Below are 72,089 nucleotides of genomic sequence, written 5' to 3'. Positions count from 1 at the left end.
ATTCATTTGTCCCTTCATTTATTGTTTATATTGGGGCTATTGTATTCAATAAAATGGACAAAGTACTGTGATATGTGGCAAAATATGTATCTTAGTTCCAAGATTTATGTAAGCAAATTTAATACAAAATGGAAAGTTTTAGGCAGATCATGAGAAGTACATATAAAAGGGGCGGATTCAGGAAAAGTGTCCTAGAGAAGTTGACATTTAAGTGGACCATGCATCTTGTGGAAGTAAGACTTGGACAACTGGAATTAAGAGAAAGAATATCAGATGTAAAAGAGAGAAAGAGAGTCTGAAAAGGAAGGAGAGAAGATACAAAATATCAAAACAAATAATCATGTTTTCCTGTAAACTTGGAAATTACTTTTGGTGTATACAGGTCAGTGGCAGGAGAAAAGTATCAAAATGTGGGTTTGGTCTAAGTTGGGCAGTGTCTTGAAAGCCAAAATTAGACATTTAGAATTTGCATATCATCTGTCACTGTTATTTGTTTGTTTTTCTATGCAAATCATATTGTAATCAACTTTATGGAGTTATAATTTATACATAAAATGAATGCATTTTGAAACTACAATTTGAGAAGTTTTTACAAATGTATAAAACAAATGTATAAACTATGTAAGCACCACTGCAATCAAGACAAGAAATATTCCCAGCACCCTAAAAGTCCCCTCATGTCACTATGGATATAAATTCCACCTCCTTCTGCTGATCAGAGACAACCTCTAATCTGCTTTCTGTCCATATAAATTATTTTGGCTAGTCTAAAAATGAATATTCATGATTAATATCATATGTACACTTTTCTGACTGGCTTCATTCACTCAATACTTTGTGATTAATCCAAATTGTCATGTGTGTCAGTACATAATCCCTTTTTATTCTTAGATAGTATTCCATTGTGTAGATATACCACATTTGAGTATCAACTTACCTGTTGAGGGACATTTGGATTTTTCCAGATATTAGCAACTGCGCAACTGTAAGGAAAGTTGCTATGGATATTTGTATACAAGTCTTCGTATGGACATATATTTTCATTTCTCTTGGGTAAAAACTGAGGAGTGTAATATCTGGGTCATATAATAAATGTATGTTAAATTCATAAGAAACTTCCAAAATAATTTTCAGTGTGTGTACTGTGTTAGATTCTGACAAACAAGATATGAGTTCCAGTTATCAAATCCCTTTCAGCTGTTGATATTATCAGTCCTGCTAACTTCAGCTATTCTAATAGGTATACAGTAGTATCTCAGTATGGCTTTAATTTTTAATTACCTTTGTGACTAATAATGTTAAACATTGATTTGTGTGCTTATTAATAATTTCTACATCTTCATTTGTAAGATTATATTCAAATTTCTGCCAGTTTTATTGGGTTATTTATCTTTTCATTATTGGTCTGTAGTAGTCCTTTATATGGTCTAGATATAAATCCTTGGTTGGATATATGTTCTACCAATATTTTTTCCCAGTATGTATTTTGCTTTTTCATTTTACTATTAGCATCTTCCAAAAAGCAAAAATTTTTATTTAAATGAAGTTCAGTTTATCAATTTTTTCTTATATAATTCTTGCTGTTTGTATCCTATACAAGAAATATCTGGCCACTTCTGGTTTAAAGAAGTATATTTTATGATAGGATATTATCGTTTTCCATAAATAATAGTTTTCTCTTTTATCTTTAGATTTTAATTTTGTGTTAATTTTTATTTATGCCATGAGGTACAAATTGAAGATTATATTTTTACAAAAGGACATCCAGTTTTTCCAGCACTATTTGTTGAAAATACTATTGTTCTCTGTATTTGTTTTTTATCAACAATTCCCACAAACTTAGGAGCTTAAATCAACATAAATGTATTATCTTATTGTCTGTATCTCAGAAATATGACATGGGTCTCACCTGGCCCAAATCAAGGGTTTCTCAGGGGTGGGTTCCTTTCTGGAGGCTTAAAGCCCTTAAAGGGAGAATCAATTTTTTGCTCATATTATTAGCAGAGCTTCGTTTTTTATGCTTATAGGAATCAGACCCCTGTTTCCTTACTGGTTGTCAGCTGAGGGTTGTTACCAACTTCTAAATGCCACCTCCATTCCTGTGTCTTCCTTCTATCTTCAGTGCCAGCAATGGTTGGGTTGGTCAAGTACCACCACAGTTTAAAAGTCTCCTGCCTCTTCTATCACATCTATCTGAGTGACATGTCTGCCTTCTGCTGCTTTTAAGAACCCCTAAGTTTACATTCAGCCCATGTGGATTAGCCAGGATGATCTCCCTCTTTATGGTCTGTAACTTTAATTCCATCTTCTTTTTTTTTTTTTTTTGATTTATTTTATTTTATTTATTTTTGGGACAGAGAGAGACAGAGCATGAACGGGGGAGGGGCAGAGAGAGAGGGAGACACAGAATCAGAAACAGGCTCCAGGCTCTGAGCCATCAGCCCAGAGCCCGACGCGGGGCTCGAACTCACAGACCGCGAGATCATGACCTGGCTGAAGTCGGACGCTTAACCGACTGCGCCACCCAGGCGCCCCTTTAATTCCATCTTCAAAGTCCCTTTGACACACAGGCATAACATAAAGGGACAAAAATCAGAAGAGCCAAAATTCTGCCTACCACACATTCCTTTCAAATTGCCTTGGCACTTTTACATAAAACCAATTTCCCAAATATGTGTGGTTTTATTTCTGGACTATTTATGTTGTTCCATGGATCTATATGTATATTCTATGCCAATAACACACTGTCTTGATTACTGTGGATTTATAGTAAGTCTTGATATTTGGTAGTTCAATCCTCCAATTTCTTCCTTTCCAAAATTGTTTTGGCTATTCAAGGTCATTTGCATTTCCATATGAATTCTATTATCAGCTTGTTGATACAATCAAAATTAAATTAGATCCAGTTAAACTTGGGGATAATTAGCACCATAGCTATACTGAGTCTTCCAAAATTTAAACATGAGTATTTTAAAACATTCACTTATTTAGGCCTTCCTTAATTTTTCTCAACAATTTTTTAAATTATTATTTTAATGTACAGGTGTCTGTCAATATTGTTAAATTTACTGTTAAGTATTTCATGGTTTTGGAAAACTATTTAAAATTTTATTTTTAAAGCTTAGTTTTCTATTTGCTTCTTGTTTTCATCTAGAAATAAAATTGACTTTTATATACAGACCTTGTTAAATTCATGTATAAATACTAGTCACTCTCATGTAGATTCTTTATGATATTCTACATGCATGATCATGGTGTCATCAAATATAGTTTTGTATAATTCTTTACAATTTACATGGTTTTCTTTTCTTTCTTGCTTTAATGCACTCTGTAGAATTTCCAGTATTATGATGAATAGAAGTGATGTGAGCTGACATTCTTGCTCGTTTCCAATTTTTAGGAAAAGAATGCAGTCCTTCTCCATTAAGTACAATGTTAACTGTAGGATTTTTGAGGATGTCATTTCTTTAAAATTTTTTTTTTTTTAATGTTTATTTATTTTTGAGACAGAGACAGAGCATGAACGGGGAGGGTCAGAGAGAGAGGGAGACACAGAATCGGAAACAGGCTCCAGGCTCCGAGCCATCAGCCCAGAGCCTGACGCGGGGCTCGAACTCACGGACCGCGAGATCGTGACCTGGCTGATGTCGGACGCTTAACCGACTGCGCCACCCAGGCGCCCCGAGGATGTCATTTCTTAAACTCAGGAATTTTCCTACCGTTCCTAATCTTGTTAGTTTTTATCCTGAATGGATGTTGATTTATCAAATGTTCTCTCTGCATTTGTTGAAATGGGCATGTGTTTTTTTCTTCTTTATTCTGCTATCATGATGAATTACATTGATTTTCAAATGTTAAACCGAGCATGCATTCTTAGGATGTACTCCACTTTGTCACAATGTATTATACTTTTATTCATTGCTATATTTGATTTGCTAATATTTTAAGGATTTTCGTATCTTTATTCATGAGTAATTTTATCTATACTTTTCCTTTTTAATATGCTTATATATTTTTAATTTTGGTAAGGTTAATTCTGGCTTCATGAAAATAGCTGAAATGCATCCCCTCCTCTTATATTTCTGAAAGAGTCTTTAAAGGATTGATATTATTTCTTCCTTGATGTTTAATGGATTTTACCACTGAAACCACCATCTGGGTCTAGAGTTTTCTTTTTGAAAAGATACTTTATTACAAATACCATTCCTTTAATGAATGTTGTTGTATTTATATTAGCTGTTTTCTTGGGTCAGTTTTAGTAGTTTGCATGTTTCAAGGAATTTATTCATTTCATCAAAGTTATCAAATTTATTGGCAAAATACATTTATTCATAATGTTCCATTATTCTTTTAAAATATTTTGAACCTCCAGTTATTTTCTCCTTGTCATTACTGATATTGCTAATTTGTGTTTCCTTTCTTTATTTCTTAATCCATTTAACTAGAAACTTATCAATTTTACTGACCTTTCATTTTTTTTTAAAGAATCAGCTTTTGATTTCCTCTATTGTTTATTCATTTTATCTGTCATGGGTTTCTTTTCTTATGTTTATTATTTTCTTCTATTTTAGTTTGTTTTTGCTTGTTTGTTGCCACCATTCATAAGATGGTGTCTTAAATAAGTGATCTTACACTTTTTTTCTTTTATGAGCATTTAATATATAATTTCCTCTGCATTCGCTGTATCTCACATGTTTGTTTTTTCATTATTATTCATTTCAAAATAGTTTCTAATTTCCCTTGTGATTTCTTATTTGAGCAAAAGATGTTGTTTAATTACCAAATATTTGGGTATATTTCAGATATCTTTTAGCTATTGGCTTCTAATTTAATTTTATTCAGGTTTAAAGGAAATACACAGCATGTTTTAATATGTTTACCTTTACTGAGACTTGACACGTGGCCCTGAACATGGTCAGTCTTGGATAATGTCCATATACACCTGAAAAGAACATGTATTCTGCTCCTATAAATATCAATTAGGTAAATTTTCATAGTGTTTTTTATGTCTCATATATCCTTATTTATTTTTATATTTTATTACTTAGAAAGAAGTGCTCAAATATCCAACTATAAATGGGAATTTGCTTATTTTTTCTTTCTTTCTGTCATTTTCTGTGTTATGTATTGTGAAAATCTGTAATTATGTGCATAAACATTTTGGACTGTTAGGTCTTCTTAAAGAATTGAACCTCTATACTCATAAAATGGCCCTCTTAACCTCTGGTGATATTTGCTGTCCTGAAATTTACTGTGTCTGATATTAATATAGCCAATACAGCTGTGTTATGATTCAGGTTTGCACAGAATGTCTTATTCTGTCATTTGACTTCTAAATAATCTTCCATCTTTATGTTTAAAGGAATTTTTTCTCATAATGAGAAATAAGATCATAAGATCTTATAGATTTTACTTTTTAAGCCAGTTTTATAATCTCTGCCTTTTGAGTGTTTATAAATTTTATGTTTATGCAATTTTTTATGTTGTTGACTTTAAATCTACCATTTCCTATGTTTTTCTATTTTCCCCATATCTTATTTGTTCACTAGTTTCCATCACTTCCTGCATTTGAGGCAACTGAGTATTACTTTCTTTTTAATATTCCATTTTAACTCCACTTTTTACTTAATAGCTATTCTACTTTGTTTTTAAATTTATTATTGAAGTATAATTGAGGTACAATGTTATATTGGTTTCAAGTGTACTATATATTGGTTTGGCAATTCTATACATTACTCAGTGCTCACCATAAGTGTAGTCACAATCTGTCATCATACAGTATTATTGACTATATTCCCAATGCTGTATTTTCATCTCTGTAACTTATTTATTTTATAAATGGAAGTTTGTACCTCTTAATCCCCATCAACTATTTTGCTTATCCCCTCACTCACCTCGTCTCTCATAACCACCCAGTTTGTTCTCTAGATTTAAGAGTCAAGTTTTTAATTTCTTTGTTCATTTGTTTTGTTTTGTGATTCCACTTATAAGTGAAATCATATGGTATATGTCTTTCTCTGTCTGACCTATTTTACTTAGCATCATACACTCTAGCTCCATCCATGTTATTGTGAATGGCAAGATTTCATTCATCTCAATGTCTAAGTAATATTCCATTTTGTGTGTGTGCATGTGTGTATTGTATTTTTATATATTGTGTATTTAATTAGTGTTATCAAATTAGTGTTTTTGTTTTTTTGGGTAAATGCCCAGTAGTGGAATTACTGGATTGTAATTTTTATTTTTTGAGGAACCTCCATGGTGTTTTCCAAAGTGCTTGAAATAATTTACATTTCCACCGACAGTGCACAAGGGTTCCCTTTTCTCCACATCCTCATCAACACTTGTTATTTCTTATCTTTTTGGTACTAGCCATTCTGGTTGGTGTGATGTACTATCTCATTGTGGTTTTGATTTGCTTTTCCCTGATGATTAGTGATGTTGAACATCTTTACATGTGTCTGTTGGCTTTCTATATGTCTTCTTTGAAAAATACCTATTCAGGTCCTCTGCCCATTTTGTTTGGATTTTTTTTTCTGGTGCTGAGTGGTGTAACTTCTTTAAATATTTTGGATATATTATTTGCAAATATCTTCTCTCATTCAGTAGGTTGCCTTTTTTTTTTTTTTGGTGATGGTTACCTTTACTGTGGAAAAGATTCTTATTTCAATATAGTCCCAATAGTTTAGTTTTGCTTTGATTTCCTTTGCCTCAGGAGACCTATCTAGAAAAATGTTTCTATGGCTAATGTCAGAGAGATTACTGCCTATGTGTTATTTTAGGAGTTTTATTGTTTCAAGTCTCACAGCTGGGTCTTAAATCCATTTTGAGTTTATTTTCATGTATGGTGTAAGAAAGTGATCCAGTTTCATTCTTTTGCATGTAGCTGTCCAGTTTTCCTAACACCATTTATTGAAAACACTGTTTTTTCCCCATTATATATTCTTGCCTCCTTTATCATAGATTAACTGACTGACCATATAGTTGTGGGTTTATTTTTGGATGCTATCTCCTGTTTCATTGATTTATATGTCCATTTTTGTGCCACTACCATGTTGTTTTGCTTACTATAGCTTTTTAATATATTTTTACAATGTGCAAAATTTTGTTCTTTTTTCTCAAGATTGTTATGGCTATTCAAGGTCTTTTGTAGTTCCATACAAATTTTAGGATTATTTGTTACAGTTCTGTGAAAAATGCTATTGGTACTTTGATAAAGACTGCATTGAATTTACAGATTGCCTTAGGTAGTATGTACATGTAAACAATATTAATTCTTCGAATCCATGAGTATGGTAAATCTTTCCATTTTTTTGTGTCATCTTCAATTTGTTTCATCAATGTATTACATAGGTCTTTCACCTTTTTGGTTAAATTTATTCCTGTGTACTTTTTTAGTGCAATTGTAAATGAGATTGTTTTCTTAATTTCTTTTTCTGCTACTTTGTTATTAGTATATAAAAATTCAACAGATTTCCATATATGCATTTTGTATCCTGAAACTTTACTGAATCCATTTATCAGTTCTAATAGGTTTTGGTGGAGTCTTTAGGGTTTTTTATATACAGTATCATGCCATCTTCAAATAGTGACAGATTTGCTTCTTCCATACCAATTTGGATGACTTTTATTTCTTTTTCAACTCTGATTGCTGTAGCTAGGACTTCCAGTACTATGTTGAGTAAAAGTGGTGAGAGTGGACATACCTGCTTTTTTTTTTGAACTTAGAGGAATAGATTTCAGTTTTTCACCATTAAGTATGATGTTATTTGTGGGATTTTCATATATGGCCTTTATTGTGTTGAGGCATGTTTGCTCTTATAACACTTTGTTGAGAGTTTTTTTTTTATCATGAATGAATGTTGTATTTTATCAAGTGATTTTTCTGCATCTATTAGGATAACCATATAGTTTTTCTTTCCTTTTGTTAATGTGATATATCACATTGATTGATTTGCAAGTATTGAACCATCCTTGCATCACTGGAGTAAATGCCACTTGATTATGGTGAATGATTCTTCTAATGTATTGTTGAATTTGGTTTGCTAATATTTTGTTAAGAATTTTTGCATCTATGTTAATCACAGATAACATTGGCTTGTAATTTTGTTTTTTGGTAGTGTCTTTGTCTGGCTTTGGAATCAGCATAATATTGGCTTTGTAGAATGAATTTGGAAGTTTTCTTTCCTCTTCTATTTTTTTGAAATCATCTGAAAAAAAATAAGTATTGACCCTTATCTAAGTGATTGATAGAATTCACCTGTTAATCCATCTGGTCCTAAACATTTATTTTTTGCCAGTTTTTTTGAGTAACAGTTCAATTTTGTTACTAGTAATTGGTCTGATTCAATTTATATTTGTTGATTCAGTTTTGGAAGACTATGTTTCTAAGAACATCCATTTTTTTAGGTTGTACAGTTTGTTGGCATATAATTTTTCATGATATTTTTACAATTCTTTGTGTTTCTGTGTATTGGTTATTATTTCTCCTCCTTCATTTCTGAGTTTGTTTGAGTCCTCTCTCTCTTTTTTCTTGATGAGTTGTCTAACATCTTATCAATTTTGTTTTTCTTTTTCAAAGAACCAGGTCTTGGTTAAATTAATATTTTTTATTATTTCCTTAGTCTGTATTCAATTTATTTCTGATTTAATCTTTATTATTTTCTTCCTTCTACCAGGTTTGGGCTTTGTTCCTCTTTTTCCTAGGTCCTTTAGGTGTTAAGGTTAGGTTTTTTATTTGAGATTTTTATTGTTTTTGAGGTAGGCCTGTAGTACCATAAACTTGCCTCTTAGAACTGCTTTTGTTGCATCCCAAAGATTTTGGACCCTTGTGTTTTCCTTTTCATTTGTCCTCATGTATGGTTTGATCTCATCTTTGATTTCTTCATTGATCCATTGGGTGTTTAGGAGCATCTTGTTTAGCATCCATATATTTGTATTTTTTCCACATGTTTTTCTTGTTATTTCTAGTTTCTTGCTAATGTGGTCAAAAAATGCTTGATATGATTTCAGTCTTCCTAAACTTAGTGAGACTTATTTGGTGGCCTAACATGTGATCTATCCTGGAGAATGTTCCATGTGCACTTGAAAAGAATGTATTCTGCTGTTTTGGGATGGAATATAAGTTTTGGGATGGAACGTATTCTGCTGTTTGGGATCCATATAAGTCCAGTAGGTCCATCTGGTCTAATGTGCTGCTTAAAACCACTGTTTCCTTCTTTGATTTTGTCTGGATGATCTACTTAACAATGTTAGTAGGGTATTAAAGTCCCCTACCAACATTGTATTACTGTCAATTTCTACCTTATTTGTGTTATTTGCTATATGTATTTGGTGCTCTATGTTGGGTGCATAGATATGTACAATTGTTACATCCTCTTGTTAAATTGATCCCTTTAATATTATATATGCCCTTCTTTTTTTCTTGCTACAGTCTTTTTTTTCAGTCTATTTTGTCTGATATAAGTATTGAACCCTGGTTTTTTAAATTTTTGTTTCTATCTGTATGAGATATCTTTTTCTATCCTTTTACTTTTAGTCACATGCAGCTTTGGGTCTGAAATGAGTCTCCTGTAGGCAGCATATAGATGGGTCTTGTTTTTTTGTTTTTTTTTTTTCTTTTTTATCTATTCAGTCACCCTATGTCTTTTCATTTGAGCATTTAGTCCATTTAAACTTAAAGTAATGATTGATAGGTACTTATTGCCATTTTGTTCATTGTTTTCTGTTTTTTTTTATATTTTTTCTCTTTTTCTATCTCCTTTCCTTGCTCTGTTTCTTTGTGGTGTGATACCTTTCTTTAATGTTCTGCTTGGATTCCTTTCTCTTTATATATTTTTTGTTTGTTTTTGTTTACCATTAGGTTCATTTATAACATCCTATGTATATAGTAGTCTATATTAAGTTGATGGTTGCTTGCTTTTGACACATTTTAAATGAACTAAATTTTGCCCCTCCGTGTTTTATGCATATGCTGTCATATTTTACATGTTTTTATTATGTGTATCCCATGACTAATTTTTTTAGATATAATTAATTTTAGTCTTTTGTGTTTTATCTTCAATATTGGCTTTATAAGTAATTAATCTACCTTCTTTACTATATTTTTGCCCTTACTTGTGAATTTTTTTTCTTTTCATAGTTTTCTTACTTCTAGCTATGGCCTTTTATTTTCACTTGAAGAATTTCTTTTAACATTTCTTATAAGGCTAGATTAGATGAAGTGTAACTTTTGTTTGTCTGGGACACTGTCTCACCTTCAATTCTGAATGATAATTTTGCTAAGTAGAGTGTTCTTGATTGTAGGATTGTTTTCTTTTCAGGAATTTGAATATATGATGCCATGTCACTTCTGGCCTGCAAAGTTTCTGCTAAGAAATCAACTCATAGGCTATGGGGTTTCCCTTGTATGTAACTGCTTTATTTCCTCTTGCTAATTTAAAATTTTTCTATTTATCACTACGTTTTGCCATTTTAATTTTTATGTGTCCTGGTGTGGACCTTCTTGGGTTCTCTATACTTCCTGGACCTGAATGCCTGTTTCCTTCCCCAGACTAGGGGAGTTTTCAGCTATCGTTTCTTCAAATAAGTTTTCTGCCTGCTTCTTTCTTTCTTCTGGGATCCCTATAATACAAATGTTATTATGCTTGATGATGTTGCAGACTTACCTTCATCTATTCTCATTTTTTATTCTTTTTTTTCCTTTTTGCTGTTCATCTTGACTACTTTCCATTACCCTGTCTTCCAGATCACTGATCTGTGTTTCTGCATCCTGTAATCTGCTGTTGATTCCCTCTAGTGTGTTTTTAAATTTATTATTGAATTCTCCATTTCTGACTGGTTCCTTTTTATAGTTTCTATCTATTGAAATTCTCATGGAGTTTTTCCACTCTTTCTCAAGTCCAGTGAGTATTTTTATGACCATTACTTTGATTTCTTTATCCAGCATATTGCTTTTATCTCTTTCATTTAACTCTTTTAGTGATTTTGCCTTGTTCTTTCATTTGGAATATATTCCTGTCTCCATCTTTTGTCTAACTTGCTGTGTTTGTTTCTATGTATTTTGTAGGTCAGCTGCTTCTACTGGTCTTAAAAGTAGTGACCTTGTGTTAGAAGAAGTCTTGTGGTGCCCTATAACACAATTCTCCCTGGTCACCAGAATCACGTGCTCCAGGAATGTCTCATGTGTGGGCTGTGTGTGCCTTCCTATTATGGGTGAGCCATGATTGCCTTCCACCCAGCCAACTGCAATGACCCACCTGCATACTATGGGCACATTTGGTAGGGTTTATTCTCTGAATTGTTGAGACATCTGGCTAAAGCCACTGTATGTTCACTGGTATTGAGGCCAGCAGTCAGCCTAGCTCTGTGTAATTAGCCTTTCTGCCATAGCTGCATGCACACTGAAGGGCAGGGCTTGTTCCCTGCACAACCAGCTAAGAGGCCCAGGAACTGTAGGTGTATCAGTTAAGCCCAATGATTTTTGAAGCTTCTGGAGTTATTCCCTGCTGAATTTTAATGCTTCCAAAATTAAGCTTCTCTGGTTTTCAAAGCCAGATGTTACAGCAATTCATCTTTCAGTGTGGGTCACCAGTACCTGGTGTGGGACCTGATCCTTTTGCTTCTGTTTGCCTGTGATGTCTCCCCTATTTGTGGTGTGATATATGAGGGTTTCGTTCCCACTTGTGTCTCTGCCCCTTCTACCCTTTTTGTTATGCCCTTCTTTCTATGATTAGCTGTGGAAGATCTGTTCTGTCAAATTTGAAGTCATTTTCAGAGTTGTATAGGTGTAGCTGTTGCCTTGGTGTGTCCATGGAATTAGCTGAGTTCAGGATCCTCCTGCTCTTCCACCTTCCCACTTTATTTTACTTAAGTATTTGTTTTGGGATTGTGAGGTGCATCTCTTACTTATCATAGTCTACCTTCAAATAATATAGTATTTCACATATAATTTAGTACTTTCAGGACTTTATAATAGAATATTTTGATTTACTCACCTTTTGTGTTATTATTATTCAAAGTTTTACTACTACATATTATATAAGCCCCACAATACAGTGCTATTTTTGCTTTAAATTGCCAATAACGTGTTTGAAATTTATGAAAAGAAAAAAATCTTTGTATTTGCCTACATATTTAACATTCCCATCATTCTTTATTTCCTTCAATAGTTTACATATTGTTTTATTGTCTTCTGGCTTGCATTATTTCTGACAATAAGTCTGCATTCATTCTTGATTTTATTTCCCTGTAATAATGTATAATTTTTCTCTGATGATTTCTCTGTATTAGGGATTTTTAGCAATTTAATTATGATATGCCTTGGTGTGTTATTCATATGTATCCTAGTTGTGGTTTGTTGAATTTATTGGTATGTGAGTTTATTGTTTTCAACTAATTTAGAAAAATGGCCACTTAGTTTTTTAAATACATTTTGCTCTCAACCCTCTTTCTCTCTTTCTGGATCAATTTTATATATGGTAGATAGCTTGATATTGTGCTACAAGTCACTGACACTCTGTTAATTAATTTTAAATCTTTTTTGTTCCTCTGTGCCTTTCATTTTGATGATTTTCACTATCATCAAAACTTGAACTTCAAGTTCACAGATCATTGTTCTGCATTGTCTAATTTGCTATTCAACTTATATAGTAAAACTTGTTTCAGATATTGTATTTTAGCTCTAGATATTTTATTTGTTCATTTATTATATTTTCACTTATCTCTTAATTATGTACACACTTCTCTTTAAATCTTAACACTTAACAGCTCTTTAAGTCATTTATTATTTAATCGGACAATCTGTCATGTATTCTATTGAATATTATATATTCTATTGAAATTTTTTTCTCTTGTACCTCTTCATATGTCTAGTAATTTCTGATTAGATTCTGAACACTGTCAAGTTATGTTGTTCAATATCTGAATTATGTTGTCACCCTTGAATAAATGTCGAAAATTTCTTTTCAGATGGTTAGGTTAATTACAAACCAAACTGATCCTTTTATGGCTTGTTTTAAAGCTTTGTTAGAGTAGTATCTCTAGTAGCTTTAAATTTAGTGTTATTTAATTTTTAATTTTTTTATTAAAAATTTTTTTTTAACATTTATTTATCTTTGAGAGAGACAGAGTATGAGCAGGGGAGGGGCAGAGAGAGAGGGAGACACAGAATCTGAAACAGGCTTCAGGCTCTGAGCTGTCAGCACAGAGCCCGATGCGGGGGTCGAACTCACGAATTGCAAGATCATGACCTGAGCTGAGGTCAGTTGCCCAACAGATGGAGCCACCCAGGCACCCCTAACTTTTTATCTTTTAATGTTTATTTACTTATTTATCTTGAAGAAAGAGAGAGTGTATGACTGCAAGCAGGGGAGGAGCAGAGAAAGAGGGAGAGAGAGAATCCCAAGCAGCTTCTGCACTATCAACACAGAGGCCCATGCAGCGCTCAATTGCACCAACTGTGAGATCAGACCTGAGCTGAAATCAAGAGTCAGACACTTAACCAACTGAGCCACCAGGTGCTCTGGATATTTAAGGAAATTGTGCAGTCTGATGGGTGAGGATTTGAATGATTCCCAACCCAATGTGAATTCTATGAATTTTTCAGATGATAGCTCACTTGTAGTTTTTTCCAAGACCTTATGGGATTTCAACTTATGCATGTGTCACTTAGTATTCAGCAACACTTAGGGATGCGTATGTGATTTTTTACAATTTTTCTGTATATAGCTCTCTATTCTCTTGTCTTCTGCCTCAATCTCACTGAGCATTACTCCCTGAATTGTCAACATAGCTAGACCACTGCTATCTGCTTGATTTCCCTCTGTTGTCGTGACCCAGGGGCACTTGTGGGACTCACATCACTTGTTTTCCTCTCAAGATTACATTTATATTTCCTTTTTCCCCCACATACCACTAATAAAGAGGGAAAAGGCTAGGGTTTCTAGAAATGTGTTATGGTGCTGAAGGGGCTGTAGCCTTAGAAGCATAGGTCCAGTCTACTCCCTACTAATATATGATGAAGTTGTTTTATCTCCAGCTTTATTGAGATGTAATTTACATGTTTAAAATGTACACTTTGATAAGTTTCGATAAATGCATACACCCATGATACTATCAACACAGTCAAGACAGTGAACTATCCAGTAACTGCAAAAGGGTTATAATCCCTTATAACCCTTCCATCCCTTCTTCTCCCACAAAAGACCCTAGGAAACTACTGATATGCATTATGGAACTATAGAATAATTTGCAATATCTAGACTTTTAAATAAATGAGATACTACTATACATACTTTATTTGCTTGACTTCTTTGACTAAGGCTAATTACTTTGAAATTCACCCATATTGGTACATATGTCAATATAATTAACTTTAATTTCTGAACAATATTCCATTGTCTATATGTATCACATACACATTTTATTTATGCATTTTCATATGGCAAGATATTTGGTTGCTTCCATTTCTTGAATATTGCTAATAAAATCATCACAAACATTCTCACACAAGCCTTTGTGCTTGTGTTCTCAGTTTTCTTGGATATATACCTAAGAGTAGAATGTCTAGATTTATTGGTAGACTTATGCTGAATTTTTAAAGGAACTGTCAAACATTTGTTTTCTAAGAATTTGTGACATTTTATACTCCCAACAGCAGTCTTTAAATATTCCAGTTGCTCCACATCATCACCAAGACTTGGTATTGGTATGATCAGTTTTTTTAACCTTATGCATTCTGGTTGGGGTGCAGTGGTATTTCACTGTGGTTTTAATGATACTTTCACTAATAAATAGTGATGTTGAACATCTTTTATGTGTTTACTTACCACTTACATGTATTATTTGATGAAATGTCTGTTCAAATCTGCATCCCATTTTTATTGGGTTGTTTGCTTTCAAGTTATTGCATTTTGAGAGATTTCTTTCATACTCTATACACAAGTCCTTTATTGGATATGAGATTTACAAAAGATTACTCCCCAGTTTGTGCTCTGTATTTTCATTCTCTCAACACTGTTTTGAAGAGTGAGAATCCTAATCTTATAAAGATTGATATATCATTTTTCTTTTATGGAATATGCTTTTGATGTCATATTTTGATTTTATTGAATTTTAGGATCACTGGGTTTATTATAGTTTTTATCAAATTTGGGTATATTTTTTAAGCTGTGTTATTATTTTTTACTATTGAAGTATTGTTGACATGTTACTGATAACTAATGTTATATTAGTTTCAGGTGTACAACATAGCGGTTCAATAATTCTATACATTAGTCAGTGCTCACCATGATAAATATAGTCACCATACCATGTTATTACAATATTATTGACTATAGTCCCTATGCTATGCTTTTCATCTTTGTGACATACTTATCAAATTTGGATATTTTTCAGCCCTGATTTCTTCAATATTTTTTTTCTCATCCCCTTCTCATACCATTTGAGGACTCCAATTACACATATAATAGGCTACTTGAAATTTGTCCCAGAACTCCCTGATGCTATTTTCATTTTTTATCCACTCTTTTCTCTTTATGTTTTATTTGAGATATTTCCCATTGCTAGTTATATAAATTCACTAATATTCTCTCTTACAATTCCTTATCTGTTTTAATGCTGTCAGTATATTTATCTCAGATATTTTATTTTTCACCCCTGGAATTTTATTTGAAATTTTTGTATTTTCTATTTCTCTACTTAACATGCTTGAACTTTCCTCTACCTTCTTAAATATGTGTGTAGTAACTCTTTTAATGTCTTTGACCCCTAATTCTATTATCTCTATCATTTTTTAGTTTTATTTATTTTGAGAGAGAAAGAAGGAGTGTGAGCAGGTGGGTCAGAGAGAGGGAGAGAGAAAGAATCCCAAGCAGGCTGCACACTGTCAGCATGGAACCCAATGCAGGGTTTGAACTCACAAACCGTAAGCCAAACCTGAGCCAAAACCAAGAGACCAACTCTCAACTGACTGAGACACCTAGGTATCCCATCATCTCTATCATGTTTTAATCTATTTAAATTGATTGAGTCCCTGCCTTATTATTGCTTATATTTTCTTGATTTATTGCTTGCTGGGTAATTTTTTTTATTGAATTCTACATATTATGGATTTTACTTTGCTAGGTGCCAGATTTTTTGTATTCCTATGAATATTCTTGATCTTTATTCTGAGACATAGGTTATTGAGATTCAGCTCGATTCTTTAAAGACTTACCTTTAAGTTTGTAAAGTAGGGCCAGAATAGCCTTTAGTCTAGGGATACTTTTGCTTCACTAATGAGTCAATATCTTTTTGAATACTGTACCCAATTCCTTGTGAATTACAAGGAATTTTGCTGGCTGATGGGAACAGATAATTTTCTTGGCCCTATATGACATGAATTGTTCCCTTTGCTCCTTTTAGGTGGTGCTTTTTCAGGCCATCAGGTACTTGTTTACACATGCAGACACTGATCAATACTTTGCTCAGAGATTCAAGAGGAACCCTCTGAAGATCTCCATAGCACTCTTTCAATGGGACTCTTGCCTCTCCATTACTCAATCCTGTGAATTGTAGCCTTTTTCACCTCTTTGGTCTCTCCACTCATCTCTTCAACTCAGAGATTATCAGGTTCCTTCCAGTTTCTGCCTACTGCATTGCAACATGGAACCTCTCTCTAAGAGGTAAGCTAGAGGCAGTTGTAGGGCTCAACTTATTTATCCCCCCTCAGAAATCATTGTCCTCTGTTTGCTAATCTCTGATATCTAGAACATGTTGTTCATATATTTGGCCAGAATTTTAGCTGTTTCAGGTGGGAGGTAAATTTGTTCCCTGGTTTGTTTGTTTTTCCATTTTGCTTGAAGCAGGACTTCTAATCTTGTGGTTTTTGATGTTACAATATAAAAATACATCTGTTTAATATATTTGTCTAGCTTTCTCATTGTTAACTTAGGAAATAATGGACAGAAATGAAGTCCCAATTAATTATTTTGAACATGCTTTCAGTACCGGTGATATTTTCACAGGAGTCATAATTGAATATATAGAATGGATAGGAAGGTGAAAAAAATACAAATCAAGTTAATGACTAATATAGAGTAAAAATTGTGATGGGATAGATGATGAATTCAGTTTTGGATATGTGCAATTCGAGGTGTCAATGATACATCAAGAAAGATATTAATCGGGGCGCCTGGGTGACTCAGTTGGTTAAGTGTCCGACTTCAGCTCAGGTCACCATCTCGCGGTCTGTGAGTTCGAGCCCCGCATCGGGCTCTGGGCTGATGGCTCAGAGCCTGGAGCATGCTTCCGATTCTGTGTCTCCCTCTCTCTCTGTCCCTCCCCCATTCATGCTCTGTCTCTCTCTGTCTCAAAAATAAATAAACGTTAAAAATTAAAAAAAAAGAAAGATATTAATCAGGAAATTGAAAATATAGGACTGGAGTTTGAGAGAAAGGTCAGAGCTGTATTGCCAAGGAAGAAAGAATGAAGAAAGAAAAAAAAAATGTTAGAAAATAGCCCTAACATATGTCTTGTATATGTTAACTGCTAAGTAGATGGATGAATGAAAAAAATCAAAGCTTCATTTAATATGAAGAAGGCAAGAATTTCCTTGACATTAAATTCTTAAAAATAAAGTCCAGCAAAGTTGGGCTTACTAGCAGTTTTATAAAGACCTATATGAAAAAAATGAAAAATCGAGGGGACAAAAGTAGTATTTTTGTAGTCTTCTCTATTTTCTATATGCCACCTACAAAATAAATGACATGATATATACTTTTGTGTGTAGTCATTACCTGGTCCTATTGCTTATCAGATCAAGCTGCTTCATTATAGCATTCCCCTTTAGGTTTATAAATGGAACTTTTAAAATATCTGTAGAACCAAATGTAATTGACACTGCATTGTGTGCTTTTCACTCTCTCATTTTGTTCATCAGTGAAGTCATCCACGTCTGTAGAAGAGTATTTTCCAACAAAACATTAGTTTCCATTTAGAAAAGTATTTTCACACAAAGCATCAGTTTCCAAATGAGAATATTCCTGTGCTATTATATTGGCTTCTGAATTATACTACTCCTATCTTGCATTGAAATATAAGTGGCTTTTGTTTAAATAAGGAAAGCTATTAATTCAGACAATGTTACAAATTGTGATCGGATTTTTTAAGGAAAAAGTTCATTGTATATCAGGCTACCAATGTAATTTATTTTTATCATATTTTATTTAGCATAACATTACTTATTTGATCCTTTAAATTCTATTCTCTTTAGAAGCCACTTATATATTTTTAAAAAGGTAAATATAGTTCTAAAAACATAAACCTCCAAAGGAAACTATCCACAAAATATTTAAAATCTCTTAAATGAAAATTTTAAATTATACTTAAATTTCGCTTTCTGGACATGATTTGGGCAAGTGTATCAAATATAAAATAATAATATTGTTTTTCACATGCTTAGACTTTTATCTATTTATGATAAAAGTTAGCCATTCAAAATCTTTGTGTTTCATTAAATCATTTTGTGATCAAGATATATTTTGCAATAGGAAATATTTTGATAGATGACATTAAAGCACATCAAAACCTCAGGCCTAATTTTCTGAAAAGTAAGAGTAGCTAGTTTACTTGTTCTTTGCCTTTTCTAAAGCTCTGCTGTTCAGCAAAACAATAATAATTTTACTTTAAAACCATTTTGGCCATGTCATTTCCCTTTTCAAGCCTTACAGTTGTTACCATTACTTTTTGCAAAATTTCTCTTATCAACTATCTGTGGCCTCCATTAGCTCTCACTTTCCCATGTCACTGTACTACAATTCACTAACTTTATTTTTAGATGCTCTCTACCATGATCTGTTCTCTAGACAAGAAAACTTTCTTATCCCTATTGAAATTTTCTTACTTTTTTTAATCTCTGTCTCCACAGATTAACACTTATTTGTTCCCTGACCATTCTCCCTGGCCATATTTATACTTGATTTCTTTTAAAATCTTGTTTAAAAAATATTCTGTTGTGGGGATTCTTCATTAATTAGCACAAATCACATGTATATATCTTGTATTCTTCTACCACTGACTTACACACCTTGCTTTACATAATCAACACTTACATATACATTTATTTTTTACATTATTATTGTCATTTTCACAGCTGTATATCTTGGTAACTCATTATCACATTATTTCACTCTGATTCATATGTGTCCAAATTGGAATTCTAAGGCACATTAATCTAGTAGAGCCATCTCTGAGGAGAGAATATTTTGTCAGGGAGAAAGCACTGGTTCTGGATTCATAGTCTGGGTTCCAGTTCTAGCTCTAACACTTACTAGTAGTTTGACCTTAGATAATTTACCTAACATTTCTGAGCCTCCATTTCTCCATATCTAAAATGGGGTAATAGCAGTAGCTGCTTCATATCTTTAATCTGAAGATTAAATAGACAAGCATATAGTAACCACTCAGTAACTGAGGGTTTAACAGCATTAGCACAGTCCATCCTATGATATTAATACTGCTGCTGTCAAAGAATCTCTTGTTTCTTGTCAGTAGTTGCCATAATCTTTGCAGATTTGCTCTACTGAATGTATACTCTATTAGCTGTATCCTGTTAGCAGACCAATCTAGCAGTTGTTTATATTATCTCATTTCTCTGTCCTTCTGAAATCAGTTCTGCATTCCTAGGGATTTGGTGAAAGATCATTTTTCCCATGTAGCCCCATCCACTTTGATGCCAGTATGCAGGCATATTCAGAAAGTTAGTCTAGATTTCATAAACTGCAAAAAGTTAGAAAGTATTAAGTACCTTAAGAAAGGTACAGAGAAAATGATATAGGAGTTCACAAAGTGGGCAACTTGTAATAAACTGTCAACTATGAAGAAGCTTGCAGTCTTCTGCAATAATTTACTTATTAATAATTAAATTAAAATAATTTACTTATTAATATTCTGCCTCACTTATGAGGGGTATCTTGTAGGCAAAACATATGAATAATTATAAATCTGATATTTAAGCAATGCTTTCATTAATAATTTTAGCTGAAAATCTAACTAAGCCAATTAAAAGTAGAGACAGAACTCTTATTTATATATTGCTGATGGGATTATAAAATGGCTCTGCAATCACTGGAAAAGTATTTGACAATCGCAAAACATAAAAATATATCTATCCCAAGCAATTCACTACTAGGTACATACTGAAGAAAAATGAAAATGAGTACATGTGTCCAAGGAAAGATTTGTACAAGCATGCTCTTAGCAACTTTGTTGATAATAGCCAAAACATTAAGCAAACACTAGAAACAACCAAAATATCCATCAAGCAGAAATAAACAAATTGTGGTTTATTCACAAAATGGAATGTTATCCAATAATAAAAAGTAAAAACTGGTGATATATGGACTACCATAGATGAATCTAAAAAAGTGTGTCAAACAAAAAAAGAAGCCAGGCACAAAAGAGTATATGTTATATGATCCAAAATATGTAAGGTTCTGGAACAAACAAGGTTAATTATGGCATTAGAAATCAGAATAGTGGTTTACATTGGAGGAGTATTGATGGGGAAAGGTGTTGTCTGGGAAACAGCATCTCTAGGGGTCATGAAAATGTAATGTTGCTCTAGATAATGGTTACAAGAGTATATATATATATATATACATATATATATGTATATATGTACAATTACTTCATGAAGTATGTGTTTATTATATATAAATTATACTTCAATAAATATGTAATGATACAAAGTAACAAAGAAGCAGATGTCTAGTGAAAGGTCACATCTTTAATGTGTATTGTTTACTTGTGGGGTTGGGGTAATATAAATATGTATAACTTTTCATTTTTCCTTTCCTTTAATAAATGCTGGTATGGGCTTTACTCTTTGATTATTATTTTTCATTTAAAAAATATAGCAAAGTTATGCTGCTTTATCACTATTGGCATGGGGGTCCTGATGCCTCAGGGCAAATGTTTACAACTATTTTAAAATTAAACTTATTACTGGCTTGGCGAACTACCAAATATTTATCTAAGGATCACTCAGTAGGAGGATAGCTGATTGTTAGTGTAGTTTAGTAACTTGATCTCTTTTACATTTTGAAGCCAATTTTTGTGGATACATACATGAATATATTGTATATCTTTAAAGATTCTAAGTATTCATATCCTAAAGCTAATGTATTTCAGTATTTTTTCTTTTTTTTTAACTTGTTTATTTTTTTTAATTTACATCCAAATTAGTTAGAATATAGTGCAACAATGATTTGAGTAGTAGATTCCTTAGTGCCCCTTACCCATTTAGGCCATCCCCCCTCCCACCACCCCTCCAGTAACCCTCAGTATGTTCTCCATATTAATGAGTCTCTTCTGTTTTGTCCCCCTGTCTGTTTTTATATGATTTTTTATTTCCCTTCCATTATGTTCATATGTTTTGTCTCTTAAAGTCCTCATATGAATGAAATCATATGATTTTTGTCTTTCTCTGACTGACAAATTTCACTTAGCATAATACCAGCCAGGTCCATCCACGTAGATGCAAATGGCAAAATTTCATTCTTTTTGATTGCCGAGTAATACTTCATTGTATATATTTACCACATCTATATCCATTCATCCATCGATGGACATTTGGGCTGTTTCCTTACTTTGACTATTGTTGATAGTGCTCCTATAAACATGGGGGTACATGTGTCCCTTTGAAACAGCACATCTTTATCCCGTGGATAAATGCCTAGTAGTGCAATTGCTGGGTCGTAGGATAGTTCTATTTTTACTTTTTTGAGGAACCTCCATACTGTTTTCCAGAGTGGCTGCACCAGCTTGCATTCCCACCAACAATGCAAAAGAGATCCTCTTTCTCCACATCCTCGCCAACACCTGTTGTTGCCTGAGTTATTAACGTTAGCCATTCTGACAGGTGTAAGGTGGTATATCATTGTGGTTTTGATTTGTATTTCCCTGATGATGAGTGACGTAGAGCATTTTTTCATGTGTCAGATGGCCATCTGGATGTCTTCTTTGGAAAGTGTCTATTCATGTCTTTTGCCCATTTCTTCACTGGATTATTTGTCTTTTTGGTGTTGAGTTTGATAAGTTCTTTATAGATTTTGGATACTAACCCTTTATCTGATATGTCATTTGCAAATATCTTCTCCCATTCCATCAGTTGCCTTTTAGTTTTGCTGATTATTTCCTTCGCTGTGCAAAAGCTTTTTATTTTGATGAGGTCCCAGTCGTTCATTTTTGCTTTTCTTTCCCTTGTGTCTGGAGACGTGTTGAGTAAGAAGTTGCTCAGGCCAATATCAAAGAGGCTGTTACCTGCTTTCTCCTTGAGGATTTTGATGGCTTCCTGTCTTACCTTGAGGTCTTTCATCCATTTTGAGTCTATTTTTGTGTATGTTGTAAGAAAGTAGTCCAGGTTCATTCTTCTGCATGTCGCTGTCCAGTTTTCCCAGCACCACTTGCTGAAGAGACTGTCTTTATTCCATTGGATATTCTTTCCTGCTTTGTCAAAGATTAGTTGGTCATACATTTGTGGGTCCATTTAATGGTTCACTATTCTGTTCCATTGATCTGAGTGTCTGTTCTTGTGCCAGTACCATACTCTCTGGATGATTACAGCTTTGTAGTATAGCTTGAAGTCTGGGATTGTGATGCCTTCTGCTTTGCTTTTCTTTTTCAAGATTGCTTTGGCTAATCGGGGTCTTTCTGGTTCCAAATTTTAGGATTATTTGTTCTAGCTCTGTGAAGAATGCTGGTGTTATTTTGATAGGGATTGCATTGAATATGTAGATTGCTTTGGGTAGTATCGACATTTTAACAATATTTTTTCATACTATCCAGGAGCATGGAATCTTTTTCCATTTTTTTGTGTCTTCTTCAATTTCTTTCAAAAGCTTTCTATAGTTTTCAGTGTATAGCTTTTTCACCTCTTTGGTTAGATTTATTCCTAGGTATTTTATGGTTTTTGGTGCAACTGTAAATGGGATCGATTCCTTGATTTCTCTTTCTGTTGCTTCATTGTTGGTGTGTAGGACTGCAACCGATTTCTGTGCATTAATTTTATATCCTGTAACTTTGCTAAATTCATGAATCAATTCTAGCAGTTTTTTGTGGAATCTTTTGGGTTCCATAGAGAGTATCATGTCATCTGTGAAGAGTGAAAGTTTGACCTCCTTCTGGCTGATTTGGATGCCTTTTATTTCTTTGTGTTGTCTGATTACAGAGGCTAAGACATCCAATACTATGTTGAATAACAGTGGTGAGAGTGGCCATCCCTGTCTTGTTCCTGACCTTAGGGGGAAAGCTCTCAGTTTTCCCCATTGAGGATGATATTAGCATTGGGTCACTTGTATATGGCTTTTATCATCTTGAGGTATGATCCTTTTATCCCTACTTTCTTGAGGGTTTTTATCAAGAAAGGATGCTGTATTTTGTCAAATGCTTTCTCTGCATCTATTGAGAGGATCATATGGTTCTTATCCTTTCTTTTATTGATGTGATGAATCATGTTAATTGTTTTGCGGATATTGAACCAGCCCTGCATCCCAGGTATAAATCCCACTTGATCGTGGTGAATAATTTCTTTAATGTATTGTTGGATCCGTTTGGCTAATATCTTTTGAGGATTTTTGCATCCATGTTCATCAGGGAAATTAGTCTATAGTTCTCCTTTTTAGTGGGGTCTCTGTCTGGTTTTGCAATCAAGGTAATGCTGGCTTCATAGAAAACGTTTGGAAGTTTTCCTTCCATTTCTATTTTTCGGAACACCTTCAAGAGAATAGGTGTTAACTCTTCCTTAAATGTTTGGTAGAATTCCCCTGGAAAGCCATCTGGCCCTGGACTCTTTTTTTTTTTTTTTTTGGCAGAGTTTTGATTACTAATTCGATTTCCTTACTGGTTATGGGTCTCTTCAAATTTTCTATTTCTTCCTGTTTCAGTTTTGGTAGTGTATATGTTTCTAGGAATTTGTCCATTTCTTCCAGATTGCCCATTTTATTGGCATATAATTGCTCATAATCTTCTCTTATTATTGTTTTTATTTCTGCTGTGTGGGTTGTGATCTCTCCTCTTTCATTCTTGATTTTATTTATTTAGGTCCTTTCCTTTTTACTTACAAAAAAATTTTTTAATGTTTATTTACTTTTGACAGAGAGAGAGAGAAAGACAGAGCATGAGCGGGGGAGGGGCAGAGAGAAAGAAAGAGACACAGAATGTGAAGCAGGCTCCAGGCTCTGAGCTGTCAGCACAGAGCCCGATGTGGGGCTCGAACTCACAGACCGTGAGATCATGACCCAAGCCGAAGTTGGACGCTCAACCAGCTGATCCACCCAGGCGCCCCTTTTTCTTTTTCTTTTTGATCAAACTTGCTAGTGGTTTATCAATTTTGTTAATTCTTTCAAAGAACCAGCTTCTGGTTTCATTGATCTGTTCTGGTTTGTTTTTTTTTTTTTAATTTCGATAGCATTGATTTCTACTCTAATCTTTATTATTTCCTGTCTTCTGCTGGTTTTGGGTTTTATTTGCTGTTCTTTTTCCACCTTCTTAAGGCATAAGGTTAGATTGTGTATCTGAGATCTTACTTCCTTCTTTAGGAAAGCCTGGATTGCTATACACTTTCCTCTTATGACCACTTTTGCTGCATCCCAGAGGTTTTGGGTTGTGGTGTTATCATTTTTATTGACCTCCATATACTTTTTAATTTCCTCTTTAACTTCTTGGTTAGCCCATTCATTCTTTAGCAGGATGTTCTTCAGTCTCCAAGTATTTGTTACCTTTCCAAATTTTTTCTTATGGTTGATTTCTAGTTTCATAGTGTTGTGGTCTGAAAATATGAACAGTATGATCTTGATCTTTTTGTACTTACTTAGGGCTGATTTCTGTCCCAGTGTGTGGTCTATTCTGGAGAACATTCCATTTGCACTGGAGAAGAATGTATATTCTGCTGCTTTAGGAGGAAATGTTCTGAATATATCTGTTAAGTCCATCTGGTCCAGTGTGTCCTTCAAAGCTACTGTTTCCTTGTTGATTTTTTGATTAGATGATCTGTCCATTGCTGTGAGTGGGGGGTTGAAGACTCCTACTATTATGATATTACTATTGATGAGTTTTTTTTTATGTTTGTGATTAATTGATTTATATATTTGGATGCTCCCACCTTTGGCGCATAAATGTTTACAGTTATTAGGTATTGTTAGACAGACCCCTTGATTATGATATAATGCCCTACTGCATCTCTTCATACAGTATTTATTTTAAAGTCTAGATTGTCTGATATAAGTATGGCTACTCCAGCTTTTTCTTGTTGAGCATTAGCATGATAGATGGTTCTCCATCCCCTTATTTTCAATCTGAAGGTGTCTTTAGGTCTAAAGTGGGTCTCTTGTAAATACCATATAGATGGATCTTGTTTTCTTATCCATTATGTTACCTATGTCTTTTGATTGAAGCATTGAGTCCATTGACTTTTAGAGTGAGTACTGAAAGATATGAATTTATTGCCACTATGATGCTTGTAGAGTTGGAGTTTCTGGCAGTGTTCTATGGTCCTTTCTAATATTTGTTGCTTTTGGTATTTATTTATTTATTTAGATATTATATATATATACATATATATAATTCATATATATATATATATATATTTCTATATATCTATTATTTCATCTTTTCTCCCCTCAGAGAGTCCCCCTTAAAATTTCTTGCAGGGCTGGTTTAGTGGTGACAAACTCCTTATTTTTTGTTTGTCTGGGAAACTTTTTATCTTTCCTTCTATTTTGAATGACAGCCTAGCTGGATAAATAATTCTTGGCTGCATATTTTTCTGATTCAGCACACTGAGTATATCCTGCCACTCCTTTCTGGCCTGCCAACTTTCTTTGGACAGGTCTGCTGCAAACCTGATCTGTCTGCCCTTGTAGGTTAGGGACTTTTTTTTCCCTTTTCTGCTTTCATGATTCTTTCTTTACCTGTGTATTTTGTGAATTTGACTATGATATGCTTTGTTGATGGTAGGTTTTTGTTGAATCTCATGAGGGTCCTCTGTGCTTCCTGGATTTTGATGTCTGTGTCTTTCCCCAGGTTAAGAAAGTTTTCTACTATGATTTGCTCACATAACCCTTCTACCCCTATTTCTCTCTCTTCCTCTTCTGGGACCCCTATGATTCTGTTGTTGTTCCTTTTTAATGAGTCACTGATTTGTCTAATTCTTAAATCGTGCTCTTTTGCCTTCAGCTCCCTCTTTTTTTCTGCTTCGTTATTCTCCATAACTTTGTCTTCTATATCGCTGATTCTCTGTTCTGCCTCATACATCCTTGCTGCCACTGCATCCATCCGTGATTGCAGCTCAGATACAACATTTTTAATTTCATTCCAATTTTTACTTCTTTTATCTCTGCAGAAAGGGATTCTAATCTATTTTTGACTCCAGCTAGTATTATTATCATGACTCTAAATTCTGGTTCAGATACCTTGCTTGTGTCTGTGTTGGTTAAGTCTGTGGCTGTTGTTTCTTTGTGCTCTTTCTTCTGGGGTGAATTCCTTCGTTTTTTCATTTTGAAGGGAGAAAAGGAATTAATGAGGTAGAAGAATGAACATTTTAAAAAAATTAAAATAAAAAAATATTAAAATGAAAAAATTAGAAACCCACACACAAAAATCTAATAAATGATGATAGATCCTAGGTGTGTTTGGTCTGGGTGTTGAAAGTGGTTTGACAGATTAGAGAAAAAAGGGGGGAGGGAGGAAATCATTTGGGAATTTGAAAAAATGAATACACTGAAGTAGACTAAAAAGAGATGATGGAAGTAAAATAGAATTTGAAAAAAATTACACAAAAGTAAAGAATATAGTAGGAAAAAAATTAAAGAAAAATATTTTCAGTAAAAATTAAAAATAAAAATGAATTTGTTTATCTTTTTGTGTTCAAGAAAAAGAAAAGAAATTACAAAGAAAAACTAGAAAAAAAGGAAATCATTTGGGAATTGAAAGTGAGTACACTGTAGTAGATTAAAATAAAATGATGGAAGTGAAATGGAATTTGAAAAAATTTACATAAAAGCAAAAAATATAGTAAAAAAAATAAAGAAAAATATTTTTAAAAGAAATTGAAAGTAAAAATAATGTTTTTCACTTTCTTCATTCAAGAAAAAGAAAAGAAATGAGAAAAAGGAAAACAAAATGGAAAAATGAAAACAGGAAATTGTTTGAAAATTTGAAAAGGTGAATACACTGAAGTAGACTAAAATAGAATGATGGAAGTAAGATAGAGTTTGAAAAAAGTTACACAAAAGTAAAAAATATAGTAAAAAATTGAAAGAAAAATATTTTTAATAAAAATTGAAAATAAAAAGGGTTTTTTTGTCTTTCTGTATTCAAGAAAAAGAATATTGTAAAAGAGAAAGAAAAAGAAAGAAAGAAAATTGAATAGATGGACCTGCTAACAGATTGAAATAGGACTGAAATTACTTCATTTTCTCCTAGAAGTCAGACTATGTAGAGTTTTGTAGTCCATAAACTAAGTAGGCAGTGAGACTTGTGTTCTTGAAGAGGGAGGTTGGCCCAGTTGGGCGTGGCTCAGTGTAACAGCTCCATTCTCCACTAGATGGAGGTGCTAGCCTACTGGGGTGGATTGTTGCAGTGCTCATAGGTGCGTATGCACATGTGTGGGAGCAGTGAAAATTGCATCACCCAGCTACCCAGTCTCTAGTATGGGAACTCTGTTCTGTCTGATCAGCAATTGCACACCCGTCCTTTGTCTTCAGCTTTCATCCACTCCCCGCTTCTTCGCTGTCCATGACCAAGCCCCAGGCAGTACCTCTCTCTCGAGTTTTGTCTCAGATGCGGCTGTTTTCCCCGGCCCCTTACTTCTGAAGGACTGTGGCTTTGACACATTCCACCCTTCTGCAGGAGGGTCTCACCGAGCAATGGCCGAATGTCGGCTGCACCCAGGAATGCTTGTGGGACCCTGCTGCTGCCTGTGCCCTGAGACTGCAGCCAGGTGCCAGCCTGTCCTAGAAAACATTTGCAAGATAGTGTAGCAGCGGCTTTTCAGGGATTATGGAAAATCACAACACACATCTGGCACCAGGCTTCACCCTTAACGACTTTGTTCCAACACCAGCAAATGTGGCCGTTTTATGGGGCCTGCTGGGACCACATGGCTTCAACAGTCTCTACCAAATGTCCTTCCAGCAGTGGAACTGCTTTTCCCCATGTGGCCCGAGAACATCCGGATCCCTCTCTGTTCCTGGGGATTTGCCCTTCCCACCAGAGCACCACCAGGTATCCAGCTGCAGAGTTACAGACTTTGCGCTCCCCTTGTTTACAGTCTTAATGGAATTTAAACCTTCTCCTTTCTCACATTTTAGTTTAGTCCCTGCTGCTGTTTCCAGTTTTCCACTTTCTCTCCAGCTGCTTTTGGGAAGGGGTGCTCTTCCAGGATTCTCACCCCCCCACCCCGCCCCATTCTCCGTCCTCTGTCCACCTGCAAAGGCAGCTCCCTGCCCACCACCAGCTTCTCTCTCCCCAAGTTCACCTCTCCGCACCATGTACCTGGTGAATTCTGTGGTTCAGGTTGTGCAAATTGTTGTGTTAATCTTCCAATCAGTTTTCTAGGTGTTTAGGATGTTTTAGTGTTGGTCTGGCTGTATTTCATGGACACGAGACACACAAAAAACTTCCATGCTGTTCCACCATCTTGACTCCTCTTTATTTCTGTTTTTTTTTAAACTAGCAACATGCCTTAATGCTAACAAAGTAATAAGATCTGATTTATTTGAAGAGTGATTTATTTATTTGTCTGTTCCCTCCTTCCTCCAATCAACTTCTAACGAAGTAGTCTTGTTACTTGACTAGAAAAATTACAGCTGTGGCAATTTGGACTTTAATTCTGAATTTAAAATGTCAGGGGTGCTTGGCTGGCCAGTCAGTTAAGCCTCCAACTTCGGCTTGGGTAATGATCTCACAGTTCATGACTTGATAGCTCAGACCCTGGAGCCTGCTTCAGATTCTGTGTCTCCTTCTCTTTCTTCCCCTCCCACATTCTCTCTCTCTCTCAAAAAATAAATAAACATTAAAGAATATAATTAAATAAATAAATAAAATGTCTCTCATTTTAGCTTTGTGGTGAATTGAGTACTTCAACATAAGTGGATTTTCCTGATAACTACAACTTATCATTTAAATCACCAAGATTTTTAATTATAACCACTTTTAAGATGAATCATTATAGGGGCGCCTGGGTGGCTCGATCAGTTAAGCGTCCGACTTCAGCTCAGGTCATGATCTCGCGGTCTGTGAGTTCGAGCCCCATGTCGGGCTCTGTGCTGACAGCGCAGAGCCTGGAGCCTGTTTTGGATTCTGTGTCTCCCTCTCTTTCTGACCCTCCCCCCATTCATGCTCTGTCTCGCTCTGTCTCAAAAATAAATAAACGTTAAAAAAAATTAAGATGAATCATTATAAAATCTATATAACATTGTATCATTTTGTATAAGTCTTGTTTGACATGTTTCATAGATATAAAGCAACACATGACCACATTATGATATTTGGAAAATATAGAAATGTGTAAAGAAAACAAAAACATCCATATTCCTACAATTCAAGGATAAGCACTGTTAATATTTAAGTATTCTTTCATTATTTCTACAGTGAAATATATTTTATGTGTATAAATACAGTTACATATTAATCTTACCATTTACATTCTGTTTTATCTTGCTTTTTAAATCAATATTATATCATGATTATATTTTCATATTGCTTCATGCATAGACGTACTATAAAAATTAGTAGTCATTTTCTATACACTTTTTATCTAAATTAAGGTAATTGCTAAGTAATTGTTATAATTTAATTAATGTTTAACCAGTTTCACAATTATGTTTACATTAAAAATTAATGATGCTTAAATTATAAATAACAGACTTCAATCTATTCCCACAAATCTATATATCATACTACATAATTTATATGAGAGAACTAAACAATGACTCAGTGAATAAAGAATCAATACTATGTAGTTGGAAATAATCTTTTATATAGTTATTATGTGATTGTTTATATTTCTCTAAATATGATCTCATTCTTGAGTATCTGTGAAGGATCGAAAATAGACTTTGTCTAAAAGATTTTTAATAGGGTTAATTTATATACAGCATTCTCTATGTTTATTAGTATATTTCCTCATATTGAAATATAATATGCTAACAATAAACACAATACTAGTAAACCAATAGTTAATCTGAAGCTTCAGAATATTTACAGTATTAAACCTCACACTAAGAGCTTCATACTATTAAGTATGAATCTCTAAGATATTATAGAAATAGGGAAAAAATCCTTTGAAATTTCATGAAAAATGAACACATTTCTGTATTATGGAATCAGAACACCTCAAGGTGCCTTCTGTCCTTGGGATCCCAGAAAATGCAACATTAAAACAGGGGTGACATCTGCATTTATATTGAGTGATAGGTACTAAGATAGCTACCTACTCAAATATACTTTATATGGTTCCCTCTTGACATTGAGAATGACAGATGACAAATATAAACCCTTAGGGCTTTATTTATAAAGCCACATCTGTACATTCATGTTGGCTGTTTATGAAAACAGACAGACTGGCTAAAAATAGATATGATAACCCAATGAAGTGTTCAGAGAATGTTGTTAAGCATGTAGCCAACTGTAAAGCTTAGAACATAGGGCCAATTATTCACAAAATTCTAATGTAAGTTTTCCTTAAAATTACAGTAAACAATAATTTGTCTTTTCTTTCAATTTTAATGTGGATATAGTAATTCTACAAGCTCCAGGAGGACAAGCATCATGGGCATTTTGTCTTGTATACCTAGCACCAAGCATAGTGTCTGACACTTAGTGGGTGGTCAATAAGAGCATTTCACTGAGTTAAAGAATATAGATTGGTTATAAAGTACCTAAAAACTAGAAACAGGGGAAGATGGTGGCGTAGGAGGACACTGGGCTCACCTTGGACTGCTAATCACTTAGATTCCACCCACATTGGCCTAAATACCCCCCGAAAACCTCCAGAAGACTAGCAGAATGGACTCTCTGGAGCCAAGCATAGACAGGAGGCCCATGCAAGAGGGAAGGAAGGGTGGAGAGGCAGTGCGTGCTACACGGACTGGCTGGAGGGAGCCAGGCAGTGGAGGGCAGCCCACTGGGCAAGGCAGATCCCCCGGAAGTCTGGCTTGAAAAAGTGGAGGGGGTGGACTGCATGAGTTCTGACAGCCAGTGGAACTTAATACGTGGACTTTTAAAATTCAACAGCTCTGCTCTCAGAGAACAGGGAGGTCAAGAGAACACTGGGAGGGAGAGTTGTTGAATCCCGGAATGAAAGAGTAAGGCGGGGGAACAAAGTCGCTGACAAACGCCATTTCCCTCTCCCATCCCCCAGCCGAAATTCCAAAGGGAACCAGTTCCAGTCACCGAACTTGCTTTCACTGTCAAACGCCCAAGCTGTGCTTCTGTGGATTCATCTCTCTGACTGGCCTGCTTCCCTCTCAGTGCTGCAGGGCCACTCCCGCAGGGGACCACCCATGGCAAAGCTAGCTAAGCCTGTACCTCCTGCCACTGCGCTCCTTGCGGATCCACCCTGGCTAATACACCCTTGGGCAGATCCCATCGAAGCAGCACCACAAGCCTGGCAGTGTACAAGCAGCCCAGAGAGGGGCCACACCACTCCACAGTAAGTCCTGCCCCTGGGAGAGGGGAAGATAAGGTACACACCAGTATAACTGTGGCCCCAGCAGTGGGCTGGGGACAGACTTGGGTCTGACTGCGGCCCCGCCCACCACACTCCAGACAGCACAGGGGAAGTGCCCCGCAGTTCCACACCACTCCAGGGACTATCCAAAATGACAAAACGGAAGAATTCTCCTCAAAAGAAACTCCAGGAAGTAGTGACAGCTAATGAATTGATCAAAAACGATTTAAGCAACATAACGGACCATGAATTTAGAATAATGGTCATAAAATTAATCGCTGGGATTGAAAAAATCATAGAGGACAGCAGAAAATCTATTGCTACAGAGATCAAGAGACTAACAAATAGTCATGAGGAGCTAAAAAATGCTATACATGAGGTGCAAAATAAAATGGAGGTGGCTATAGCACAGATTGAAGAGGCAGAGGAGAGAATAGGTGAATTAGAAGGTAAAATTATGAAAAAAGAGGAAGCTGAGAAAAAGAGATAACAAAATCCAGAAGTATGAGGGTAGAATTAGAGAACCAAGTGATTCAATCAAACGGAACAACATCCATATAATAGAAATTCCAGAAGAGCTGAAGAGAGAGAGAAAGGGGCTGAAGGTGTACTTGAACAAATCATAGCTGAGAACTTCCCTGATCTGGGGAGGAAGAAAGGCATTGAAATCCAAGAGGCACAGACATCTCCCTTCAGATGTAACTTGAATGTATCTTCTGCACGACATATCACAGTGAACCTGGCAAAATACAAGGATAAAGAGAGAATTCTGAAAACAGTTAAGGATAAACAGGCTCTAACATATAAAGGGAGACTGATAAGACTAGTGACGGATCTATCTACTGAAACTCGGCAGGCCAGAAAGGAATGGCAGGAAATCTTCAATGTGATGAACAGAAAAAATATGCAACCAAGAATCCTTTTTCCAGCAAGTCTGTCATTCAGAATAGAAGGAGAGATAAAGGTTTTCCCAAACAAACAAAAACTGAAGGAATTCATCACCACTAAACCAGCCATACAAGAGATCCTATGGGGGACTCTGTGAGTGAAAAGTTGCAAGGACCACAAAGTACCAGAGACATCACTACAAGCATGAAACCTACAGATAACACAATGACTCTAAATCCATATCTTTCAATAATAACACTGAATGTAAATGGACTAAATGCTCGAACCAAAAGACATAGGTTATCAGAATGGATAAAAAAAACAAGACCCATCTATTTGCTGCCTACAAGAGACTAATTGTAGACCTGAGGACACCTTCAGATTGAAAGTGGGGGGATGGAGAGCTATCCATCATGCTCCCTGAAGTCAAAAGAAAGCTGGAGTAGCCATACTTATATCGGACAAACTAGACTTTAAATTAAAGGTTGTCACAAGAGATGAAAGGGCATTACATAATAATTATGGGGTCTATCCATCAGGAAGAGCTAACAATTATAACAATTATATGTCTATGTGCCGAATACGGGAGCCCCCAAATATGTAAAACAATTAATCACAAACATAAGCAACCTTATTGATAAGAACGTGGTAATTGGAGGGGACTTTAATACTCTACTTACAACAATGGATAGATCATCTAGACACAGGATCAATAAAGAAACAAGGGCCCTGAATGATACATTGGATCAGATGGGCTTGACAGATACAGTTAGAACTCTGAATCCCAAAGCAACAGAATATACTTTCTTTTCAGTGCACATGGAACATTCTCCAAGATAGATCACATAATGGGTCACAAAACAGCCCTTCATAAGTATACCAGAATTGAGATCCTACCATGCGCACTTTCAGACCACAGGCTATGAAACTTGAAATCAACACAGAAAAAGTCTGGAAAACCTCCAAAAGCATGGAGGTTGAAGAACACCCTACTAAAGAATGAATGGGTCAACCAGGCAATTAGAGAAGAAATTAAATAATATATGGAAACAAATGAAAATGAAAGTACAACAATCCAAATGCTTTGGAATGCAGCGAAGGCAGTCCTGAGAGGAAAATACATCGCAATCCAGGCCTATCTCAAGAAACAAGAAAAATCCCAAATACAAAATCTAACAGCACACCTAAAGGAACTAGAAGCAGAACAGCAAAGGCAGCCTAAACCCAGCAGAAGAAGAGAAATAATAAAGATCAGAGCAGAAATAAACAATATAGAAGCTAAAAAAAAAAAGCTGTAGAGAAGATCAACGAAACCAAGAGTTGGTTTTTTGAAAAAATAAACAAAATTGACAAACCTCTAGCCAGGCTTCTCAAAAAGAAAAGGGAGATGACCCAAATAGATAAAATCATGAATGAAAATGCAATTATTACAACCAATCCCTCAGAAATACAAGCAATTATCAGGGAATACTATTAAACATTATATGCCAACAAACTGGACCACCTGCAAGAAATGGACAAATTCCCAAACACCCATATACTTCCAAAACTCAAACAGGAAGAAGTAGAAAACTTGAACAGACCCGTAACCAGAGAAGGAATTGAATCAGTTATCAAAAATCTCCCAACAAATAAGAGTCCAGGACCAGATAGCTTCCCTGGGGAATTCTACCAGACATTTAAAACAGAGATAATACCTACCCTTCTCAAGCTGTTCCAAAAAATAGACAGGGAAGGAAAACTTCCATACTCATTCTATGAAACCAGCATTACTTTGATTTCAAAACCAGACAGAGACCCAACAAAAAAAGAGAATTACAGGCCAATATCCCTGATGAATATGGATGCAAAAATTCTCCACAAGATACTAGCAAATCAAATTCAACAGCATATAAAAAGAATGATTCACCATGATCAAGAGGGATTTATTCCTGGGCTGCAGGGTAGGTTCAATATTCACAAATCAATCAATGTGATACATCACATTAATAAAAGAAAAGATAAGAACCATATGATCCTGTCAATCGATGCAGGAAAAGCATTTGACAAAATTCACTAACCTTTCTTAATAAAAACCCTCGAGAAAGACAGGATAGAAGGAACATACTTAAACATCATAAACGCCATTTATGAAAAGCCCACAGCTAATATCATCTTCAATGGGGAAAAACTGAGAGCTTTCCCCCTGAGGTCAGGAACATGACATTGATGTCCACTCTCACCGCTGTTGTTTAACATAGCGTTGGAAGTTCTAGCATCAGCAATCAGACAACAAAAGGATGTCAAATGCATCAAAATTGGCAAAGATGAAGTCAAGCTTTCACTTTTTGCACATGACATGATACTATACCGGAAAACCCAATAGACTCCACCAAAAGTCTGTTACAACAGATACATGAGTTCAGCGAAGTCACAGGATACAATGTACAGAAATCAGTTGCATTCTTACACACTAATAATGAAGCAACAGAACACAAATAAACTGAACCCATTCCCATTTGCACCAAGAATCCTAAAATACCAGGAAGAAACCAAAAAAAGATGTAAAAGATTTGTATGCTGAAAATCATAGAAAGCTTACGAAGGCAATTGAAGAAGATACAAAGAAATGGAAAAACATTCCATGCTCATGGATTGTAAGAATAAATATTGTTAAACTGTCAATACTACCCAAAGGAATCTACACATTCAATGCAATCCCAAACAAAATTGCACCAGCATTGTTCTTGAAGCCAGAACAAGCAATCCTAAAATTTGTATGGAACCACAAAAGACCCCGAATAGCCTAAGTAATTTTGAAGAAGACCAAATGGGAGGCATCACAAACCCAGACTTTAGCCTCTACTACAAAGCTGTAATCATCAAGACAGCATGGTATTGGCACAAAAACAGATACATAGACCAATGGAATAGAATAGAGACTCCAGAATTGGACCCACAAAAGTATGGCCAACTAATCTTTGACAAAGCAGGAAAGAATATCCAATGGAAAAAAGAAAGTCTCTTTTTTTAGTATTTGCTTAATTTTATTTTTTTATTTATGTTTTTAATATGAAATTTATTGTCAAATTGGTTTCCATACAACACCCAGTGCTCATCCCAACAGGTGCCCTCCTCAATGCCCATCACCCACTCTCCTCTCCCTCCCACTCCCCATCAACCCTCAGTTTATCCTCAGTTTTTAAGAATCTCTTATGGTTTGGCTCTCTCCCTCTCTAACCTCTTTTTTTTATTTTCTTCCCCTCCCCCATGGTCTTCTGTTAAGTTTCTCAAGATCCACATAAGAGTGAAAACATATGGTATTTGTCTTTCTCTGTATGACTTATTTCATTTAGTGTAACACTCTGCAGTTCCATGCACGTTGGTACAACAGGCCATATTTCAATCTTTCTCATTGCTGAGTAGTATTCCATTTTGTCTAAATGTCCATCAACTGATGAATGGATAAAGAAATTGTGGTTTATATACACAAAAACAGTCTCTTTAACAGATGGTGCTGGGAGAACTGGACAGCAACATGCAGAAGAATGAATCTAGAACACTTTCTTACACCATTCACAAAAATAAACTCAAAATGGATAAAGGACCTGAATGTGAGACAGGAAATCATCAAAACCCTAGAGGGGAAAGCAGGAAAAAAACCTCTCTGACCTCAGCCATAGCAATTTCTTACTTGACACATATCCAAAGGCAAGGGAATTAAAAGCAAAAATGAACTATTGGGACCTCATGAAGATAAAAAGCTTCTGCACTGAAAAGGAAAATATCCACAAAACTAAAGAGCAACGGACGAAATGGGAAAAGATATTTGCAAATGACATATTGGACAACGGGCTAGTATCCAAAATCTATAAAGAACTCACCAAACTCCACACCCGAAAAATAAATAATCCAGTGAAGACATGGGCAGAAGACATGAATAGACACTTCTCTAAAGAAGACATTCAGGGGCGCCTAGGTGGCTCAGTCAGTTAAGTGTCTGACTGGCTCAGGTCATGATCTCGCAGTCCGTGAGTTCAGGCCCCGCATTGGGCTCTGTGCTGACAGCTCAGAGCCTGGAGACTGTTTCAGATTCTGTGTCTCCCTCTCTCTCTGATCCTCCCCTGTTCATGCTCTGTCTCTCTCTGCCTCAAAAAAATAAATAAACGTTAAAATTAAAAAAAAGAAAAAAAAAGAAAAGAAGACATTCAGATGGCCAACAGGCACATGAAAAGATGCTCAATGTCACTCCTCATCAGGGAAATACAAATCAAAACCACACTGAGGTACCATCTCACGCCAGTCAGAGTGGCTAAAATAAATAAATCAGGAGACTATAGATGCTGGCAAGGATGTGGAGAAACGGGAACCCTCTTGCACTGTTGGTGGGAATGCAAATTGGTGCAGCCACTCTGGAAAACAGTGTGGAGGTTCCTCAAAATAAGCAGATCTACCCTATGACCCTGCAATAGCACTCCTAGGAATTTACCCAAGGGATACAGGAGTGCTGATGCATAGGGGCACTTGTACCCCAATGTTTATAGCAGCACTTTCAACAATAGCCAAATTATGGAAAGAGCTAAATGTCCATCAACTGATGAATAGATAAAGAAGTTGTGGTTTATATACACAATGGAATACTACGTGGCAATGTGAAAGAATGAAATCTTGCCTTTTGTAGCAATGTGGATGGAACTGAAGAGTGTTATGCTAAGTGAAATAAGTCATACAGAGAAAGACAGATACCATATGTTTTCACTCTTATGTGGATCCTGAGAAAGTTAACAGAAGACCATGGGGGAGGGGAAGGGGAAAAAAAGTTACAGAGAGGGAAGGAGGGAAACCTTAAAAACTGAGAATAAACTGAGGGTTGATGGGGGGTGGGAGGGAGGGAAAAGAGGGTGATGGGCATTGAGGAGGGCACCTGTTGGGATGAGCACTGGGTGTTGAATGGAAACAAATTTGACAATAAATTTCATATTTAAAAAAAGAACATAGAAACAGGGTTTTCTGGAGAGATTAAATGTTGTAGTTTTATGTAATATTCATATACATTAATATGAATATTTACATTATAAAGTGATTAAAAATACAAAAGTCTTGTTAAAGAAAGTTTTAATCAATACTCTATCATCCCTCAAAAAATGTCTCACTTTTTAAAATTAAATTTTAGTTAGTTAACATACAGTGCAATATTGGCAACAGGAGTACATTTCAGTGATTCATCACTTACAAACAACATTTAGTGTTCATTACAAAAATTGCCCTCCTTAATATCTATCATGCATCTAGCTAATCTCCCACCTATCTCCCTTAATCAACTCTCATATTGTTCTCTATCATTAAGAGTCTCTTATGGTTTGTTTCCCTCCCTTCCCACATGTCCATCAGTTTTGTTTCTTAAATTTCACATGAGTGAAATAACATCGTATTTGTCTTTCTCTGATTGACTTATTTGGCTTAGCATAATACATTCTAGCTCCATCCACGACATTGCAGATGCCAAGATTTCATTCTTTTTGATGTTTGAGTAATATCCCATTATGTATAATATAATATATATATCTATACTACATCTTCACATCTTCTTTTTCTGTTTATCAGTCAATGGATATCAGAGCTCTCTTCATAGTTTGACTATTGTTGATAATGCTGCTATAAACACTGGGGTGCATATACCCCTTCATATCTGTATTGTTGTAACCTTTGGGGAAATACCTAATAGCACAATTGCTGGATCGTAGGGTAGTTCTATTTTTAACTTTTTGAGGAACCTATATACTATTCTCCAGAGTAGCTACACCAGTTTTAATTCTGATCAAAAGTGCAAGAGTGTTCTCCTTTTTTGGTATTCTCATAAACAACCTTTGTGTCTAGTGTTGTTAATTTTAGGAATTTAGGTGTGAGATGGAATATCATTGTGGTTTTGATTTGTATTTGCCTGATGATGAGTGATGTTGAGTATCTTTTCATATATATGTTAGCCATCTGGATGTCTTCTTTGGGAAAGTGTCTATTTATGTCTTCTGTCCATTTCTTTACTGGATTTTTGTGCGTGTGTGTGCTGAGTTTGATAAGTTGTTTATAGATTTTGGATAGTAACCCTTTATCAGATATGTCATTTATCTTCTCCCATTCCGTTAGCTGCCTTTTAGTTTTGTTGTTTCCTTTGCTGTGCAGAAGCTTTTTATCTTGATGAAGTCCCAATAGTCTATGCTTGCTTTTGTTTTCCTTGCCTTAAGTGACATGACTAGTAAGAAGTTGCTGTGACTGAGGTCACAGAGGTTGCTGCCTGCGTTCCCCTCTAGAATTTTGATAGTTTCCTGTTTCACATTTAGGTCTTTCATCCATTTTGAAATTACTTTTGTGTGTGGTGTAAGAAAGTGGTCCAGGTTTATTCTTCTGCATGTTGCCGTCATTTTCCCAACACCATTTCCTGAAGAGAGCTTTTTTCTATTGGATATTTTTTTCCTGCTTTGTCAAACATTAGTTGACCATATAGTTGTGGGTCCATTTCTATTCTGTTCCATTGATCTATGTGTCAGTATTTGTGCCAGTATCATACTGCATTTTGCTTTAAAAAATTTTGATGTTTATTTATTTTTGAGAGAGAGAGAGAGAGAGAGAGAGAGAGAGAGAGAATCGAAGCAGGCTTCAGGCTCTGAGCTGTCAGCACAGAGCCCAACAGAGAACATGAACTTATGGACTGCAAGATCATGACCTGAGCTGAAGTTGGATGCTTAACTGACTGAGCCACCCAGGCACCCCCACCCCCATACTGTCTTGATGACTACAACTTTGTAGTATAGCTTAAAATTTGGAATTGTGATGCCTCAAGTTTTCTGTTTTTCAGGATTACTTTGACTATTCAGGGTCTTTTGTGGTTCCATACAAATTTTAGGATTGTTTGTTCTAGCTCTGTGAAGAATGCCATTGGTATTTTGATATGTATTGCATTAAATGTCTAGATTGCTTTGGATAGTATAGACATTTTACCAAGGTTTGCTCTTCCAATGCATGAGCATGGAATGCTTTTCCATTTCTTTGTGTCCTCTTTAATTTCTTTCATAAGTGTTCTATAGTTTTCAGAGTACAGACCTTTTACCTTTTTAGTTAGGATCAGCCCTGCAGCCCAGGAATAATTCCCACTTGATCATGGTGAATAATTCTTTTAATGTACTGTTGAATTCTATTTGCTAGTATCTTGTTGAGAATTTTTGCAAACATGTTCATCAGAGATATTGGCCTGTAATTCTCCTTTTTAGAGGTGTCTTTGTTCAGTTTTGGAATCAAGGTAATCCTGGATTTCTAGAATGAGTTTGGAAGTTTTTCTTATATTTCTATTTTTTGGAAAAGTTTGAGAAGAATAGGTGTCAACTCTACTTTAAATGTCTTGTAGAATTCCCCTAGGAAGCCATTTGGCCCAGGACTCTTGTTTCTTGGGAGAATTTTATTATTGATTCAATTTTTGCTGGTTATGGGCCTGTTCAAATTTTCTTTTTATTCCTGTTTCAGTTTTGGAAATTTGTAAGTTTGTAGGAATTTGTCCATTTCTTCCAGATTATCCAGTTTGCTGGCATTTAATTTTTCATAGTATTCTTATGTAATTGTTTGTATTTCTATGTTGTTAGTTATGATCTGTCCTCTTTCATTTATGATTTTATCTAATTGGGTCCTTTGTCTTTTCTTTTTAATAAGCCTGGCTAAGGCTTCATCAATTTTGTTTATTCTTTTCCAAAAACTATCTCTTAGTTTCATCGATCTGTTCTACTGGGTTTTTGTTGTTGTTTTTGTTGTTTCTATATTGTTTATGTCTGCCCTAATCTTCCATTGCTGTAAGTGGGGTGTTAAAATTCCCCACTATTTTTTCTCAAGAGAACAAATCCACACCTTTATTTATTTACTTTTCAGTTAGTTTAAATCCTTGAGGGATACAGCATCACACAGATTCTGTTGCCAATGGCTTTAGCAGGAAAATTGCTTTGGAATTTTGCATGAACAATGCCACTGTTTCCATGAGCACGAGTTACTTTTCCCCAGATTACTCTGGTTTTATTCAGTTTGCCACCAGGAGTTACTGTGTTGTTCTTTGCTTTGTACACATAAGTACATCTCTTGCCTAGATGGAATTCAGTTTCATAAACACCTTCAATTTTAAAAAGAGCTGTGTGCTCCCTCTGGTTCCAGAGACCCCGTTTATAGCCAGCAATAATGGCTTTGTATCACAGCCTTCCAGACATATTTGTCACTTCAGGAGTCCTGTTCCCAGAAAGCCTCCAAAGGTTCCAAGATGGCAGAAAGAGAAAGGCCAAAATTCCCTACTATTATTGTATTATTATCAATGAGTTTCTTTATGTTTGTTATTAATCGATTTATATGTTTTGGTGTACCAAGTTGGGGGCATAAATATTTACAATCATTAGATCTTCTTGATGGATTGACCCCTTAATTATAATATAATGCCTTCTTCATCTCTTGTTATAGTCTTTGTTTTAAAATCTAGTTTGTCTAAGTATGGCTACTCCAGCTTTCTTCTGACCTCCATTATAATGAAAGATGGTTTTCCATCCCCTCACTTTCAATCTTCAGGTATCTTTAGGTCTAAAATGAGTCTTTTGTAGGCAGCATAGAGATGGATTTTATTTCTTTCTTTTTTTTCATCCATTCTGATATCCTATGTCTTTTGATTGGAGCACTTAGTCCATTTACATTCAGAGTGATTATTGAAAGATATGAATTTAGTGCCATTGAGTTACTTGTAGAGTTGGTGTTTCTGGTGATGTTCTCTAGTCCCTTATAGTGTTTGTTGCTTTGGTCTTTTTTTTGTTTTCTTTCTTCCACTCAAAGAGTGCCCCTTAAAGTTTCTTGCAAGGCTGGTTTGGTGGCCATAAACTCCTTTAGTTTTGTTTCTCTGGGAAACCCTTTATCTCTCCTTCTATTCTGAATTACAGCCTTGCTGGATAAAGAATTCTTGTCTGCATATTTTTCCCATTCAGCCCATTGAATATTTCTGGCCACTCCCTTCTGGCCTGTCATGTTTTTGTGGACAGGTCTGCTACTAAACTTATTTGTCTGCCATTGCAGGTTAAATACCTTTTTTCCTGAGCTTCTTTCAAAATTTTCTCTTTATCTTTGTATTTTGCAAGTTTCACTATGATATGTCATGGTGTAGACCCATTTCTGTTGATTTTTAGGACTTGGATACCTGTTTCCTTACCCAAATTAAGGAAGTTCTCAGCTAAAATTTGTTCAAACCTTCTCCTTTTTCCTGCACTTCTTCTGGGTCTCCTGTGGTATGGATATTGTTTTGCTTTATGGAAACCCTGAGTTCTCTAAGTCTCCCTTCATGATCTAATAGCCTTCTTTCTCTCTCCTTTTCAGCTTCATCATTTTCCATAATTTTATCTTCTATATCACCAATTCTCTCCTCTGCTTCTGCAATCCTCATTGTGACTTTATCCAGTCAATTTTACATCTCAATTTCAAAAGTCTCCTTTGAAAAGTATTTTTATTCCCTTAGTATTTTTATTTGAGTTAAGAAATTTTAAGAATGCGATACACTTTATCTAGTCAATAATAGTGTTTAATATATCTAGGAGTTATAGAAAAACTTTCAGGAATTATGTAAGCAGTCATAGGATAGGAGTTAACTACATACAGATATTTTTGCAAGTAGGCCAGGCCTATACAAAATACTAGCCTTAAATTTTTACTATTTTTTCTTGTTCTGTCTCTCCTACTCATAAGTGAATGTTTTCTATTTTCTTAAGAATCATCTTCAATATAGGATCTTTGAGAATTCTGGTTGTGGTAGATTGGACCAAAGGCAGTGAGAGATATTTGTTGGTGTTGGTCATTTTAACTTGAATACTCTTTATTTGGTCTGGATTTTATATTAAATATTTTCTTTGCTCAAATAAAATGGAAAACTAAAAATTTTAAAGGGTGCAATATTCTTTCCATGTGTATTTATATGTAGATGTATAGGTCTTTGTGTAGGTCTTAGACATGTATTTTCATTTTATTTGTGCTGGAGAGTGTTTAGAATGCAATTTATTAAAATATGCCATTATTTGCCTAATGGTTTTATAAAAATGCCACAATTGTTGTTTTACACATCAGGAAAATGGTCCTCTGCTGCAATATAAAAACAAAAATCTGTACATCTTTTTCATCTCAATGAGTTTCATGGTAGTAGCTGACTTATGCCCCTTTATCTTTTTATTTAGTGACTGTCAGTGAATGTTGGCATAACAGGATGACAATTTGATTGTCACAGCCTCATTGAATTACTTTTCATGATATTTAGATAACAAATGCCATTTTTTAATAAGTTGGTATTTCAAAATAATGTTCTTCTTTACTTTCTCATTTTAAAATGTGTGTGTGTTCTTGTGTGTGTGTGTGTTTTGATTTTAAAATTTTCTGCTGCTATCTTTGATACAGCTGCCAATGACCTCTCATTCACTTTACTGTTTCTTTAATACCTCACCCATCAAAAATGAAGGAATGCAAATTTTAAATTCAGCTAGAGATACAAATATCCACAAAACAGACTTCTTTCAATATATAGAGTGTTTTATGGTGTTGTAATATCATTGTACTTTATTGCCAAACCTCCAATGAAATACCAGAACTCAATATGAAAAATGAAAGGGTACTCAAAGCTCATTTTGTACTGTAGGGGGCTCTTTCTGCAGCATCTAAGTTACTCTCCAGGAGTTAGTCACTTAGGTAAGGGCAGTAACTTTTTTAGTGTTGAGCCTCTCTAAAAACCTACCAAGTAGTAACTGAGTGACTTTAAGTATTTTAAAATTAACATACTGGTGGCACGTGGGTGGCTCAGTCAGTTAAGCATCTGACTTCGGCTCAGGTCATGATCTTGCAGTTTGTGGGTTTGAGCCCTACATCAGGCTCTGTGCTGAAAGCTCAGAGTCTGGAGCCTGCTTCGGATTCTGTGCCTCCCTCTCTCTCTGCTCCTCCCCCACTTGTGCTCTGTCTCTGTCTCTCAAAAATGAATAAAGGTTAAAAAAATTTTTTAAATAAAGAATACAGTAAAACTCAAATATAAAAGTAAAGCAAGAGGGAAAACCAACAAACTCAAAATGTGTATAAATCACTTAGCACTGTCCCATATTCCTAGTAAGTGCTCAAAATGGATATCTATTTAGGGGCACCTGGGTGGCTCAGTTGGTTAGGCGTCCAAGTTCAACTCAGGTCATGATCTTACAGATTGTAAGTTTGAGCCCTGCATCGAGATCTGTGCGGACAGCTCAGAGCCTGGATCCTACTTCAGATTCAGTTCTCACTCTCTCTCTGCCCCTCCCCCACTATCACTCTGTCTCTCTGTCAAAAATAAATAAACATTAAAAATATTTTAAATTAACATACTGTATTAGGGTACATAGCTTTAGTTAATTCTCTTAGCAATCCTGTGAGGTAAGTTTCTGTTCCCATTTTGCAGATGAATAAATTAAAACTCAGGAAGATTAAACACACTGCCCAAGATCCTTGAACTAGTAAGAGAGAGCTGAGAGCCCAACATTGCCCTCCTACCACAAAGCCTGTGTTTCCTTTTCTACTCTGTGATGTCTCCCAGTAATGTAAACACTGCATTTTAGAAGGCTAAATTTTAACTTAAAGCCTTTAAACATATACCCCTTTCAAAATTGCTTTCATGTTTACTCAGGAAAGTCATTGGATATACATGAATATTTGCCTCCCATTCAGTCAGTATTTCCTAGAAAAAAATCCCAACTATCTTGTTCTACAGTGAAACACTTCACTGCTATTTTGAGAAAATACTTATTGCATTGAATAGTTGAAATGCTTCACAGAGTAAAATACCAGTTCTTTTTGCTCCAGCTGTAGCTAGATTTCAAATGTCAGGTTGAGTCATTTCTCTATATTCTGGAAGAATGTGAAACAGTAGGGAATATTTTGAGATGCCAGACACATACAATGTGGCATCTGGACCAAGGGGAGTGATACAGGTCAGTGCCTAGCAGATGGCATAATGAGCTGAGAGGCTACTGGCAGATGGACTTGACAATTTGGGCAAAGCAAAAGAGCTTTTGGCTACTAACACAAAGCACAAGGAAGGCACTGATGAAGATGCCAACTTGGATTTAGCAGCTGATATGGTGAGTATGAGGCCTACAAAAGATAGTAAAGTGATATTCTTTTCTAGGTATGGTATGGAAAAGGCAGTTAATGTAAGCAGAGAGTATTTGAGGTTTTTGGTCAACCAAACTCTTATGCATGATGCAGGGGGCATATTTTTAATGTACTCTAATACTTTTAAGTTGTCATGGTCAAGTATGAATTTATAAGCTGCTTATTAATAGTATAAAGTTACACTTGAATCCTTACTATAGCCTTCATAAGTTAAGCAAATTAACTCCAATTATATATTTTATATTTTATGTTAGTAAAATGAGATATTCACATCACTTGAAACAATGGTAGTAAGTAGGTTTTCTAAGCTAGATTTTTGCTCTAGGACTACTCAGATCAAGGTAGTCATTTTTGTATGTGTGAGAGTCCATCAATCTAAAAAGATGATGAAACTATTAACCAATAGTAGAGCATTGAGATGTTTTCCCCGGTAGTGATGATTAATTTGCATCATTTCTGTCTAACTCTTTTGTCCATCTGTAACATATGCTATATTGAATAATTGATGGGCAATTTCTGGCTTAAAATATATATGGGTTTTAGCCTCTGATGAAGTCTTTCTCAACTTGTTGTAAAAATATAATGAATCCACAGAAAATGATAAGAACACACAGAGCCAAAGATAAAAACAAACAAAACAAAGAGAAAATGTCAGTATCTGCGGTAATGAGACTAGACTAAGAAACTAGCAAAAGTTTGTCTCATGAAAGTAAGATGACTAGGGGGTTATAGAGATGAGATTATGTAATTCTACACCATAGCCCATAGCTCAGAGTCCCAAGATCTATACTAACCAGAACTGTAGACAACCGTATCTCTACTGTGAAGGTGCTTTTTTATATGCTATCCATCTTTCTATGTTCATTGAGATATAGCAACTCCCAGAAATATGACTGGATAGGCAATTGGTAGTAGCATAATTTATTCTAGGAACATGTGAGGCCCACAAATAAACCACTATAGCTAGGTCCTGGACATTATAAATTTTCATAGTACATTATGGAACAAGGTTGCATGTGGAGAAAAGCTACCGAATTAAAGCAAAACTATGTTAAGCACATGACAGCTGAAACACAGAAAATGGGGCTAAAATATGTGGACATTAACTTCTCCTCTAACTATGGATCAAAAAAGCTATTCAGCCATTCTTTGAGTTGGCAAAGACTGAGACCAAAGGCAAACAACTCATTGGTTCTATTGCCAAATATTTTGTTTGAAGAGAACTTGCTTCATTTGAAAATGAGTAAAGAGAAAACTCTCAGCACATGGGATACCAAAAATTCAGAGAAAACAGGGAATGGAACATAAAATTCAAAAGTTAATATCACAGCAATTGAGTTCCTCTAAGATCCAGAAAAAAATATCTTATAATTCTTTGACATACTAAACATAGTGGGGGAAAAATACTTTGGAGGTACAAAAACACAAAGTCATATGGGCAACATTCTGAGATATACAGGCAATAAAGTAGGTGAAAAGGGAGATGAGCAAGATAAAGAAGAATATCAATAAACTAAAAATGTAATAGAAGATCGGGAAATTTAAAATGCATATTTGAGTTATTAAGAAGAAGAAATATAATGTAGAATATCAAATTAGTAATGTGGGATAAAAATTTAGGAAGTTTTACTAGAGCCCCAAGGAAAGGAAAAAGGATGAATATGAGAGGGAAAATGGTATCTATGGAAAAAATAGAGATGTAGCCTATGAATAATTGGTATATCTGAGGAACAAATATAACAGAAATTATAATACAAAATATAGTGGAAGACAACTTTCCTGAATTGAAGAAATACCCGTGTACATACTTTGAGACATCTTAATAACTTCCACACAAAAATACTGAAAAGAAACCCATACCCAAATATATTGTGGTTAAATTCTTACATTATAAGGATAATTTTAAAGTGCTGCAGGCATCTGGAAAGGAAAAAATAATAAAGATAATCTAAAAAAAAAGAAAGCTGGCCCTAGGTTTATCTGTAATATCACAGTCCTGAAGACAATATAACAATATCTAAAAAGCTCTAATTGCCTTTCTAGTACAATGATCAAATAGTATGTAGTATAGATTTCTAGATAGGGATTTTTTTTTCTTTAGAACTCAATACATAGGTTAAAATTGTCTTCAACTGCTGCTTATGAGATATCTGATCCCAGATGACCTTTAGTCCTCTAGAGAAAACTTTTTTTTTTTAACTCTGGATATTGTATCACTTTCTATTTTTTCTTTTGTCCTCTCTGTTCATAAATTTTACCAAGGATGTTTAGGAACATGTTTCATTGGGATCTGCATTTTCATGAGATAGCATTTGTGTCATTGGCAGATTATTTAGATGTCTCTAGCATTCCATTATCTTAAACTTTAATCCATAACTATTGAAATATATAAATTAAAACTTTTAGTTTTATTATGTTTATAGTTTCCAAATTACTTTCACATAAATTATAAGCATTACATGTTTTTTAACATTTTGCATTATTTTGTACTGGTTCTAAAAATGTAATAGCAAGAACATACCAAGAAGTGTTGTAAGTGCTCTGTCTATATTAATCTTCTTTAATCTGTGCAACAATCAGGGCGCCTGAGTGGCTCAGTTGGTTAGGTGTCTGACTTCAGCTCAGGTCATGATCTTGTGGTCTGTGAGTTTGAGCCCCGCGTCAGGCTCTGTGCTGACAGCTCAGAGCCTGGAGCCTACCTCAGATTCTGTGTCTCCCTCTCTCTCTGCCCCTCCCCACTCACACTCTGTCTCTCTCTCAAAAATAAGTAAACATTAAAAAAAATTAAATCTGCACGACAACCTTATGAGGCAGGTATTCTAATTATTACCCTAATTTTTAAATGACTAAATTGAGGCACTAAAAAGTTAAATAACTTGCTCAAGAGACACAATCAATAACTGGTAGAGGTGGAGTTTGAATCAATACAGTCTAGCTTCTGAGTCTGTCTTGACCACTGTACTTCTCAACAGCATTTTCTCTTTCTTTCAGTCTTATAATGAGAGAAATTTACTCCAGGGGCATTTATTAATGTCCAGGGCTGAAAACTCGATAGTACTTTAGCACTTAGGTTCCTTGATGTTTTAAAGATAAGCTTGCTCTTCTGCTTTTAACAAGAAATCCTTTCGTTATCTGTATCCTTTCATTAGTCAACTAAAAGTGAAATAGAATATAATTGCAAAAATCATGACTGCATTTACAGGTGGCATTAAAATTCATAAATTATCCACATTTCCATCTACTCCAATTTCCATGTCACTTATACAAGAAATTGCTGATATGATTCACAGCATCATTTGATGACTGACTTTTAACTTCCCTTGCACTGCCATTAAGAAAAGGGAATATTTAAATGTGCAGGTAGTTGTCTCTGCTCTTCACATAATGGCCTTTAGAACTCATTGCCAATAGATTCAGGCATTTAATAATGTATTTTATAGCAAGATCATATTAGTGGGATCTTTCCTATGCCAATATTTGGCTCAAAGAATTCTTAAATGATAATCTGCATCTTTACATTGGAAATAATTCTCAAAATATTTAATGATGAAATTAGTTGGAATAGGTAAAATAAGAATATAGGTAAAGATACAAGTAGATGAGTACATGTTCGGTCTGTCACCAACTCACATTTTTAAAATGCTTAATGGTAAGACAACTTTCACTGTAATAATCAATATCTCTATGTTAATGTCTGTCATTTTTAAGAACTTTGTCACAACTTATGTTTTTACTGAATATCTTGAGAATTCATTAATAAGGCACCACTAAACTTAGTTTTCAGGAGACTGTTAAAATGAATAATGGCTATTACCAATATTAAGATATTTCTGTCACTATTAAAAAACATTTATATGTATATATTATACAAGTCAAATATTATTTAAACAATTTTTTTCAATGTTTATTTATTTTTGAGAGACAGAGAGAGACAGAATGTGAGTAGGAAAGGGGCAGAGAGAGAGGGAGACACAGAATTCAAAGCAGGCTCCAGGCTCTGAGCTGTCAGCACAGAGCCCGATGCTGGGCTTGAACCCACGAACCATGAGATCATGACCTCGGCCGAAGTCAGGCGCCCAACCAACTGAGCTACCCAGGCACCCCACAAGTTAAATATTATTTTAATAAAATTCTGACTGCAAATATTTCTTCAAATGTTTGAAAAGAACTGTGCTTATTTCTTAATACTCCATTCCTATATATTCGGATGCAACCACAAAAGTACTTACCAAAGCCTTTACCTTGGCCTAAAAACCCCACATCTATTTTCCTGAGTCTTTCATTGGTCTATAAGTTCCTAGAAGACAGGAACTATGCTTAATCCAATGCATAGCAAAATAGTTAACACATAGTAGGTGCTCAAAAATATTTCTTAAATAAGTGAATGAGTGGTTAAATGAAAAATTAACAATTTGTTTAATATATATATGTATATGTATATATATGTATATATATGTATATATATATATATATATATATATATATATATATGGAGAGAGAGAGAGAAAATAAGAGAAGAAATATTCTAGAAAGGCTTGTCAGAATCAGAATATAAAAATGGACATGCGTAGAGCCCCAAGGAGGCCCAGAATTACCAGTAAAAGGGTAATTGACTAGAACAGATAAAAGATGTTCAAAGAGGTAGGAGAAAAAGGGGAGAGTAGTTATAAAACAAGGGAAAATTAACATTCTACAAGTTGAGACTTACTAACAATGCCAAATGGTTTGGAAATTGTAAGCAGTTTGAAGATTGAAAGTAACTATGATTGTTAAATCATTCTTCTGTATAGAATTTTATATATAGTGTAGTAGTGCTGATTCAAGCAATATTAACAATTTAAGAACAAATAATTTGAATTAAAGGTACTCCACATATGGTAAATAAACAAAGTTGGTCTGCATTATACACTATAGAAACAATATGAAACAAGTTAAATGCGTTTATTAAAAACAAAATACTTAACATTCTTTCAGTATTTTAAGTGAATGTTGGAATGGGAAACGCAAATTACAATGTTTATTACTGAATCTACAATTTCAATCAGAATTTATAAGGTTTAAAACATATAAAGAGAAATAAAATTAATAAATGCAGGAACTTTACTTAGAATAAAAAGTAAAATGTTCTTTTAGCATTTATCTCAGATATAGGCATTATTTTTACAGTGCAAATGAATTCAAATTTCATACTTTTAAGCTGATTAAATAGAGCTTCCTCGTTCAATTTCAGGAAACTGCCCAATTTACAGAGAATTTGGGTATTAAAATTTACTGTACATGACAACTGGACTCATTTTCACAATGCAGTCTAAAATCTCCATGTGATTAGATTTCCTATAATAAGCTCTGAAAAGGTTAATGAATACCTTAGCCAAGCAGCTCAGGTTTTATAATTGCATTTAATAAGTAGATATGGTGATGGAATTCTTCATTAATGTGATTGTAATGCAGATCCACAATGTATTATAAAAACACCATCGTGAGAGCTCTAAAGAGAAATAAGATCCCAAACATTTGTAGTTTGTAAATATGATCTAGAAATATGTTATATGTTTCCGTTTGTCTATTAACTGCAAAATATATCTCAGAAAGAACTATTTCTTGTTTTAAATTGCAAACAAAGTTAGAATGGCTTGGTGACTTGAATTACAGCCCCTTGATAATATGATATACAAATGAGACAGAAGAGAAAGAGAGAGGAGAAGGAGGAAGAGGTGGAAGGGAATAAAGGGCAGGGGAGGGTAACAAAGAGAAGAGAGAAAATGCAAGATTACTTTAAAGCAAAGAATCAAATGAGGTATTTGCTCTTCTTTTGGCTACTTTGTGCTTCCTCTCTGCTCATAATGAAAATAACATACTTCAAGTATCAGTCGAAAGTTTACTTCCCCCAAAGTTATAATGAATGCCACCTTACACAGTCACCCCTTGCTTCCTGATCCTTAGCTTGTGCTTTATTCATAAAAGCTATTATCCATACATTTATCTACAGCATAGTGATTTAGAGCACAGACTCTGGGGTTAAGAGCACAAACTCTGGAGACAAGCCTGCTTACATTCAAATATCAATTCTGTTAACTATTAGTTGTGTGGGAAAATTTAAAGCATATATTTCCTGCACTATATCCTTACTAACAATGCTATACAAGGTGCTTTCCAGCTTGGCTCAGCTTTCTTTCAATCCTCGTCTAGTACTCCTCCCTAATGTGATATGTTCTACATGATAGCACATGTTCTTGAACACATCATACATTTGAATGCTTGTGTCTTGATTTGTATTGTTCCCTTTGCCTGTAAAATTTCATACCATATGAGAAGCTACTACACTTTATGTTTCAAACACCACCTCCTCTTTGAAGCCCTCCCTAAATGCAGGGAAGACTTTCCTCATCTGTGATTCTGTAGCATATATAATCCTTCCCTCTAAATGAAGAACTACCTTCAAAGTTTATCTGTCAGGTTTAGGAGAAAAAAAGAGTGGAGAAAGATGGTTTTTAATGCTTTATGTTCTGGAGTAATCTAAATTTTTTAATAATGTAATTTAAGATTTTCTTGGTTAAAAAAAGTGAAATATCAGGATTGTTCTATTGTTTTTCACAAATTAAATGATTGTGTAAGAAATAAACCCAACTATGAAAAAAATTCTGAACCTTTTCTATGCATTCTCATTGTTCTTTTAAACTCACTAAGCCAAACTCATTATCAGAAGGTCTGCCTTCTCAGCAGTGCTTTTCTCCATCTCCTTGTTTGTAAATGCAATAAGAATTTTAGGCAATTTATGATGCTCCTACTCAGTCTTTTATAGACTTAAGAAAAACATTACAGTATAGACAGTATTACAAAGATATGTGTTAACTCTCATTTAACAAAATTTCAAACAAGCATTGAGGAAAACCACCGACGAGTATTTTTTTTTAAATTTTGTGTAGAAAACATATCAACTCCAACTAGCCGTACAGATCAAGATAAAAGTGTCTACGTTAGCTCTTTGCATAGATCCCTTAAGCCAGGAATTTAAAATCCATATAAGCTCAAATAATTTAGTATTAATTTTCTATGTTATTTTCAATTTCCAGAGATTCTTAAATACTTTTTAACATGTAATGAAAATAAGGAGAAATTGAGAGAAAGCCATGAGTACCATATGAAGGAGATGTGTAGAGACAGAAAGAAGGGAAGAAAATAGAGGAAGGAAAAAAGAAGATGTAGTAGCAATTGCCACTTTCTTTGGATCCTTAAAAAATTTTGATTCTGTGTAACAATTTGATGTCTTATATTGTAAATGTTTGATAAGCAGTGAGGTGTTCCCTTCTCCCCAACAAGGGAGAGAAAAATATACTTTTAGGATTCATTAGCTACCTTTTATGTCCGGAGACCCTTTCTGTTTCTTTGGATTTTTGGACTCTTAGGTAATTTAAAAGAAAATGAAGGCAGTCATTTGGAAGATATTATAATTTTTGTACAGCCAAAAAATACACACAGTGTCAGGTAATGTAGTATCTAAAGTCTATTTCCAAACTGTACATCTATATTCTCTCGGCGAATTCTTGTATTTCTTTGATATAATGTCAAGCACTAAAAAATGTGGGCTTAACTAAAACATCTTTATACATACAGCCCACCCCCTGTCTGAAAAATATCATGTAAGGAAACAAACAAAAAGCATTTAATCATTGATGGCTGTATTATTTTTTATCTGGAATATTTATACATACCTTTGATGCTTACATGTGATGCTCAAAATAATTTTATAATTTCATCATCATAAATTATTTTGTAGTAACAAACAATTCCAAAATGTTAGTTCTTAGAACAGATGCATTTCTCCCACACAATACTGGTCTATTGTTTGTTGTTGAATGGCTCTGCTCCAAGTCACCTTACTCCAAAATCCAGGCAGAGAAAAAAATCACCAACTTAAACAATCAACATCAGCCATTGTAGCATAGGTGGAAAAAGTGCTGGAAAGTTTTTCATCCATCTCAAATTAAATTTGGCAAGTAAATGGCTCACAACTCAGACCACAACTAGTAATGTCTCCATTCAGCCACAAGGAGGCAGTACAGAAAATGCAATCCTGCTTTGTGCCTCTAGGAAGGGGCAAACTGGAATATTTAGTGAAAGCATTAATAACTCCAATATACAATTCCAAATGAAGTCTTCCTAGAAAGTTGCAAAATTATCAAGTCTGCACAGGTAGAAAATGAATTAGAAGGAGCAACATTTAAATGAAATTTAATGTACATACAGTATTTGGGGAGTTTCAGGGATTTTTTGACAATATTCTGTAGAGTGCATATCTTTAATTTGAAAGTACTGAAACTAAGAGAAAGCTATGAGGGGACCTGGTTAGAAATTAGCAAATGGTCCTTTATATCAAAATCATATAACTGGATTGTACCAGGGTTAAAAATAATAGCCTGGCCATAGTATAGTTTGAAAACTATCAGGAGCTTCATATTTTTGATAGATAAAAAAATACTATGGACTTCTTCTAGATGCTTAAGAGATCACTTCTGGGCCAGCCCTTTTATTCTCACCCATGATTCTGCTTTATACATTTCCCATTATTATCCCTTATTTTTTACTTTTTTAATGTTTATTTGTTTTTGAGAGAGAGACATAGTGTGAGCAGGGGAGGAACAGAGAGAGAGGGAGACACAGAATCTGAAGCAGGCTCCAGTCTCTGAGATGTCAGCAGAGAGCCTGACGCGGGGCTTGAACTCACAAACATAAGATCATGACCTGAACCAAAGTTGGATGCTCAACTGACTGAGCCACCCAGGCGCCCCTTACTTTCTGATTTAAAAAATATATATATTGTTTCTTCCTAATCTAACCCATCTAATCACACTCCACTTCAACCCTGCATGTTTAATTGTCCTTTAACTTTCAAGAGGCATGGTAGTCCAGCAGGTCCTGATGTCAACTACTTTGTCTATATTTCTAAAAATAGACTTTTATTTAAAAGATAAAGAGGTCTTTTCTGGTTTGTTGTTTTTGTTCATTGCCTAGTACTTGAGGGCCTATATTTTAACATACCATAGGTTGGATAAATGTATTTGTTTTGAATTCCCAAAAGTCTAAATCACTGTGACTTCTGGTTTAGGATAAAGGAAATAATTTAGATCCATGAAAGTGTTTGGAAATTCTGGAAGGAAAACTCAATTCTAAAACAAATTTTCATAAGCTCAAAACCACAGTGTAAAGAGATCTACTCTTTAAATGTTAATTTAAAAGGCCAGGATGAATTCTGGCAAGGGCAAGGACAGGACAAAGACAAAGATCTTGGACTGGCTAAGAATTTATCAGACATCTAGTCTCATTACAATAAGTTTATAAAAATCAGTTAGCAAAACACTTAAATTACGTGTCCAGTCCAAGAGGGCAACATGGGAAGACTCCAAACTCACCCTTCCATGGAACATACCAAATTACATGTATTTATAAAGCAATTCCTCCTGAAGGAGAACTGAGGGACAACTGGACAGCTTCTGCACAACAAAAGATAGAGAAGACAGCAAAAAAAGAGAGATGGAGTCAGGGGAGTCCCAAGTCCCCAACAATGTGCACTTCAGGGGAGAGGGATAAGAAGTAATGAGAGACTGGGAAAAGATTCTTCTGTCCTTGGGCACAGAAAAACAGGTGGTTTAAAAAAGCAACTAGCGGATAAAAGAGAAAACAGTACAACTTTATGCCACATGGTGAAGGTGCTGTGGACACTCCTCAGGCAGAGGGACTGGAGGGTGACACAGTTTATACTCCTCCACCACCTTAAAAGTGCAAACCGGAGCCGGATGTGCTTGCCACCTCAGTGAGCCTCAGGTCCACAAACCCACACTAGCCGAGTTGCACTGTGGCATAGTAAAAAAGCAACTGTTTAAAATGGCAGAGGAACTTCAGGAACACTCCAGGTCAGAGGGACTAGAGACCTACATGGTTTATGCTCTCACTCCATCGTAAAAGCACAGACCAGAGCAGGGTCTGATCACAATAGCTGGCTTGCCACTTTGGTGAGCCCTGGGTCCACAAGCCCATACTAGCCCCAGTTGTACTGGGGAATAGAAGAAAAGTCCATTTTGATAGGGCAACCAGAATACAAAAAAGCCAGCCCTAGAACTTCATTAAATGGCAAGGGAAGCTGCTGGAATGGCCTCCAGGTGAATGAGGCTGATGGGCTGTCTTTCCTCCTTATCCACCTTGAGACCACAGAACAGTGCATAGCCCAGTTTCCCTAACTGGCCTGCCACCTCAGTGAGCCCCAGGCCCCTAGCCCACACCAGCTGCAGACATCCCTTCAAGGTAACCACAAGGTAGTACACACCTGGTTAACGCTCACTATAGCCTCAGCTTTGACATCAAGGTGACACAGGTGCAAAGCACTTTGGAACACTTCAGGCCCACACCACTTCAGCTTCATATGCCTTGCTAGGGCACTCCTGGTACAGGCCAATCTGGAATCCCTCACTTATGTCTGCTTCAGATCCAGCTTCCCTCCCAGGGTGCCCTGTATGGAGCATCACGGGAGCCTCTTACTCAAGTGATTTCAGTTTCAGCCACCCCACCAGGGCGCCTCCTGTGGGGAGTGCCCCAGAACACTCCCACCCATACTGGCCTTGGCTCCAGTCTCCTGGCCAGAGCACGCCCTACACTGAGCACCTTGGTACATTCTGGCTTGCACTCATTCAGCTTCAGCTATCCCGCCAGGTTGCCCTTGGTGTGGAGAGCCCTGGGACAACCTGGCATGCAAGCACTTCAGCTTCAGCTGTCCTGCCAGGGCACATTTTGGGTGGAGTGACCAGGGACAACACTGGTTTGTGCATACTTTTTAGCTTTAGCTGTTCTGCCAGAGCATGCCCTGCATACAGCAGCAATATCTGTGATGAACACAAATGCAAAAATTTTGAGCAAAATATTGGTAAACCACATTTCATATACCACATCAACAAAATGAAGAATAAAAATCATATGATCTGTATTTCCCTGATGAGCATATTTTCATGTGTGTGTTGGCCATCTGGGTGTATTCTTTAGAGAAGTGTCTATTCAGGTCTTCTGCCCATTGGTTCACTGGGTTATTTGTTTTTTGGGTGTGGAGTTTGGTTGAGTTCTTTATAGATTTGGGATACTAGCCCTTTGTCCGATATGTCATTGGCAAATATCTTTTCCCATTTCATCCGTTGCCTTTTAGCTTTGTTGATTGTTTCCTTTGCAGTGCAGAAGCTTTTTATCTTCATGAGGTCCCAATAGTTCATTTTTGCTTTTAATTCCCTTGCCTTTGGAGACATGTCAAGTAAGAAATTGCTGCGGCTGAGGTCAGAGAGGTCTTTTCCTGCTTTCTCCTCTAGGGTTTTGATGGTTTCCTGTCTCACATTCTGGTCCTTTATCCATTTTGAGTTTGTTTTTGTGAATGGTGTAAGAAAATGGTGTAGTTTCATTCTTCTGCATGTTGCTGTCCAGTTCTCCCAGCACCATTTGTTTAAGAGACTGTTTTTTTTCCCATTGGATATTCTTTCCTGCTTTGTCAAAGATGAGTTGGCCATACGTTTGTGGGTCCAATTCTGGGGTTTCTATTCTATTCCATTGGTTTATGTGTCTGTTTTTGTGCCAATACCATGCTGTCTTGATGATTACAGCTTTGTAGTAGAGGCTAAAGTCTGGGTTTTGATGCCTCCCGCTTTGGTCTTCTTCTTCAAAATTACTTAGGCTATTCGGGGTCTTTTGTGGTTCCATACAAATTTTAGGATTGCTTGTTCTAGTTTTGAGAAGAATGCTGGTGCAATTTTGATTGGGATTGCATTGAATGTGTAGATTGCTTTGGGTAGTATTGACATTTTAACAATATTTATTCTTCCAATCCATGAGCACGGAATGTTTTTCCATTTCTTTGTATCTTCTTCAATTGCCTTCATAAGCTTTCTATAGTTTTCAGCATACAGATCTTTTACATCTTTGGTTAGGTTTCTTCCTAGATATTTTATGATTCTTGGTGCAATTGCAAATGGGATAAGTTTCTTCATTTGTCTTTCTGTTGCTTCATTATTAGTGTGTAAGAATGCAACTGATTTCTCTACATTAATTTTGTATCCTGCGATCTTGCTTAATTCATGTATGAGTTCTAGCAGACTTTTGGTGGAGTCTCTCGGGTTTTCCATGTATAATATCATGTCATCTGCAAAAAGTGAAAGCTTGACTTCATCTTTGCCAATTTTGATGCCTTTGATTTCCTTTTGTTGTCTGATTGCTGATGCTAGAACTTCCAACACTATGTTAAACAACTGAGATATCACCTCACGCCAGTCAGAGTGGCTAAAATGAACAAATCAGGAGACTATAGATGCTGGCGAGGATGTGGAGAAACAGGAATCCTCTTGCATTGTTGGTGGGAATGCAAACTGGTGCAACTGCTCTGGAAAACAGTGTGGAGGTTCCTCAAAAAATTAAAAATAGATCAGCCCTATGACCCAGCAATAGCACTGCTAGGAATTTACCCAAGGGATACAGGAGTGCTGATGCATAGGGACACTTGTACCCCAATATTTATAACCACACTTTCAACAATAGCCAAATTATGAAAAGAGCCTAAATGTCCATCAACTGATGAATGGATAAAGAAGTTTTTTTATATATATACAATGGAATACTACTTGACAGTGAGAAGGAATGAAATCTGGCCTTTTGTAGCAACATGGATGGAACTGGAGAGTGTTATGCTAAGTGAAATAAGCCATACAGAGAAAGACAGATACCATATGTTTTCACTTTTATGTGGATCCTGAGAAACTTAACAGAAGACCATGGGGGAGGGGAAGGGGAAAAAAAGAGAGGGAGGGAAGCAAACTATAAGAGACTCTTAAAAACTGAGAATGAAGTGAGGGTTGATGGGGGGTGGGAGGTAGGAGAGGGTGGGTGATGGGCATTGAGGTGGGCACCTGTTGGGATGAGCACTGCGTGTTGTATGGAAACCAATTTGACAATAAATTTTATATTAAAAAATTATATGATCATCTCAATAGATGAAGTAAAAGCATTTGAGAAAGTACAACATCCATCCATGATAAAATACTCAACAAAATGTGATTATAGGGAACATACCTCAGTGTAATAAAGGCCATATTTGAAAAACCCACAACTAACATAATCCTCAATGGTGAAAAACTGAACATTTTACCTGTAAGGTCAGGAACAAGACAAGGATGCACACTCTTGCCACTTTTATTGAACATAGTACTAGAAGTCTTAGCCACAGCAATCAGATAAGAAAAAGAAATGAAGGGCATCCATATTGCTAAAGAAGTTAAATTGATAATACATGATGATATGATAATACACATAGAATATCATAAAGAATCCACCAAAAACTACTAGAACTAATAAATGAATTCAATAAAGTTGCAGGATAAAAAATTAATGCTCAGAAATCAGTAATATTTATATACATTAATAATGAAGTCAGGCAAAGAGAAATGAAGAAAACAACTCCACTTACAAATGCACCAAAAATAATAAAATACCTAGAAATAAACTTAACTAAAGAAGTGAAAAACCTGTACTGTAATATGAAAACTGAAACATTGATGAAAGAGACTGAAGATGAAACAAACATATGGAAAGATAGTCATGTTCATGAATTGGAAGAATTAATATTGTTAAAATGTCTACACTTCCCAAAACAATATACAGATTCAATGTAATATTTATCAAAATATCAACAAATTTTTTCAAAAAAATGAAACAAATAATATTAAAATTTGTATAGAACCACAAAAGACCCTGAATATTCAAAGCAATCTTGAAAAAGAAGAACAAAGTGGAAGGAATTACAATTCCAAATTTCAAGATATACTACAAAGTTGTAATAATCAAAACACTATGGTACTAACACAAGAACAGATACAAAGATCAATGAAAGAGAATAGAGATCTCAGAAATAAACCCATGGTTATATGGCCAATGAATCTATGACAAAGTAGGCAAGAATAAACAATGGGGAAAACATAGTCTCTCTAATAAATGGTGCTGGGAAAAATGCACAATTACATGTAAAAGAGTGATTGGACCACTCTATAACATCAAACACAAAAATAAACTGAAAATGGATTAAAGACCTAAATGTGAGACCTGAAACCATAGAACTCATAGAAGAAAACACAGGTAGTAATTTCTGTGACATCAGCCATAGCAACATTTTTCTAGATATGTCTCCTAAGGCAAGGTAAATAAAACCGAAAATAATCTACTGGGACTATATCAAAATAAAATGCTTTTGCACAGCAAAGGAAACCATCAAGAAAACAAAAATACAACTTACTGAATAAGAGGAGATACTTGAAAATTATATATCCAACAAAGGGTTAATATCCAAAATATATGAAGAATGTATACAACTCAACACCAAATGAACAAAAAGTCCGATTTAAAAAATGAGAAGAGGATCTGAATAGATCTTTTTCCAAAGAATATATACAGATGGCCAATAGACACATGAAAAGATGCTCAATATCACTGATCAGGGAAATGCAAATCAAAACCACAGTGAGATATTACCTTATGCTTGTTAGAATGGCTAAAATCAAGATGACAAGAAATAACAAGTGTTGGTGAGAATATGGAGAAAATGGAATACTCATGCACTATTGGTGGGAATGTAAATTGGTATAGCTATTGTGGAAAACAGTATGGAGGTACCTCAAAAAATAAAAAATAGAAATACCATATGATCCAATAATTCTACTACTCAGTATTTACTCAAAGAAAATGAAAACACTATCTTAAATATTATATGTCCTCTCCATGTTTATACCTAAGATATGGAAGCAACCTAAATGTCCATCAATAGATGAATGGATAAAGAAAATGTTATATGTATCTATAACATTATATATAAATACACACACATATACACACAATGGAATATTGTGAAGCCATATAAAAAGATGAGACTATGCCATTTGTGACAACATGAATGGACATAGAGGGTATTATGCTGAGTAAATAAGTCAGACTGAGAAAAACAAATGCCATGTGATTTAACTCATATGTGGAATCAAAAAACCCAAATGAACAAAAAGCAGAATCAGACCAGTAATAATCAGGCCAATGCAGAGAAAAAACTGATGTTTGCCAGAGGGGAAGGAGGGAGGGTGGGAAAAATGGGTAAGGGGATTGGGACCTTCAGCCTTCCAGTTATAGAATGAGTAAGTAACAGGAATAAAATGCACAACATAAGGAATATAGTCATTGATAATGTAATAGTGTTGTATGGTGGCAGATGGTAGTTACACTTGTAGTGAGCATGGCATAATGTATAAACTTATTGAATCACTGTGTTGTACACCTGAAACTAACAGAACATTGTGTGTCAACTATACTCAAATAAAAAGTTTTTAACACACTTATATTAATAAGCTATTCTATCTTACAGTAAATATTGAGAGTTAACGTTAATCTGTATTCTTTATCCCACATAAAACTCAATACAACATTTGGAAGTAAATTTTATTATACCTATTCACAGAATAGCAACCCAAAACTTAGAGAAATTGAGTAACTTGCCCCAGTTCACACAGGCAGTAAATTGTAAAGCTCAAATTCAAATCAGATTTGCCTGACTCCAAAATATATGCTTTTTTGAAGAGTGACTGTGGTTTATTAAAATAATTTACTTTTCACGTTTCTTTGTACAAAAGGAACTTTCCTTTTTCTGAATTTAGAAACCTAAAAAAAAATCCAATTTTAACATAACATTTATTCCTTGATGAGTTATATTTCTTCCTGATCCAGTTTTGGAAGGTTGTATGTTTCTGGGAAATTTATCCATTTCTTCTAGGATTATCCAATTTGTTGGCATATAATTTTTCACAATATTGTCTTATAATCCTTTTTATTTCCATGGTGTCAGTTGTTATTTCTTTTTCATTTCTAATTTTATTTATTTGAATCCTCTCTTATTTTAATAAGTCTTGCTAGTGGTTTGTCAATTTTGTTGAGCTTTTCAAAGAAACAGCTCCTGGTTTCATTGATCTGTTCTATCGTTTTTTTAGTTTCTATATCATTTATTTCTGTTTCTCTCATTATTTCTATTATCTTTATTATTTCCTTCCATCTACTGGCTTTTGCCTTTGTTGTTTTCCTATCTCCTTTATGTATAAGATTAGGCTGTTTATTTGATATTTTTCTTGCTTCTTGAGGTATGCCTGTATTACTATAATCTTCCCTCTTAGTAGAGCTATTGCTGCATTCCAAAAGTTTTGCATTGGTGTGTTTTCATTTTCATTTGTCTTTGTGTATTTTTAAATTTCCTCTATGATTTCTTGGTTGACACATTTGTTCTTTAGTAGCATGTTGTTTAACCTCCATATATTTGTGTTTTTTCAGATTTTTTATCGTGATTGATTTCTAGTTTCATACTGTCTAATCAAAAAAGATGAATGACATGATTTCAATCTTTTAATTTGTTGAGTCTTGTTTTGAGGTCTCATATGTGATCTATTTTGGAGAACGTTTCATGTGCACTTGAAAAGTATGTGTATTTTGCTGTTTTGGGATAGAATGTCCTGAATATATCTGTTAGGTCCATCTGGTCTAATGTGTTATTCAAAGCCACTCTTTCCTTGTTGATTTTCTGTCTGTATGATCTATTCATTGATGTAAATGGGGTGTTAATGTCTCCTACTATGACTGTATTACTATCAACTTCTTCCTTTATATCTGTTAATAGCTGCTTTATATATTTGTGTGTTCCATGTTTATTGCATAAATACATAAATATTTACCCTTTATCATTATGTAGTATCCTTCTTTGTCTCTTATTATAGTCTTTGTTTTAAAGTCTATTTTTTCTGATATAAATATTGCTACCCAGCTTTCTTTTCACTTCCATTCATATGGTAAATGTTTTTCCATTCCTTCACTTTCAATCTGCATGTGTCTTTAGGTCTAAAGTTAGTCTCTTATAGGCAGCATATAGTTGGGTCTTGCTTTTTTATCCATTTAGTCACTTTATATATTTTGATTGTAGCATTTAGGTCATTTACATTTAAAGTAATTACTGATAGGTAGATACTTATTGACTTATTGTTAGTTCTTTTATGGTTGTTTTTGTAGTTCTCTTTTTTTTTTCCTTTTCTTCCCTTGCTCTTCCATTGTGGTTTGATAGCTTTCTTTAGTTATATGGTTGGATTCCTTTTTCCTTATTTTTGCATATGTATTACAGGATTTTGATTTGTGGTTACCATTAGTTTTATATATAATATCCTATGCATATAGAAGTCTATATTAAGTTAATGGTAGCCTAAGTTTGAACCTATCCTAAAAGCACTAAATTTAAAACTTTAAATTTTTAAAAAATATTTGTTTATTTTTGTGTGTGAGAGAGACAGAATGTGAGCAGGGGAAGGGCAGAGAAAGAGGGAGACACAAAATCCAAACCAGGCTCCCCGCTCTGTGCTTCAGCACAGAGCCAGATGCAGGGCTTGAACTCATAAACCATGAGATCATGATCTGAACCAAAGTTGGACGCTTAACCAACTGAGCTACCCAGGCACCCCTAATTTTTAAAAATTAAAATTCTAAGTTTTAAATTTTAAAAGTACTTCCCCCCACATTTTATGGATATAATGTCATACTTTACGTCTTTTTATTTTCTGAATCTCTTGACTGACTTTTATGGATATAATTTATTTTATTGGTATTGTGCTTTAACCTCCATACTGGTTTTATTAATGATTAATCTACTACTTTTATTATGTTTGTATTTACCTGTGGAATTTTTTTCTTTCCTAATTTTCTTACTCCTGATTATGGCCTTTTCTTTCCAGTCAAAGAATATCCTTTAACATTTCTTGTGAAGCTGGTTTAGCAGTAAGGAACTCCTTTCTTTAACTTTTGTTTGGAAAACCTTATCTCTTCTTCTATTCAGAATGATGGCTTTGTTGGATAAAATACTCTTGATTGCAGGTGTTTTCCTTTCAGGATTTGGAATATATCATTCCACTCCATTCTGGCCTGAAAAATTTCTGCTAAAAAAATCAGTTGATAGCTTTATGGGGTTTCACTTGTATGTAACTTTCTTTTCTCTTATTACTTTTAAAATTATCTCTATATCACTACTTTTTGCCATTTTAATTATGTGTGGTTGTGTGGACCACCTTCAGATGATGTTGGTGGTTCTCTGTGCCTCCTGGATCTTGATGTCTGTTTCCTTCCCCAAATTGGGGGAGTTTTCAGTTATTATTCTTGAAACAAACTTTGTGGTCCCCTTTCTCTTCTTTTTCTTGGATCCCTATAATGTGAATTTTATTGAGCTGATGATGTCACTGAATATACTGCTGGTTTTCCTGGTTTCTTTCCATTATTCTCTCTTCCAGCTCTCTGATCCATTCTTCTGCTTTCCTTAACCTACTATTTATTTACTCTAGTGTATTTTTAATTTCAGTTATTGTGTTCTTTATCTCTAATGGGTTCTTTTTTATATTTTCTCTCTTTGTTAGAGGTTTCACTGAGATTTTCCACTCTATTCTCAAGTCCAGTAAGTATTTTTATGGCCATTACTTTGAATTTCCTAGCAGGCATATTGCTTATCTCCATTTCATTTAACTCTTTTGCTATAATTTTGTCCTGTTCTTTCATTTGGGACATATCCCTCTGTGTCCTCATTTTGTCTAACTCTCTGCATTTGTTTCTATATATTAGGAAAGTCAGATACATGTCCTGATCTTGAATGTAGTGGCCTTATGAAAAAGAGGTCCTGTAGTGCCCTGTACTGCAATGTCCCTTCTTCAAACCAGAACCAGGCACTTCAGGATGTCTCCTATATGTGTTGTATGTGCCCTGCAGTTGTAGTTGAGCCATGTTTGCCTTCAGTCTAGTCACCTGCAATGCCTCTGTTTGCCTGTTGTGGGTAGAATTAGGTCCCTGTGCTATTAAGAGCCAGTCTGGGTCAGAACAGATGCCAACCCTCAGTCTATTGCTGGGACTGTGGTTGAACCAAATCGCAGGGTGTCTCCCTGCATTGTATCATGCATTGCATGAGAGGCTTTTGTTGGTGGGCAGGTCCTGCAGTCAGACCATATGTCTGCCCCCAGTCCATATGTTGGGGTTGCAGTGACCCCTAAAATACAGAGCTTTCTACTTGTGCTGCTTGCAGAATGAGATACACCAGGCACAGGTTTTGAGGGACTCCTACTGAGTGGAGTGTGTTGGATGGTGTGAGTCTGCAGAACACAGCACAGGGCACACTGTGTTAGTAAGCTATGCAGAGTGTTCTCGCTAGTTCTCACAGGTGTCTGGGTATCTAAGCTGGAGGGTTGGGGGAATGATACCTGCCAGCTCTTTTGTTCTTGGAGAAGTCTCTTAAATATCCCTGCCTTTCCAGTGCACATTCTGAAATTAGAAAATAAATTTCCTTCCCATATACCCCAGGTGCTTTTCAAATTGCTGTTTCTGTGCTGTATCTTGGTGAGGTTGTTTGTTATGCTGTTTCTTTCAGAGTAAAGACTCGGTTTTTCATACCTTCTAGCTCTTCCAGAGCTGCACCCACTGATTTTTAAAGTACCTGGAGTTAATAGAGAATAAACTGATGGTTACCAGAGGGGAGGTGGGTGTGGCAGGGGGGGATGGGTTAAAAAGGTGATGGGGATTAAGGAGGGTATTTGTTGTGATGAGCACCAGGTGTTGTATGTAAGTGCTGAATTACTAAATCCTACACCTGTAACTAATATTATACTGTATGTCAACTAACTGGAATTTAAATAAAAACCTGGTGAAAAAAAATAAAGTAGCTGGAGTTAAGTCCCACTGGTTTTCAAAGCCAAATGTTATTGGGACTCATCTTCCCAGTGCAAGTCCACTGTGTCTGGGGTGCCTAGTGTGGGGTCTGTTCTCCTTTCTCTGTGCTTGTGGTGTCCTTTCTGTTTGTGGTTAGTCTCCCCAAGAATTTTGTTCCTGACCAAGTCTCTACCCCTCCTACCATTTCTTTTCATTGAAGTATAGGTGATATACAACGTTATATTAATTTTAGGTGTATAACACAGTGATTTCACAATTCTATACATTACTCAATTCTCACCACAAGTGTAGTTACCATCTGTGACCAAATAAGTTGTTATGATCTACTGAGAGCAAGACTTACTTTTTGGTAAGAGTAAGGCTGACCTCCTAATGCAAAGGTCCCAGGGTTCATATGTAACACATCCTGTTCTCTTTTTTATATTAGAGAGACAGCAAGTGGAGATAAAGGCAGAGGCAAAGAGAGAGAGAGAGAGAGAGAGAGAGAGAGAGAGAGAGAGAGAGAGAGAGAGTCTTAAGCAGGCTCCACGCTCAGCATGAAGCCTGATGTGAGGCTCTATCCCACAACCCTGGGATCATGACCTGACTCAAAATCAAAAGTCAGATGCTCAACTGACTGAGTCACCCAGGCACTCCACCCTGTTCTCTTTTACATTGCTAACAGGATTTCAACACTCTGAATATACATATTTTTAAACTACATAGCACACAGTATGTATCCTTTGTCCAATGTCTCTAAAACCTTTGACTTCCTGCCAGAAAGTACTGCTGGATTCTATTTTTACAATCTTGCCTGTTGAAAGAAACACAATGCAGCAGTAGTGGAAAATGAAATTAAAATATATTGGAGAAAGTAACAGGAAAAGAACATGATTACTACTAGGCTGATTCATTCCAAACAGATTGCAATAGTCATTATAATTATTATTAAGGTTCTGCTAGTATTTTCTTCAAATAGGATTACTATGTTCCCAAAAGGGGGTGGATTATTAGTATGTTGAAAAATAATAGTTATCCAAAATTGTAAAGTATGAGATATTTTAAAAGATTTCAAGCAAAATTATGAACTTTTGAAAAATGGAAACCTCTTATTAAAGTTTCAACATGTTTGAGGGTAATATGTAGTTTACAAAGGTTCATGTTAATATCATCTAAAATGATATATTGGGCTTATTATTTAATTGTAATAATTTAGGACAAAAAGTAAATAAATCATTTTAAATAGTTTCCCCTTGAAAATATTTTAAGTGGGCTTGGTTTGTATATCAGAGTTAGCATTATACAGATTCAACTAATAATATAAATAGCAATGATGACACTATTTCTACAAATCAGGAGTGAAGAAGATTTCTCAATTCTTCCTTAGAAACAGTTCTTCAAGCTTAACTATGCAAGCTTGATGTATAACTGGCATAATGCATCTTATTTTTAGCAATCATACTAGAAACTATGCATCCAATTATCTGAACTACCATTTGATGTAGTCAGCTTGGATGGTTATATGCTGATTATTATTACCAATTTAGTTATCATTTGACAGTCATAAAGGCCTGCCCAAATTTGTCAGCAAATTCAGATTAAAATGTTATGGTTTTCTCCATGAACTGAATGTAATGACCTAAGAATTGCTATATGATGGGCCTACATTTCTACAAAAAAATTAGGGAAATCATATTTAATCTGAATTATCTCAACTCAGATAGTCTGAGAATGCTGCTTCCATGTTTCCTTAGATGTTAGATATTAGAATGTTTATTTAGAGGTTAGCTTCTCTGTTAAGAATAATTTCAAATTTAATGTCAGTTATACCTTGAGAAGTAGGTAAGTAAGATCATGTTATGCAAGCTTTTCTTTGGAATAATGGGCACTTCTATATTTTCGTATCATATCCAGCAAGTTCTTTCCACTCTCTAGTTTATAAAAATAAAGTTATTTAGACTTCAAATCCAGGACATATTGACAACTTCATATATACCTGTAACTGAATAAGCAAGTAGACTACAAATGGGTCCTGGTCCTAATGTTAGGGATATTTCAAGGGCAGTCTGGAATTCAGCAATACCATAGCACAAAGCCTTTGAATGTGGACCATCATCTTAGATTTGTGAAGCTATTTAGCCTCCCAAATTCTATTCTTTTCTGTTGATTGCAAGAGTAACAGAAAAGCAAGATACAAAATGCATTGAATGACATCAACTATAACTTTAAATTAAAGAATCTTTTCCAACATATTTGTTTTAATGAGTATAGGGATAAAGTTCCAAAAAAAGGTATCTGAGAATTCCATCCTATTTTCAAAGTCTAATTTCTTCATTTGCCACGAAGGGTAGTAGAGTCAGAATATGGTGAAATATGGTGAAATGTATTTTAAATCCAATGCTATTTATTAAATTAAATCTAATTGGCATAAGTAAAACAAGTGCCCCAATTAGTGGCAGTATATTATAATTTACCAGGATGTCTACTTAGGAGCCAGAAGAATATCATGTTACCTATTAGTGTTATTAGTAATATGAAAAAGGGTATAATGCATGTAAATAATGTAAATAATGGTGTCACCATGTATGAATATTAGTATAAATAAACACTTCAGGTGAAAATTTGTTTCATAGCCATAGCAATACTTAATTTTAGGCATAAATGGAACTCCCAAGAATTTTAGACTTGTGTCTAATCAGATCTGGAATTGGACAAATTGTTATGAACTGTTTATTTTGAAATACCCTATAGGGTGTCATCCAATTGTTACATGTAATTTGAGACACTGAATTCAATGATTTAAGCCCTGTGATAATATATAGAGAGGAAAGCTGAAAATACTGAAATGTCAGTTCAATGTAATTCATGATCCTAACTGAACGCACCGAAGATTATATAGTATAGAGGAGTCAGATCAATGATCTAGAAAACAACTTCAAGTGAATTAACATCAGACTTTACAGATTCAAGTATTCTGAGAAAAATGTATCAAATATGATTTTCTGATTAGTTATGGATGCTTGGGAATGATTTCTCCTTTGAGACAGTGATGTGTGTCCCATTTTTAGGGTGTTCATAAAGGACACATTTAATACACACACACACACACACACACACTTTTACTGAAGGGAAGATTTTGTGGACAGTCGTGTGAAGTTTGAGATCTGATCTTTTAGTAAAGCTTATAATCAGAACCATATTTCTACAATGATGCTTATGCTCAACTCTCATGCAGTATTAGAAGGACAATTCTTCTAATAGGTGTTTAACTGATCCTGATAAGTTACATATTGTTCAGTCTGCGTGGTCAATAGTTCATTGTATTGTCAGAAATATGTATTTATAGTTTTCTTTTGGAGACTAAGTGATCTTGTATGTACTTAGTCACAATCACACAAATCAGTATTTATGAATTTGAAGCCTATGCTAGTATGATACAAGTTAAAAATTAAAGGCAAGAAAGAGAAGTAATCTAAGCCATGTGTATAAACAAAACTATATCTTTACAACAGTCAAAACAATAAAAGTAAGTATACATGCATAATTGATAAATAATTGCAGATAAAGTACATAAGAGTGTACTTTAAAGTGATGAGAATATGATATCCATTTGAAATCAAAGTGTTCAGTTGTCTACATAAAATGATTAAATATCCATAAGTAGACTCAGATGAAGATTAATGTATTTGGCAATGCACTTGCCCCTTAATTTAGGTTTCTTTAAGGAAAAATAAAATAAGATTCTTAGAGAACAAATGGTGATGTTCTTCTAGAGTGATTTATCATGATGGAATGGTAATTATAAACTGTGTGTCACATCATGTAAAATGCAGAATTTATTTGACAATCCCATATAAATGCACAACCACTACTATATACCTTTGTAACATCAAAATCAGAACTGAGAAACATTTTTCATGAAAGCAATCCCTATAGATAGGTTGAAAATTCTTCCTGAGTTCTAAATGTCAGTAACCACAGTTCCTTGTCATTCTCATTTAATCCTCTTCTAAAGAGTGTCCAAAGAGTGGTTTAATCACAATTATTTTGACTACTCACATTGCAATTATGTTTGCAATATTGACTAATTATGCTACTTTGTCATAAGTACTTTAAATAATTACAGTACTTGTCAGATATCTCTAAATCAGATTATTTCATGCAAAAGACAACTTGGTGTATCCATACCCAAATCATATTATATATTCTGTCCTTGATGTAATATCACATCACTTTGGTTGACAGATGATAACATTACAGATAAAGAAACCTATTTTATCAAAGGATTATGCCTGTCATGGTATAGGAGATTTAGTGTCACTCACTAGAAGCTAGTAACATACTTTTTGCAAGTTTGGGGAGTTAGGGATAAGGCTAGATGACAGGGTATCACAAACAGTTTGCATCCTTTGGTGCTTTAATACAAATGGACCCACGAGTTTTCCCCATTTTAAAATTTTATATTTGAGTTTCTATGTTTCCACTTGAAAGATGAGATGCATGCCTATGATAGAAATGTTTCCACCCATCCCTTTCTAGTTGTTAAACTAGCTTCCAATTTGGAGAAGACATTTGTCACTACTTGTCAATGCCATGATAACAAGGAGACACTTCTTTTTAAACCCAAGATTCGATTTAATTCTTATATTCTGTACATAAGAGAGTATATGTAATACTATATGATTATAAAGATTGTCGATATTTATAATACCATGAATGAAATCTTGACTGATATATTAATAAAAAAGTATCAAAAAACATTAAGATTGTAGATGCTGTAGGTCTTCTCAAATGGTTTCTCCATGGTAGATCTAATTTATTATTAGGCACCTCAAATTTAATATATTCAAAATCTAATTCCTATCTTTTCCATGCTAAAAAGATTCTGTCTACAGTATTTTCTCATTTTGGCAACTCTTTTTCATTCCCCATACCCTATCAACAAATTATTTTGGTTCTGCCTTCTATATAAATCTGGAACGTAAGAGCTTTTCACAACTTCTATTACTAGCACGACGATCCGAGAAACCATTATTCTTGATTGATTTAGAGCCTACTAACTACTCTATCTGCCCCCACCCTTGTCCACTCCACCTCTGCTCACATACACAGTCTAGTATTCACACAGCAACAAATCTTGTCATTACAAAGCCTCTTGATCTCACTTAGAGTGTAAACAAATGTACTTAAGGTGACCTAAACACTAAACAATTTTTATCTCCCCAGTTACTTTTCTCTGATTTCATTTCCTACTATTTGTCCCTTACTATATTTTTCTAGCCACAACCTTCCTTGAAGTTCTTTAATAAAAGTCTCCCTCTCAACTTTAGGCCTTTGCATTTTCTTTTCTTTCTATAATGCCAAGACAAAATTGACATACAATTTCCCTTTTTTTCATCGTGCTTAATAAAAGGATAAATTAATTATGTCAATTAGTTTTTGAAGTCTTGCATGCCTAAGTTGCCAATATTATATCATGGAAGCAATAATGAAGCATCTTAAGTTACCGGAGAACAGCTCACAGATTGGTAAGACATGATTCTATTGGATTACAGTTCATGCAAAAACATTCCTATGCTATAATAGACATAATACATACATACTAGTATATAATAATGCTATAACAGACATAATACATACATATTAGTATATAATAGTACATAATAGAGAATTAAAACTGGGGCACCTGGGTGGCTCTGTCAGATAAGTGAATGACTTTGGCTCAGGTCATGATTTCATGGCTCATGAGTTCGAGCCCCGTGTCTGGCTCTGTGCTGACATCTCAGAGCCTGGAGCCTGCTTCAGATCCTGTGTCTCCATCTCTCTCTGCCCCTACCCCACTCAAGCGCAGTCTCTCTCTCTCTCCCAAAAATAAATGAACATTAAAAATTTAAATAAAATACATAAACTTTGAATGCATTGGGTATCTTTGTGTGGTATATCTATAATATTTAGAAAATGATGGTAGAGAGGTGTTTTCATCTCAAAGTCATTTAATTAGAAAACTTAACAAAGAAGTAGAGATTTGTGGATATACATTTATGTAGGAAGGTAAGAGTGTCTATTGGAAATAAGTAACCTTTGAGGTTGATAAATTTCATAATTCCTAAAGACAAATAAAGCATACTCTACACAGAGAAAAAGAGAACATTGGTTCTCTTATTTTCCTAAATTTTCAAAGTACCAATATTCATTTAGACAATGCTATATTTTTGATTAATCAATATGCTTCCGATAGTCATAATGTCCTAAGTGTCATTAAGAATCTAGAAACTGGACTCCCTTAATTAGCAGCGTGATGTAGGAGCACGAGGAAGCAATGCATTATTTATTGATTTTGTGGGGGTGTTTTTGCATTAGTTATCAAATATACTCCAGAATAAAAATCAAATATACACAAAAAATCAAGAATGGATCTTCTTTAAAATCAGTAAAAGAACTGTGAGTCCTATGGATAAATGACTGTAGTAGAGAATCCAACTTATTATTTAAGATAGGAAATATTTCTCAAATGTCAAATAACTTCTTTTATTTCAGGGGGCAGTATAGAAAGGAAAAAAGGTATTTGAAAGTCTCTTTTGTCATGAGATTATCCTTTTAAGGCACATTAAAAAATATTAAAACCTGGAGCTAAATAATTGAGCTAGGTATAGTAGCATTTGTATTTTTAAGGAAGACTTTGTCTCACCAGTGCTTGTTAAGAAAAACCTTGCCACAGTAAAATAAAAGCTGACATTTATTTCATGCTGTTATAAAAAGGTTTGTGCAGCATACTTGAAGTTTATTTTAATGATAATTCCTATTGTACAGTACATGGTCTACTGAAGGAGGCAAATGATGATAATAGCAATCATCAAAGTTATAATACTTCAAGAGGTATTAAAGTTGACTCTAGGAAAAAGCCATACTGTGTACTATTGGTTGGGGTGTTGTTAATTTTTTCTACTTTCCCTTGACTATTACTTGTTTGGTTTTGTAAAATTGTTAGGATGTTGAATCATTCTCCACAGACTCAAATATTAGACTGTTTTATTTCTATGAATGTACGTTACAGAGGGAAAGGTTAGTATAAAACACCTGAAAGTCAAAGGAAAATTTTAGTTGGAACTATAAGACTTAACAAAATCTGGGTCTAAGCCTAACCCAGACATTTGTGCTAAAATCACTATTAAAATATGATTTTAGTATGTTATGTATATATTTTGTTGAATGAATAATGATGTCTTTTGCACATGCTTAAAGTGTCATTTTATGCGAACGTAAGCTACCTACTTTTGCAAAAATTGCCAATTTGAGCAACTAAGGAACACTGTACTTCATTTTAACTGAGTTCTAAAAGAATGTTTTAGATAAGTTCTGATTGATTTGTTTTTAAATACTTTACTTAAAGCCAGATTTATAAAATCATCTGAGGAGAATGACTCCAAAATGAAAACTTCATATTCTTCCCAAGGAATTAATGTGTTATTTTGCTACAGAGTTTTGTTTGCCCCAAATCCAAAAGAATATTTGTTACCTCTGGTTATAGTTTCTTAGAAAAGTACTTAGAAAAGTAGTAATTTATTCCTGC

At 34.9% G+C, this 72,089-nt stretch overlaps 1 pseudogene; it reads right to left on the bottom strand.

Annotated features, from left to right (window-relative positions):
- Window positions 1–40,494: 40,494 nt before the first annotated feature.
- On the bottom strand, window positions 40,495–40,818 carry LOC125157604 (60S ribosomal protein L35a-like; annotated as a pseudogene).
- Between the last annotated feature and the right edge of the window lie 31,271 nt (window positions 40,819–72,089).

The sequence above is a fragment of the Prionailurus viverrinus genome, chromosome X, assembly GCF_022837055.1.
Source record: "Prionailurus viverrinus isolate Anna chromosome X, UM_Priviv_1.0, whole genome shotgun sequence".
In the NCBI taxonomy this organism is placed as follows: Eukaryota; Metazoa; Chordata; class Mammalia; order Carnivora; family Felidae; genus Prionailurus; species Prionailurus viverrinus.
This window is presented reverse-complemented; position numbering and strand designations above follow the sequence as displayed.